Genomic DNA, 62,016 nt, shown 5'->3' with positions numbered 1-62,016 from the left:
TATTTCTCAACTGTCTAACATACCAAAGAGTATATATGGTCTTGAAATTGAAGTGTATATAATTCAATTATTACATAATAATGGTTAAAGAAAATTTTTATTATCAAATTGATGTGTAAAGCACATCTAGTAAAATTCTTATATATATATATATATATGACATAATTTGATTTAAAAAATAAATTTAAAATTGAATCTTATAAATTAAATCTTACCATAATATAAATAGTGTATTCTACACATCAGTTTGATGATAAAATAAGTTTGAAACAAATAGTGGATGGAAGAATTACAACCTTAATTGTTCTTCTTTAGAATTGTTCTTTTTTATTTGAAGATCAATGACTTTCGGTATTAGCGACAACATGTCAACACCCGTGTGGGTCGAAGAAGGATCGCTAATAGATCACACTTCATGCAAAAGGAATGAACTTTGAGAGGCTCCAAAAGGGTGTGCACCGAGTACTAGTACTACTTGAGAGTAAGATCATGCATGTCGCTCTTTTTAATGATTTCAATGAAATTCCAATTGAAACTTCGAAGTGGCCGCCAGAATGGAAAAATCCACAATAGAAAAACAAGAAGGTATTGTGCTAGATCAGTCATGGAGATGGCCGGCCAGACAGTCCAGGACTAGTTTTAATTTACCAAGATAAAATTTTACATATTAATATTAATCGATCGATAAAATTAAGGTAGTGCTCATGTGGTTCATGATCATACGAAGACTCGATGGTGATGAATATAAAAAGATATATATGTGATCAACCATTCAAAAGAAATACTACAGATCGATAAAATGAAACAATGAGGAGAGGGAGCAATCCATTAATATAAAAAGATAGGTTTCATTAATATACGAATGCATAACAGCATAATGCATGCAGTACGAGTTTCCAATAGCAAATTCGGACCATATAATATAATTTAATATAACTTCTAATTCTTCTATCCACTACTTATTTGGAGGAGAATATATCTATATCTATATATATATATATATATATATATTAATAATGGCCAATATCGACGATCACAGCTTGGATCATATATAAATTAAGGTTATGAACTTAAAAGAAGTTAAAATAAGAGTAATTCTGTCTGCAGATCGGCGCAAATTGTACCTCCTAAAACTATAAATATAATTTCTCGTGTATTAACTAGAGACGGATGCATGCGAGTAAACGTTTTTATACCCAAATGAGTACACCATTTAATTTTCTTAAAGACCCGAAAATAAATATGTATATCTACTCGAGCTAGCCGCTTTCCCTTTCTGATCATCTTCTTCTTCTTCTTCTACTTCTGCGCGTGAGTAAAGGCACAAGAAAATGGCGGAAGAGACGTCTGATATCCAGACAGTACTCCAGTACCCGATGTCGTCGCCAGTTCCGAGGCCATTGCGGGATAATGGAGAAGATGATATAGCTAATACGCCGGACGTCCAGAACATGGCGATGAAGATGGAGAGGGCCGAGAAGGCTTACATGAAATATGAAGGGCAGCAGGAAGGGAAGCCTGCTGGGCTGGAAGTTTGGGGATGGTATTTGTACGAGTTTTGCTCCTACTTCGTTCATTCGGTTCTGATACCCATCGTCTTCCCGCTCATCATCAGCCAAGTCGTGTCGAGACCGCCAGAACCTGAGCAGGGTTGGAGCAAGAACTCCAGAGGCTTTGTTTGCACGCAGAAGGAAATGAAACAGTAAGTTGTTTTGATCGGTCTATGCAATAAATTAATGTGGATGATATATTATATATCATGATAATTTTCCTTTTTTGGTACTTAAATTATAATGAGTTGGGCACATGATTCTACTAATGATCAAGGAGGCCTGAGGTCATGTCTTCCAAAGGAAAATTCTAGCTAGTTGAATCATACTACCCAAAGTGCAAAGAAAACAGTAAATTTTAGAAAAATATTTATTTTCCCATTACTTCTTTGATTCTATGCAGTAAGTACCATTTGACTACAATCAGTTATGGCTATATATTACTGGGAATTTTATTTTATTTTTCTTGAAAACATAAGATTAAAAAAGAAACAAATATTTTACATACATAAGTGTCTCTAAGCTAATACCTAATTTGTAATGGCAAAGATATAACTCTATCTTAAAAGATTAATAATGTAATACATACAGTTGTAAAGTGCACAAGTGTCATACAATCTATTTTAAAAAAGAGTAGATCTACTGTTAAAAAATTAATTTCTTTTTATATAGATATCATATTTATTTATTTTTTTAAATTGATTGCACAATACTTACACATTCACAATTTATATAAATATCATTTCTCATCTTAAAAATAAGTATACAGTGGAACGCTGTTAATTACAATTTTTCAAAGAGCAATGCTACATACATTCGTGGAATTAGAAATGCCGCGCAATCGCTTTGAAAAAAAGTGGAGTCCACGATTAAAAAGTTAGTTTTTTTTTCATGTGAGTCTCATATTAATTCATTTTTTTTAAAATGACTGTATGCCGCTTATAGAACCACGACTGCAAATATCATTTCTCTTTTTCAAATACTATGAGTAATATATACCATTGGGGTGGAATATAGGTACCAAAGCTTGACACTCCGTTCCATCAAGATTAGCAATTCGACACGTTTGTCTCCTTTAGAATGGACATCGCTTTCCTGGGCTATCGGCTTAATCGTTGCTGCTCCGGTGCTGGGCTTCGTTTCCTTCCGCCTTGACCGTGGCCGGCAACAACTATTCATCGCTGCATCCTCCATTGCCGTCGGAGTTGTTTTCTGCCTTCCCGCTGGATTCTTCAAAACCGTGTGGATCTTCCTGCCATACATTGTCGCCATTGTTGCCGCTCATACTATTGCCAGATCCTGCCACACCCGCCACCTTGGCCTAATGGTTCGCGGCTTTACTGGGCCAAACATTCCCGAACGCCAATTTCCCACAAGAAGAGCTATCTCCGGTTGGTTCTCCCTTTATGGCACTGTCGCCGGTTGCGCAGGTTCTGCAATCATTGCGGCATTCACATACCATATGCTTCGAGAGTCGCCGGATGAGGAGCTTTTAAGCCTTTGGGTCGTCTCCATCTTCAGCGGCCTCATGTGGCTCGTCGGAATATTTCATGTCGTCACCAGTGCTGCCAGAATCTTCAAAGACGATACTCCTTCGCAGTCAAGATCCCATGCTCTTTCCATATTTAAGTATCCTCATGCAATCGAAAGCCTTGCCGGAGTTTTCCTTTCTTCATTTACCACAATGTGCATCTTCACTGGAGGGGTGCTGTTTCTCGTGGGTCAATTGTGTCTGAAGCCGACATTTCTGCTTTATTTCTGGTTTATTTATTTCATCTTTCCTTTGTTTTCTCTGCCACTATTACAACCACTGCAGCATCTTATCAAGGCAGACGCGGTGAAAATGCAGCTACTTGGCTTCTTTATATCGGCGGCCACGACAGGGGTGGGATTCTATTACAAGGGATCAAACTGGAAAAGACACTCCGTGTTGTTTTTCGCCGCTGCTCAGGGCACTTCCACCGGGCTTTTGCATGCTTTCGGACGGGTTTTGTTGCTGGATTGTTCGCCGCCGGGAAAAGAAGGTGCTTTCTCTCTCTGGTTCTCGTGGATGAAAGTTCTTGGCGCGTTTGCTGGCTTTACAGTTGCATCTGTAGTCCCCGGAAACATTGGCACTTCTTTCGGTACAGCATTCTTCACTGCCCTGCTCGGAATTGTTATGCTGATTTTCGGGAATCTCAGTGATTTTGGAGGAGCCGTGGCCGCCGGACATGTGAGATCATCAGATGATGATAGCGAGAAGGGATCCCCGAAGCACAGCATGGATCATGGAGGGATGCAAGTTAAGGAACTTGAGCATGGAGAATTAACACCATAGGGAACTGAACTCCATCAGTATTTTCTTCAACATTGTGATCAACAAAGAGATATCACAAAAATATGTTTTTAAGTAATTATGTCTTTTGTGTGACATCAATTCTTTGCTAATTAATAATTCATGCCAACGTGATTGTAATGGTTGTGTTGGTGATGTTTTAGTGGAAGTGCTAAAGTCCATTATTGGATTAAATTTCTTGTGTTTCTCGTTGTAAATTGTAATTATCATTTTGTATTTTGTGATTAATGTATCTAATTTAAAACATAAATATTTCAGTCACAAAAATAAATTTACAAACTAATATTTATTAACATAATATATCAGATTGTAAAATTATTTATAAAAAAAATAATGCAGTTAATTATATTAATGGAGTTGTAAAAAATATATAAAATTAACTGTATATAGAATTTTTGTAATAATGTATAGTCTGATTTATTAATTATAAATAATGAGAGGCGACTGATAAAAAATGATAATCGATTAATTAGGATTTTGTAAAAAAAAATATAGAAATAATATTGAAGTAGAATTCTTTAAATTTATATCATCATTTTGGTAATAAGATAATGAAATTATAAAAATTAAAATTAAAAAAAGGGTGTAAATTAGGATAGCTAAACAAATAAGGAAAATGTTGCTGTGCCGTCCGGACGGTACCTCTCAAATGTACTTTTTGGAAAAAAAAAATTATTTAATAATTAAAAAAATTATTTTAAATGTATTGATATTTTTTATTATTTAATAATTAAGAAAGTGATTAAAAATTTATGAAAAATAATTAAAAATAATAAATAAATAACACTAAACGATATGCCCAGTGATAAAGGTGGGGCGGCAGAGTAGTCCCACCCAAACAAAAAATAAAAATTAAAAAATGGTGTAAATTTGGATAGCTAAACAAATAAGGAAAATGTTGTTGTATCGTCCAGACAATACCTCTTAAATGTACTTGGAAAAAAATATTTTTTTTTATTTAGTGATTGAGGAAATAATTTTAAATGTATTGATATGTTTTTTTATTTAATAATTAAAAAATTAAGAAAAATAATTAAAAATAATAAATAAATAACACTAGAAGATAAAGTGGGGCGGCAGAGGAGCCCCACCCAAACAAATAATAATGCAGGCTCGACGACTTATACCGACTGCGGACAACATAAAACCAAGGCAAAAATACTCTTAACCCGGAGACTTTAGCACACTAACCAGATCCCCAAACAACTCTCGTTACAGCCCTCAAATCAATTCTGGGTCTTCTCCCAGAGGGCGATGCAAAAAACCGAACCTCGGTAAAACCATTCCTGTAAAGGCAATTCCCGACGAAAATGATGCAGAGATGGTGTGCGAAGCTTCGGACTCTGGCCCCTCAGTCGTCCCACACTCTTTCGTCTCTCTCTACTTCTACTTCACGTCGCCTTATTCACTCTTCCACACAGCTCCATCAACCCTTCCATTTTGCTGCCAGTAGATGCCGCTTCAGGCACCCCAATGCATCTTCTACGATCCATTATTCGATAGTTTTGCAGCCCCACTTTGTGTCTCCCCCAGTTTCTCTATCTGTAAGTTGGGTTTGTGTTTATTTTTGTTTTCAGTTTAATTTTTAGCCACTTCCCTTATTGTCTGTTTGGTTACTGAGAAAATGCCCCTGATAGGAAGATTCTGAATTTTGAATGCCATCGTTTGTGACAGAAATATTAATAAAAAAATTGCCTTGGTTGAACTGGCTGATTCATTTTCACTATTGAAATTTGAAGTTTGAGTATTCTTGTGCTTGGAATGGAGAATTTTTTTTTTTTTTTTTTTGAGAAAAATGGAATGGAGAATTCTTATCTGTAGTTGTTGATATGTGTGTGAAATTTGAAGTTTGAGTATTCTTGTGCTTGGAATGGAGAATTTTTTTTTTTTTTTTTGAGAAAAATGGAATGGAGAATTCTTATCTGTAGTTGTTGATATGTGTGTAGGTAATTCAAGTTCGGCATGTCTCTTCCCGAGAGCGGAAGAAGAGGAGAAAGCCAATGACACCGGTCACGTCTAAGATAAAGAAAACTAAAATGAAGTTCTATTCGTAGGTTCACTCACTCATAGCCCTTGTAATGAAATGAATGTCATTCTTTAATGGTTTTGGTATCTCTTTATCAGGTCTTACAAGTCCAGGTTCAGGACAATGAGTGATGGCAATATCAGGCGCTGGAAGGAGGGAAAGCGGCACAATGCACATTTGAAGGTTTGACCGCATTAATACCATTTGCCATTTGGAATGTAACTATCAACTCTATCTGTTATGGAATTGAACGCCATATAAATCCCATCAAAATAATTAGCACATGTGAAAATGAATTTACATATAATGTTAAGCTCCACTTCGTTCGGAACTGTATATCGACTCCAGCAGTCTTCTTCAGGGCTGTAGTATCACCGTGTTAAATTTTTATTTCGTGTCATTATGGTTTCTCCCTTGGTTTTATTGACCCCACAGTATGAGTCTCGTCAAAGCAATTGATATGAGTTGGAAGTGTGTTAAAGTCTCTGTGTTTACCCATACAAACCATACAAGGAAAGCAGATTGTAAAATCACCTTTAGATTTATAACCTGCTAATGTCACTTGTGCCTTTTTAAATCAATTATGAAAGTCAAAGGAGTGATGCTGGATCTCCATCTCCTTTGGGCCTAGGTGATTAAGGAGATACTTGTTTTGTAGCTTATATCATCACGTATATGTGATGACTGATTGGGGCTTATGATGTAAATTGAAAATGAGAAACGCACTGCTCAATTTTGCTGCCTTACCTTTCTAGCCAGCTAGTACTCCGGTGCCCAGTGTCCTTGTGGCCTTTACTAGATTGCTTCAGAAGTCTTATCCTTCAGGCTAGAGCTGGTGTCGTCAAAAGCTGATTTTTGTTCTTGAATTTGCCTCATACCTTTCTCGGCCTTATGATCTAGATAGGTTTTATCTCTTGTATACCATCTTGTGTACTTGGGCTTTGTCTATCCTTATTAATACTACCCCTTTCTCTTCTTTTTTTTTTTTTAAAAAAAAAAAGGAAAAAACCTTTCTCTGCCTTTGGACCAAGAATACCGTGTTTGCTACCTAATCCAAGGATGTTGCTGTTAGAATGTTTGTTAGAGTATTTCTAAATTCTGTGAATAGTAATGAAATGGTTTGAGTTAAGATGTTTTATTAAGTTTTGGGAAATGAGAGAGAACAAGTTGGATAAAAATATTATAAAGTTAAAAGAGAGTGTTTGAATATACTTTTTAATATGATTTTTGTTTTGAGGTTTGAAAAAGATATATTGTTTTTTGTATTTTGTTTTGGAGTTTGTAAAAGTATTGGTTTTTTTTGTGTTTGGATAATGATTAGGTAATAATTAGATGAAAAAGTTAAGATTTGAAATTGAAAGGTATTTTGTGTTTGAGCGATGTTTGGGAATGAGATTATGAGAAGTTTTGAGAATTTCGAGAATTTCCTATGTCGTCTCCATGTCCAAATGTCCCGTAGTATATATAGTATTAAGCTATTTTATTTACTGCAGCGTTTTCTAGCTTGGGGTTTTCCCTTGCTCCAGAGGAGGTGCTGGAGATCCTATTTGCTTTTATTTTCTGTGTAGATGGGAAGGCATTAAGCAGGATTTATGCAGAGAAGGGAATTGATTTGCAGTTTGAAGGATAGCAAAGGAATACCTGTAATTCAAGTTGAAATTTGTTGGTAGTAATGTGCATGGGAGTGAATCTTAACATTGAACAGTTGCAAAGTTTTGAACTACAGAGTGAGAGAGTTGCCTTACAGTTATCTCACCTTTGCATTTGGTGCTGAAGTAGATCCAAGCTGGTGAGGAAACCAGGAGAGATTTAGAAGTTTGTCCAGTGTCGGTGGAAGTCATGCTACTAGTCAAAAGTTGGAAAGAATGTTCTTATTAGGAGCTCCTTGTTAAGTTTTTTTTCTTTCGTTCTTCTTTTTCTATATATTCACCTTTTGAAAGAAAATTCAAGAAGGGAGATGAATCTTAATTCTATCTGATTGGTCAGTACGAGACTAGGAGTTTGTTCTGTGAGAAGGGGTTTGGCCACTTGATGCTATGCACATTAGAACAATGCATGAAACCCTTCCAAATAAAAGCTTATAGAACGCTGCAAATGAAGGTGTGATGTTTTGGGGAAGAATTGTGAAATGTGGGGATCATTAAGAACGTGTGGGATGCATGTGCATAGGAGCATCTGCTCCTTACTCAATGTTGGGAGGGACAATCACATGAATGCCCTAAAATGCACTCAAAACATTGACACGATCTTAAGATAGAGATATTGAACTGTTAAGAGTTCACTAATGTGTGATTTTACTTTTATTTTTTTGCCTATTGTTAATATTTGACAGTTTCTAAAACTTACGGAAAAATTTTTCTTATCAAAAAAAATATGTGACAGTGTTTCTATCATTCTGGCGATTCAAAATATAAAGCTGCAAATCATGACTTGAAGTTATTTGAGTTTGGAGCAATGAATTCAGTTGATGAAATTAATGAACTGGTGTTGTTTAATGATGCAGTCAAAGAAGTCAAAACGCAGACTCAGGCAACCTGCCATCGTCCCTGTAGCTTATGCCAAAGTGATGAAGAAGCTGAATTTTTGTGGTTAACATATCTGGAGTCGGCTATAGGTTCTGCCAGCTCCTTGAATGAAAGAGGAATGAGTTCACCTATGGTCTTTGCATTTTTTTTCCTCCCTTTTTTAATATTTGCATCTCAGAATCCCTAGAGCCCGCAGGTTGTGGAACAAGTTTCTGTAGCTGGCTGATTGCTACAATTGATATGTTCAATTTGAGGCTATGGATCAAAATGATTAACGGTATCTTATTTGATAAACTAGTAATCTTGAAGAATTGTCTTTGTTGGGAAAATTTTGGGGGGATGAAAATAATGTTCAAACTAGATCTGACGGCTGGAATAACATCACCACTAATTTTAACTCTGATATACAACATCAGAAAGGTGTTGGAGAGGATAATGCTAATTGCTATGATTAGCAGACTAAGTTGTGGGAAATATATATTTCTCAAGGAAATAGTGAGAGTATGCAAAGGTTCAATGAGCAATAATCATGTATATTCCACCAATGCCTTCACTTATCCACCAAAATGAAAGGTAAATACTTTAGTTACAAAGTAATTGTGACGCCCCCAAATTCCGTTTGGGATCGGACGGACATTTGAAGCGTCGAGACATGCAACACAAGGTTACCTGCCCCCGTTCATGACATATAAGATGCAATGTTTCTAATATGCATCTAACATTATGCAATATTCGCAGCGGATAATTTTTTTCTTTAGCAATACTATGCACCAAATTGAAAATATCCCAAATGCTTAAAACATACTTCATACATAAAGACCCATTGAATAGATCACAACACTAGTCCAAAATGGTTATGATCCAAAAAGTACTAAAGATGCAACTCCATTGTACAAGTAGTAATTTACGTTAACTACTATATTAACATTGACGTCGCACCATCGCTTAGTCAACTGTGTCTAGTTGATCAGCTCCTGATTCTCCTTCAGGTCCTGTAACAAGATCTACCATTCGGGGGGAATGGTAGTTGGGACTACCAAAGTGAGATTTGATTACAAATCTCAGTAAGTTAACAAAAAACTTCCACACAAGCTAATGATGCATGCATGACAGTAAAAGCATAAATGCATAATCAAATTCATAAGTAATTAAAGCATAACTTGGCGTACAACATAGCATAATTGACATAACTTAAATTGAAATATGAACTGAACTTGACTTGACATGAACTTGATCTAAAACTTGACTTAACATGAAAAATACATACTCCACAGTTGTTGTGGCCCCATGTATTCTACGTGTAAATACATACTCCACAGTTGTTGTGGCCCCATGTATTCTACACAAACTTGACTTAACATGAAAAATACATACTCCACAATTGTTGTGGCCCCATGTATTCTACGTGTAAATACATACTCCACAGTTGTTGTGGCCCCATGTATTCTACACAAACTTGACTTAACATGAAAAATACATAATCCACAGTTGTTGTGGCCCCATGTATTCTACGTGTAAATACATACTCCACAGTTGTTGTGGCCCCATGTATTCTACACAAACTTGACTTAACATGAAAAATACATACTCCACAGTTGTTGTGGCCCCATATATTCTACGTGTAAATACATACTCCACAGTTGTTGTGGCCCCATGTATTCTACACAAACTGAATGTATTCAAGATGAAACGTGACTGGAAAACGAAAGGACTGGAGCCCTGACGTAACATAACGTGACTTGAACATAACTTGAAATACATGACCAACTTGAGATAGAAACATTTCGTAACATGACATAACATATAATAGACAACATATTTAACATGACATACTTGCAACAGTGAATATTACATAACTTGACATACATGTAATAGATGACATACTTAGCATGACGTACTTGTAAGGTACAGTAATACATGACAGAATATATTATGTAACATATAAAAATTGATGACAGAATAAATTCTGTATAATAGACAATTAGGTGATAACTTGGCATTGCATGACATATATGATAACACACATACATACACTGTAGTTCCTTTACTTAGCACACATACACAGTAGACTGCTAGTAAGTTAAAAGCTAACTTACCTCGATCTCCGCGTTTCTTATAAAATTTCAAGTGAGACCACGAGGAACTGTAATTAGTGATTCTAAAAGTTAGAACTAAATCACTAAATATTTGAAATATGGAAAATACTAACTTAAAGAGTAAAATTTTCATTTTACTCTCTACATGTGGAAAAATGACCATTTTACCCATAACTTAAGGATTTTGCATACTAACTCCAAAAGTTTCTAAAATTTACATCCCTCATGTAAATTTTGTCCTAAACTTAAATATCAACTCAGAAAAATTTAAAACAAAACACAACTATGAAGAACACACTATGGTCGAAACATCCATAGGCCATTTCCCTTTATTTTTGTTGCAATTCCTTCCAACTTCAAAACTCATGCTTAAACCAAAATTTTGCAACAAACATCTTTCAATCCTAAGTTCAAAACCATACTTAAAACATCCATTTAGAAAAAGCTAATAATCAACACCAAATTTTTTTGTAAAAAGATCCAAACACTTGAATCACAAGTTTTGACCTTAAATTAAAACATCTCCAAGAATTTCAAAAATCAAATCTTACTTCTAACATATTCATAATATCATCCTAACATCAACCATGCTTTAAATCATCAAACTAAAGTCACCAAAATCACAAAATAACATTTGGAGTTTTTTGGTTTTACATTTAGTCCAAAAACAGAAACTTTTTCCTCAACTAGTTTTGATAAATCTCTTGATCTATGACTTATAAATATATGATCTTCAAACCAAACCATTACATGGTTTAAAAAGATGTCCTAAAACATATACAAGCTTCTAATTCAAGATCACATGGTTAGAAATTAACCAAAACATAAATTTAGCCAAGAATATCCACACTTTGGCTTATCTGAATATCTCTTTGCATAAAATTTCATATCTTTGAAACTAACATCAAATATCTTCAAAATAATAATATAACATGTATATAAGATGTTTAGGATCCTCCAATAAAATTATCAAAGTCATTATAATAGGTTTAGACCACCAAAGAGTTAAACTTTCTCAAAACAGAAACTGTTTTTCCTCTTCCAGTTTCTAAGTTTCTAAATCTAAGAACATCTTTCATCAAAACCTTTAATCATGCAAAAATCCTCAACCAATAGTCATATATACATGTTAACAATACTCCATAAAAATTTCGGACCAATATCTATCCATTAGCTTGGTCAAAAACTCCAAACTATAACATATTCTCCAGTTTACTTCCCAGAATGACCTTTCTATAGTTTATACAATATTTTACTGACCAAATGATCTTCAAATGGGGCAAATAAGATATCCATGTAAACTAGACTCAAAAAGGAACAAGTTATATGAAGGAGACTTTATGATAAAACACTTAAAACAGCTTCGAAATTGGCGTGCAAAATATCTCCTAAAAGCTGTCCGAGAGAGAGTGTTTGATATTCTTTCAATGGAAAGTGTAAATGAAGATAATTTCGTGGGGAGAGGTGGCTGGAGATAATTATGGATGAGATATGGAAGAGATGAGGCTAGAGTTGAGAGTTGAGTGTAGTTTTCTCCTACCCAAAATATCTATAAAAGATTATCTCATAATATTCTATCCAATAGTATCTATAAAAAATCAACTTAAGATATTTTTATCTAATAATATCTATAAAAATCAATTCAAAATATTTTTACCCAATAATATTCATGAAAATTACCTCAAAATATTTCTTTTTATCTAATAATATCTACAGTTTTGAACAGACGTTTTGTCCGAAAATATGAAAAAATGTTATTGCGCCATAAGATTTTAAATAACCCTCCGACTCTAATGACACAAACCATAATACATTTTGACACTTCTAACTATCTCTAATAATTAAAAATACACTTCTGATACCATAGTAAATAATAACACTAACTATATAGTTAGACAAAAACCTATACGATTAATGGATTCGTGAAAACTTATGGGGTTTTCACGAGATTCTTAAAGTTAATAGAAATTTCACAATTGAATTTCTAGCGGGCTGTTACAGTAATTATATAAAATAATTTTACAGATTAATGTGGTTTGATGTGATTTGTAAGTTATTTTTACTGTTATTTGTGATTTTTGTGTAATCTATGTGATTTTAGCATTCCTCTTGATTTAATGGATACAAAATGCTTGTCTAAGGTTGATGTTGACAGATATGCTTTCTGACTCCGAAAGCAACACCACCTATCGGTATGGCCAAGAATCTCAATGGCTGGGGTTTCTGTCTCTTTTCCACTACGAATCACCAAGAACACAGAATTATCTTGGAACAAATTACAAGAGTAATTCGGCATTTGTTTGAATTTTTGGGCCTTCCAAAAAGTTCTTTGCAGGTAAGGGCCTATCCACTACCTGTCAAAACACAAGATGCCTCAAAAATACGTAAGAGCATTATCATTAGTTTGACCAAATTCATCCTTAAATTTGACCAATATCAATACTTTTTTACATTTGTCTATTTCATCAAAATTCAATCTCCACATTGGATTAGCCATTTATTCTCTATATAATAATAAAATATTATTAAATTAATAAATTTTTTACCTAATTTATTTTCTCACATTTTGTAATTCTACCAATTAAATGTTAATAATAATTATATTCTAATTAGATTAATATTAAAAAAAGTATTATTAAATGTTAATAATAATAATTATATTATATTACATTAATATTATTATATCATAATTAAATTAATATTAAAAAAGTATTATTAAATGTTAATAATAATTATATTCTAATTAAATTAATATTAGAAAAAGTATTATTCAATGTTAATAATAATTATATTATATTAAATTAATATTACAAAAAAGTATTATTAAATGTTAATAGTAATTATATTCTAATTAAATTAATATTAAAAAAGTATTATTAAATGTTAATAATAATTATATTCTAATTAAATTAATATTAAAAAAATTATTATTAAATGTTAATAATAATTATTATTATATTATATTATATTAATATTACAAAAAAGTATTATTAAATGCTAATAGGAATTATATTCTAATTAAATTAATATTAAAAAAAAGTATTGTTAAATGTTAATAATAATTATATTATATTCAATTAATATTAAAAAATATTATTAAATGTTAATAATAATTATATTTTAAATGTTAAATGTTAATTATATTCTAATTAATTTAATTTATTTGTTTGGAATGAGAAATTAATATTTTAATGTTTGATGAATGAATAGTGGTCTTCCATCTTTAGCTAACCACTGTAGCAAAAGTCTAAATTATTTTAGATTTGCCTAATCTAATGTGAAGAATTTTTGAATCAAATTGTATAAAATTTGACCAAACATCTCATTTAACCAAACCAATGTGGATGCCCTAAGAATAACGGGAGTAGATTTTAAAAATCTATAAAGACATGTTATTCCGGTGAATTTGGTTATATATGAGTCGTGTGTTATTAATCATTTTTAAGATAATTGATACATAGAAGATTTCCATGTCACGTAAGTGTCTTAGAAATTAGATTTGCAAATAGATTTTCTTGGTGAAGAGCATTTTCTAACTCGAAATCCAATTGGCGTGAGTTACTGTTACTGGGCTTTTGATTCTCGAGTTTCTTGGGCAACCCTCCCTCCTAATAGCAACTGTTTATGACGGTTGGCAGCCAATAAAATTAGTCTTTTGAATTTCATATCGTACCGGTTTGTATAGTAAAAATATATCATATTGGTTAGGAAGCCAGTATAGAAAAAACCCTTATTTTATACTGGTTAGGATTTTGGCCGTTTTGTCCATACCAGTCGAAATTTCAGGATGTACCGGCCGATATTTCCTCATTTACTTTTTTTCTTTTCTTTTTTTATATTTTAAAATACAAGCTCATTTTTTGACCTTTAAATTAGACTAAGTTATTTATAATTTATATATAATTTATTTATATATAGACTATTATTTTAGAATATAATTTTTATATATATTTAATTTATTCATATATCGATTATTCTGAAACAATATATAAAATAGTATCGATATCGAAATATTTCCTTCTAATATCTTGACCGGTACCGCCTCCCATATAGTATTCAAAATTTTGAATAGAACTCCTTTTTGGATGTATATATATGTATATATATTTCCTTTTCCTGATTTGACTGAATGAAGGTGGAGAGAGATTTCAAAAATAAGAACTATATGTAATTAATTGTGTTATTTTTTTAATATAAAATAATTATTTTGATTAATCACATTAATAGAGTGTGTAATAATATTAAATTTATGACTTAAATTAAGTGAAAAATGCATGGATCTCATATTTTATTTATATGTTGTAAATAAATTGTGCTATATGGTTTAAAATTATAAACATCATTTATCATATATAAATGACTCTCTCCAGATATATTATCATTCGCTTGCATATTTGTATAGTCTAAAATCTTGATTGTTGAAATTTTAGGGAGAGCCCAAATATTCCTTTCAGTCCAAACTCCAGATCAATAGGCTTTTAAGGGTCTAGTGTGATGTATTAGACCCTATTTGATTATATATATGATATAAAAATTAAATAAAATATTATTATAATATAATTTTTATTTTAAAATTAAAAAAATTAATTAATTTATTATATTTTATATACAAATTTAAAAATCTTATAATAATTAAATAAAATGAAATAATTTGAAAAAATAAACAAATCCTAAGATCCCAGCTCCAAAAATATGTAAATAAATCCTGGTGTAAGTTGTAACCTTTACGCGACAGGCTGTCACTTTCCCATTATGGATCGATCATACAGGAGCATTATTTCACTAAAAGTCATAAATTATTAGATATATATATTTGCCCTATTAAATGTACGCATCTTCTTTTTTTAAAAAAAAAATAAATATAAAATTTATATTAAAAAAAATATTTTTTTAATAATAAACTTTAATCATTTTAAAATAAGCACACTACGTTTATACAATTTATTACTATATTTAACATTATTTATTAATGTTACAAATCACAGTCATGTCATACTTTCATCTAATATATATCAAATGTAGCACTTTTATTTATCACTATTAAATTTTTCTCAACATTTTCTTAAAAAATAAAAAATTAATGAGTTATAGGAGTAAACCGAATATATAGTATATAAATTTTCTCAAGATTATTTCACAAGAGATTATAGTGTATGATTTTCTATCCCTGAGCTAGATTATTATTATTATTTTGATTTGTACTATCCACCATATTATATAAACTTATATAAAAACTATATCAATTAAAATATTATTATTATAAATTCAAATCCATCAAAATTAAATAAATTTCAAATAAATTTAATAAAATTAATATTTCAACGGATAGTTGGGTAAAAGTTATAGGTTGTCTTAGATATCAATTTTGCTGTATAATTATATCAATTGATAAGACAGAAAATAGAAAACTAATTTCTAGCAATCCTCCCTATACATGATTATAGAAGGGAAGATGCCTGTTGCGAGCGCCTGATGCAAACAGCGCACAGTCTGCATCATTTAATAAATATTTGTTTCCTCTCTCTTTTATTCTCTTTGTATCAATTTGACAGTTCTCCTCTTTCTTTTTTTCTAATCAATTATAAGTATTTATACAAACTCTTTCATAGATGTGCTTCGCGTCGGTCTTCTCCTATCATCCGGTTCGCTTTTTTTCTGTGCATCACTTCAAAGACCGATGCCACCATTTGTATTTATTCTACTATAACCTTTATGGCCATCTAACAACAAACTTGCATTTTTTATTTTTTAGTGCATTTTTAAGCATTTTGAATACTGCGTCCTTCTTTTGCTCCCATAGTTGACTTAGGTTAAGAGAGAAAAATTGAGAGCGAGGAGTTAAGAAGAAGGGAAAAAAACACACAAAAAAAAAATAAAAAGAAGGAAGGAAACGGATTAGTATATGAAGAAGGAAAAAAATAATTTTAGAATGAAAAGAGCTAGATTTTGCGACCCAGATATGAGAATGTGATCCAAAGACAAGAAAAGAGATTCAGAGAAAAAAAAAAAAAAAAGGCAAAAAAGGAGAAAGAGAAAAAAAGAGATTATGAAAAAAAATAAAAGAGATATGAGAAAGAAGAAAAGAAGTAAGAGAAAAAGATATGGAGCTACCATTTGTCCTTTATTATTATTTTTTATTCATTTCGTACATCCGCTTACATGCTAATTGCATATAGCCGACTGTACTTAGTAATTCTGTTATAGAAGTTTCTCCTTAGTGCAGAATGTTCAGTTTGAGCTATAACTATTGTCTTGAGGATGCATCTGTCACTACAGTATCCCCAAATTATTTAACCAGTCTAAAACTTATCTTATTGTCCAAATGTCAAGCTTTACTATTATAAATAGTTTCAAGTTATTTCTTGACTCAAACTCTTAACCTCAAAGCTTTGAAATATTATCTTTTATCAACTTGGCTACCACATTGACGGTACATCTATAGATTCTAAATTGACGAAGCATCCTCCAGTTTATTTTATTTTTTATATTTTAAGTATACTCCATAGTAAAAAATATATATTGCTTTTAGTAGGAAACACAAACCGAACCTTATTATAAAAAAATGTAAACAAAAATATTTACGCGCATTTTTATAGAAAGTCTGTTGAAAATTTATCTATTCGAGACTTCAAGCATTACTCCAAAAACGTAATATATGCTCTCCTTTTTTTCTTTTTTCTATTTTTCATGTTTTTGTGGTTCGTATGAAGAATATTAGAAGAGTCTTAGTAGGGTTATAAAGAGATTAATTACACAAAAATAATTTTATAAATTGACATAATTTTATATAATTTGTTTGATTTATTTTATAATAAAAATAATTTTATAATTTGATGAATCATGTCATGTTATATTAGTTTGTGAGATTAACTTTATATAATTTATTAATACATAAAATGTTTTTTCATATTAAAATAGATCTTATTTTCTTTTAAAAACATTATACTCATCATCCTCGTACCATATATCACATATAATTTATTTATTTTTTTCTTATCAAATATATAGTATGTAGATAATGATTAGAAGAATCTAATTAGTTTTAAAAAATAAAATAAAATAATATTATATATAATATTTGAAGATGATAAGTAATAAAATTTTCTTTTATAATTGAGAGGATAGCTAAAATACAAGAAGAAATGTTTGGGATCTCGATAATACGTTCCGAGCATTTCACCCTGTACTATATATTTTTTATTTAATGATTAACTAAATCATGTTTTTTATTAAAATTTTAATTTTTCTTTCGTAAATATTTAAAGAAATTTTAAAAATACATTAAAAACATATATGTATCAGAAACTTGGATCTCCGTGGCTGTATAGCCGCTCAAATACGGGCGCTACTGACTCATCCTTTTCAGCTGGCAAGATCCCATGCTATTGGAGCGTGTTTCACACGTACTCATATGATGGCGTGGGCTGACCAATTTTACGGCAGTCAGAACACAGTTCTTTGAGATTTGAGAAACTGAGTAGTGGAGTCCCAGTCCCTTGAGATATGAGCAACCACCCATCCCCTGATTCTGAAACCAATATTTCATACACGGAGAGTGAGAGAGCAAGCATTTCTTTTGGTCAGCTGCTGCAGTGAAGCATAGCACAGGAACTGCTTTTCCAGGTAAAACGATAATGTTTTTCCCACTTAAAATGCAGCATTGAAAATCTATAGAAGAGAAAAAAGAAAATTTTTCCCCTCTGGTAGGTCTTTCTACTGTGTGAGAAGCCCCTCTGCTTGAAGCTTTCGTGTTGATCTTCTTCTTCTTTAACTTTTCCTTTTGTTCCAAAGAGGTAGGGTCTTTACTATCTCATGTTTGAAGCTTGCTTTGACGTTTGGCCTTGATGGGTTTCGTTATCTCTGTCTAACGTTTTTGAAAGACAAGTTTGGGTATGAATGGTGTTTGGGAGTGATGGTACTTTTATTTGGTGACGTACTTTACCTTTAATATTCGATCTTAGAGTGGATTTCTGATATGGCTTTTTTTTTTTCCAATATCGTTTCTCTCTAAAAGTTCTGTACTTTTCGAAGCTTGATTTTGTTGTGGTTTTGGTGTTCTTTTCTGCGTGGTACAGCTTGCAACCTACTGCGTTTGTGCACTTGTTTCTCTTTGCGAAAGCATTCTGGAGAATTTGACTTTTTAATCTTAAGTGCGGCATGAGGGTGGAATAGTGTCTCAAATGAGTCTTCGAGTTGTTTTTCGGCCGGGAGCTCCCTTTTGCTCTGGAATTTTCGCACTTTTCTTCGTAAAATTGTGATGTAATCTTTGGCCCTTTGGGTTGTGTTTTCCTTGAAAAGTTTATGCCTCTTGCTCCTATGGCAGTAGATTTTTCATTCTACTACTTTTGTACGAGTTGCTCATCAAATTACAGGTTAATTTGTTTTTTTAATATTTTGTTTTTAATATTCTTTTTTCTTTCCATTTTTCTATTAGGGCACATTTCAATTTGTCGACACAACGTACGTCATTAGTTAAGGTTTTCAATTTCTTATATTTACGTTGTGTACATGCGCGTTCATGCATGCCTAGTTTGTTTGCGTCCATGTGCATATGTCTGTCTGTATGTTTGAAGCGAGCACGCTGGCTTCTTCTGGTCTCAGAACTGTTTGAATATTTGTGTGAGTGAGGTTGTGGTTGATTATGTGATTAAATCCCACGTTGAGTAACGGGGATAAGTGTAAGTAGTTGATATAGACCTAAATCCTCTGGCTTAAGCTTCTGGCTTAATAAGGTGGCCTCTCATATTGTACCATGCCCTCACAAAGAGACTCTTCATGATGTTAACTCACTAACTCACAAAAAGAAATCCTTCAAGAATAGTTTTGCAACTGTTGAATTGAAAACTTCTATTACATTATAATTCAAACAGTTTGTAAGAAAACCGTGTGGAATGCTTGGGAATTTTACTTATTTATCATTCCAAGTATTCGTAAGGAGCTCGAAATCTTAAGATCTCGTGCATTCAGATTCTGATGATGTCTCTTATCCTTGGAAGTCTTCCTCCATTTGTAGGTTTTTTCGGAAAACTTCATTTTTTCTGGTATGGATGGCAGGCAGGTCTATATTTCATTAATAATATGGTACTTGTAGTAATCATGCTGATTTAATATTTGTTATTCAAAGACTGTCTCATATTGTTATGTGATTGAAAAATTCAAATTCAAATGGTAATTTCTGTTCCTTTGTTCGAATATATTTTTTCTAGGTTTGCATTTGGGTTGGGTATTAATGATTCTTGGTTTGCTTTCTAGAATGTGATAATTTTTCTCCAACTCTTTGATGCTGCCCTGTTTGTTGATCTAGAGTGAAGCATTTATTTTTATGCAGATTTGTGTTTCTTTCAACAAAAACTACTGCCGAGGGCTGGGAATTTCATTATTTTGCTCACTTGTGTTGATACAGATGGCAGATAAGGTACTAGTGTTTTCTCAGAGCAGTCTTTGGGTGTAGAGCAGAGTTAAGACATCAAGTTCTTGTGAAGATGGGAACCTACTCCAATAGAAACACTATGATACCTGAAGCTACTGCAGGGGCATCTGTTCCACATTTTACCTGGTTTTATCCAGGGAGTTTTCTCTCTGCATCAAAAACCAGCTCAAATCCTTTTCAAGGAACCCAAACCAACCCTGAACCCGGTCTTCCTGTTGGTCCCATCCGAACAATTGCTGCTACAACTGAACCAATGAAGAATGTCAACTCAACTACTAAAACTGCTAAGGGTAGGAAACAGAAGAATTCTATGAAGGGTCCTAATCCAATTTCATCCAAGGCTTTCGGGCCAAAGCAAGCCAAGAAGACTCCCAAGAAGACAAAGGGACAAAGTATACCTGAAGGAAAACGTGAAAAAAAGATGATGATTAATATTGATATGGACAAAGCAGGCTTTGATTCCTCTGAAGTGCCGCCTCCATACTGTTCTTGTACAGGTGTTGCTAGATTATGCTACAAATGGGGTGCTGGTGGATGGCAATCCTCATGTTGCACCATTAACATATCTGAATATCCTCTGCCTATGAGCTCTACAAGGCCTGGGGCTCGCATGGCTGGGAGAAAGATGAGCAATGGAGCATATGGGAAACTTCTACTGAGACTTGCAGCTGAAGGTCGTGATCTTACTCGTCCAGTTGACTTGAAGGACCATTGGGCAAGACACGGTACCAACAAGTTTGTCATAATCAAGTAGATCTGGTTTGTTGCTGTATCTTAAAGATAATCACATTAACTAGTATGTATATGTAGTTTCTAAGATCTTTCCTACTTCTAGAACTTATTTGGAACAAATTGCTGCTTTGAATGGAGGAGCGTTCTTATGACATCACTTTCTTGCTTTACCATGATTGTTGTTGCTATCCTTCCATTGTCTTGTTGGCTTGTATTTTCCACGAGATTGTTAATATTGTTTCAAATACAAAATCAGGTAATGAACATGTATTTGCACTGATTACTTCCACCGTTGGCTTGTTTTCCAATTATTTAATTTAATGTCTGAATTAACTTTTTTTTATATTTACTCACATATACATTGAAATTAGAAATGTTATTAGCTTAAGATGCTGTATATTCAATGAGTTAAGAAAATTCAACCATGTTTTTAATGAGATGGTGGAATTCTGGTAGGGATTGCATTTGGGAGTACATATCAATGTCATATTTATGAATTACGTGGACTTAAATACCATTTATATTTACTTATCAAAAAAAAAAAAAAAATACCATTTATGAATTTCTTTTCATGCTTTTGCTGTGTTATCATTCAAGTATAATGTTCTGAGTCCGTGTAGGATATGTACAAGTGAGAACTGAACAACACTTTTCTCTCCTCAGTTTGTTGCTCAGGCTTCTTTGGAGGGGGAGAAAGGAAATGTCTAAAGACTTCTAGTCCTTTCTTCTCTAGTACACTTCCCTTCCCTCCTTATTTATGTTGATCAGGTTTCTTTGACAAAACAAAAAAGTAAAGGTATATAAAGTTAAATCCTTTCTTCTGTAGTTCTCTGACTGTTGTTCTTTGTTCATTCTACATTCTATAGAGCCACTTTTATATTTGGATGCCGTTTATTCATCAAAAAAAAAAATTTTGGATGCCTTCCACTGTTTCACATACAAAACTTCAAGAATCCTGTGGATTCAACTCTCTGGGGCATGAGTTTCGGCAGTAACAAGTGGGTTGTTTGGCAGTTTCATCTTCAGTGATTTTTATGAGATTTCTTTTGCATTTTTAGAAGGTTTTGTCGAAATAGTCTGAATGTATGTCGTACCATATTCACTAGGTACGAGCTAGTAGGATGATTTTACCGTTAATCCTATAAATGTATTTCTATTGGTTACAAAGATCCTTTAACTTCGGTAAAACATAGGAAATGGAATATCTGTTTAATATTTTTGTGTCAAAGCTGGAAAAACAGTTGTTGATTATTCCTTGTTCGTGGTTTTAAACTCAAGCATTAAACCCCTGCCTCTCGGCCTCCAACTTTCAGGTTCTCGGTATTGTCAATTTTTGTGCTTAGCATGTAACCTTGTTTTACACACACACACACAGATGGATAGGCAAACGCAAACATTGTTTTACATCTCATAGACCTGCACATCGATGCTGAGATTTATTTCTTTATTTTAAACTCTTATTAATTCAGATTCACACAAAATCTTAAACCAAGGATGAACTTGTTACTAAAAATGTTACATATAATAAACTGTGTTATTAACCCCAAAGGATTGGCCCAAGTGGTGAAAGCGTTGGTCTTGGGTTATCACTCCCTTCAAGATTCAAGGATCAACACCTCATAATTGCAAATAATCATTTGGGGCCACACCTTTGGTGAAAAGCCATGATTTAACTACTTCTATGTAGGAAAACTTCCGTAGATGCAGTGCACAGAACAAGAGTTTACTCTGCAAGGGTGAATCTGAAGGTTAGGACCCTGCCTTGAAGAGGTTCTCCCCAACATAAAAATTAAAAATTAAAAATAAATTAATAAATTGTGTTATTGTCTGTTTTCAAGCAGCTTTGCTTGCAAAATAAAAGATTTTACATAATAGAAGCTGTGCCAATGGTTTTGTGAGTATAGGACATTCTGTTCTTTATGACTAAAATTTTTTTAATCCTTTGTTACCTTTATTGATGTGGTACCATTCAAATGGTTCCATGCGTCAATCATTTAATAAACAGTTATTTAAAATTTGTTACGTTAGAATGTGTAACTAAATATGATAAAATTAGACTGAAGAGTAGCTTTGTTGTCGAAAAATATACAGTTTTTTAGTCTGATAAAATTCCATCTGCCTTGCCTGGCCAAACCTTAACATGACCCGCATTCCTTGCCATTTCAAACCTCTTGGACCTTCCAAGAAACTTAAAGACAGTACTAGTTTTTTGTTATATTTCTGTGCATGAAAACAAAAGTGAAGACAACCATGAGCTCAACAGGAAAAAGAAAACAGAGAGTGGTTTTAATGGTGATGCATTACAGTGTGAGAAATTCATGGGAAAACAATACCAGAAAAGGGTACCCAATCTTCTATTAACTTCTTAACAGAACTTCATGTCTGTGTTCACTTCTCTATATTACACGGCTCCACAGCATTACAATAAGTACGTACAGAGTGTTCTCTCCCATCAATAATAGGCTAACACTAAACTGAGACATGGCTACGAAGGAATTGGGAAATCTGAAGAAAAATAAAATAAATGAAAGTGGAAGATGATTTTAGAGGCTTGCTTGCCGCATTGTCCAATACACAAGGCAAGTTTTTAGGCTTTTGTTGCTTCTACGGGAGTTTTGGTCTTGCTGGCGATTATCTGCTCGTAAATGTCTCTTATTTTCAACCCGACAATGGTTTGGAAAAGACCTGTCCCGTTGTTACTGCCTGGGAAATCCGAAAGCTTCAACATTTGTTGGGTGACTTCTCCATAGAACTTCGTAGAGATGCTGCTTAGATGGCTTTCCACGTAAATTAGCTCATCTAATCTGTCAAATTGACCATCCATTTCCAGCACTGACACCTAGAAACAGGCACACATTACTGTTAATCAAGTCATTGGCAATATTCTGCAGCATCCATGCATCACAACCAGTTTTATATGATTCTGTTAGTTGATGTGCTTTCTGAGTTTTAGCAAATACAATCACTTAATCAAGATCATTAGAGAATCAGCCTGTAATTAACTGAGTTTTGACAATGATTTGTGCAAGAAATTAATTATTGAGAAGTGCTAGATTTATAAAGAAAATTATGAAAAGAAAGCTTGCAACTGACGTGGTTTGATTAAAATCAGACGTATTATATCAAGTCTAGTCAGTTTTACTGCATTCTTATTGTAATTCTCTTTATGAGCTAAACATTTCACTCAAGAGATGGGTACCTCGTGGCCGAAATAAGAGTCGGGGCCATAAGAAAACTTGATGCCAGGGTAGGAGCAAGTAAGCTTTCTTCCACATGGAATCCATGAGATGGAAGAACCTTCATCGAACAGGTAAACTGGGCTGAAAAACTCCACCCCTTCCTTCATTATCAACTTAACTCTCAAAATCTTCCCCTCGTTGTCGTCCGGGATAAGTTGGGTAGGCAGCACTTCAATCACTGCATCTGCATATTGCTTTTGTGGGTCTGCGCGCACACACACCAGGCATAAACACAAACATTCAGTTTCCTTTTTTGGAGGAATAGCAAGGCAAAGCACAGTTTTGAGCTAAAAAATGTGCACAAGCTAAAAAGGACTACCGATATATGCGTCAAAATCAGGCTTTCTGGCTTGGATACTAGCTTTGATGCTTTCGAGACTGTGTCCTCTCTCTGCCATGTCCCTCTGAAATTTACATAACATGGTCGTTCGGTTCAAAGAAATCAATTGAAAAGAAACTTTGATACAGATATAGACTTTCAGAGCGTGGTTACCTGAATTTTCCATGCAAACTTAACCTCATTACTGATGTCCAAGTAGATACTGAAATCCAAGAGGTCCCTTACTCGCGCATCATACCTAAATGTGGGCAAAGATTACTGATTTATTGATCTGAGGACGTGCATGGACATAATTATCAGAGAACTACTGCTTTCTTCTCATATGTTTCCTTGTTTATTTGTTTGTCAAATGTACAACGTAAACAAAATACAAAACAACAACATTCATAGGCTTTGACACATATAAACTTTGATTACTTAGAGTGGCCAGTTCGCAAACTGTTTAGCCCAAACACATAAATGGGATTCATTATTGGAGTTCATGTAAGTTTGTCTATGCCCTGCCTGCCCCCCGCTCGGCAGTTGCCAGGATAAGAACAGAAACATTTTTAAATTATAATAATACCATAATGTTCTCCTTTAAAAAAGTAAAGGAAAAAACAGCTAAAAAATTAACCCACATTCTCATAAATTCCAAGAAAACGACCAAAACGGTTACAGGAATCTTCTTTTTCTAAACGATGCAAGAATAATTCCAGGATTTTATGAACAACTGTTTGTGTATGTGAGAGGGAGAGAGAGAGAGGGAGAAATTTTATACTTACATGGGGTGCAAACCTTCAATTACTAGGATCTTGGGAGGCTTGATGAGCTCGGGAGGATCCAAGAGACCAGTAACATGATTGTAAATGGGTTTGTCAACAGCAATCCCATCCTTTAGTGCCTTAACCTGCTCATACATAAGATCAAAGTCATTGGCTCTTGGGTCAAGTGCAGTGACTCCCTTCTTTTTCCTTCCAGTTCTATCCAGAGAGTGATAATCATCCAAGCATATCACAGTTGTGGTGTCACTAATGAGGGTGTTGGAGTCAGGGTTGCCGCCCTTGGGTGGCTCTGCTGCACCTCCAAACACATTGGTCAGCCTCCTCATGAAGGTGCTCTTCCCACAACCCGAGTCTGCTGCCAGACCAATCACTACTGTCTGCGAGTTACCAACCGAGCATGTTATCACATACGGGCTGCTGGTGCTGCCTGATCTCTTGCTGGTTTTCCTTCCACTAGTGGTGTAGAAAACTACCTGTTTTTGGTGAAATCCCAAGTGGGTTTTTGATGGTGTGGAGATTGAACATGTGGAATGGAGGGACTTAGTTGTGTAGACTGGACAAATTGCCATTCTTTTCCCTCTGCTCAAGAATTAACAGAGACTCTCTCTGAGAGTGGAAGAGATGGTTGAATTGGCTTTTGGAAATTCTTAGTTAGTTTTGGGAATATAGATGGAATGGGTTTGGATTCTTGTATTCCTTCTGATTTTATATGAAAGCTTTGGAACACAAGTAAGAGAAAAAGGTAGAGGTTGATGGGAGCAGAAGGCCGTCTGGAAGGGAAGGAAAACGTTGGATTGGAGATGGGAGGCTGATATGTCTTTTTGTTTACAGGTTTATGTGACTACCCCTGGTTTTGGAAAAATTTGGAGGTAATTTTAAGGTGGCGTGAGGGGAGACATGGGTGGCCTACACCAATGGGAAATGGGTAAAATAGTCCAATTTTATTTTTCTTTGCCCAGCAAAACAAAAGTCATGGCTGATGTATTTCTTTAAGTTGCAGATTGCTTGATGATGTTTGAGATAAAAACTGGCATGAAGAAGCTTGGTGGTGATTAATTGTACTCTGGATGTTTGAAATACCACGTGGCAACAAGAGAGTGGCTGGTTGAAGATGAGGGGTGGTGGGTGTGGAAAGAAGGAGGAGAGATATGGGGCCAATAAGCTTACATTTCAATCTGGGACTCTTCTTCTATGAGAGTGTCTTTGTGTGGCTAGGATTTGGTCCTCACAACATGACTCACAAACTGTAAGATTAGAAATTAAAAAATAAATAAAATAGAGATAAATAAAAAAATAATAATAATCTCGCCTATAGAATTCTTTTTGGAATTATCATGAAAGCCTTCAACATCAACTATAATAAAAAAAATTATCGGTATTTAATTTATTTTAATTTTTTCTCATAATAATGACATAAATCTTTATAAATAAATCAATTGTACTCTGTGTGGAAGTTGGGTTTTAGAATAGAGTTTGGATGCAGTTGTATTTTAGGTATTTGGTTTTAGAGCAGCATTGCAGTTGCTGTGGGTGAGCCAGCCCAGTTCCATCCATTTGCATTAGAAAATTTATGTTGGCGGAGGACATTGGCACGAGGTGTAAGACTCCTCCTTTGACTTCCCGCGTAGACGGGGCTGGTCCATTTTGTCTGACCTCTTTTGGAGCGAATATTTTAGGTACCATACCATTTAAGATTCCACTTAGTAAAAATCTAATTACAATTATAACTATATATTAATATTATTAAAAATAATATTAATTTAAATTTTGAATACAAAAGAATTAATATTAATACATAGATTAATATACGACTTTATTTATACGTAACAAAACTTACACAAATAAGACCTCAACTTCGATTAGATATAATTTTATATATTTTTTAAATAAAATATTAAGATATATTATTAAAAAGTAATTTTTTATATATTTTTTAGATATTTTTTTTTAAAATATCTAAAAAACTAAATTAATTAATAAAACTTACACATCTTAAGACTAAACGAATCATTTTCCTTATGTAATTAGATTCTATAATCATTTGCATGTTCAATTAAATTGATGAATGTTATGAGGAGTATATTCCTCTAATTTCAACTATTATTTTTTTTTTGTGAGGTTGTGTTTGAGTAGTGAAATAATTTTAAAAATTTTGTGAATAATAAAAAAATAAAAAAATATTAAATAATAATAATAAATAATAAACAGTAGATAAAAAATAATAAATAAAAATAAAAATTTCTCAAAATACTCTAATATACAAAACAAAGTCAACTCTAGCAAGGTGGAGGTACAGATCAGCGCACTTATCGTAATCCAACAAAGTATTGACATGTTTCGGGCATTATTGACACTATGGTTTAGTAGTAAGATAAAATTTTGAATATTTTATTATTTTAAGGTTTGAAAAAATTAAAAAAATTTTGAATTATTTATTATATTTTGTATAGAAATTTAAAAAAATTATAATGATAAAATAAAAATTTTAAATTTGAGATAAAAATTTTGAAAGGCCAAACCATACACGAGTCTATTTTTGATATGTAATTTTCAAATATATAAATTTCATGCAAGTTTTTTATAAAAAATTAGACTTTATGAAAAAAGAATTTTATTTATTTTTTATGGAGCCCACATTTTTATAAAAACTTTATACATTTAGAAACTTGTATCCAGGAGGATTGCGACATCCCTCTCTCGTAATTAACCTATTAATATAATCTTTGTCCCGACGAAACTACCTGGTTTCAAGTTAAGAACCAGACACCGCCGATGGTATATAATTAGTCAGACATTAATTTATAATTGTGGGAGGTTTCAAATGCCAGCCCACCTTTCTCCAATGTTTCATGCTGTCACCTTTTGTATTTTCTATTTTTTTTTAAAGAGTATTTACTATAAACTATATCTGGTAGGACCTATGCATAATGCATCATAGAGGCCTGTTTTTTTCTTTTTTTTCTTTGATTGAGTTAACTAACTTGTTTTGAGAGAGTAAAAGTGCTATAGACATGTAATATTTTTCATTTTTAAATGTATAGTTGGATCATGCGCGACGCATTGTCTCGATTCGGTCCAACGTTTTAAATTTTGTTTGTGATTATCTCAATTTAAGCACTAAAATGAAATAGTTTGGTACATGAATATTTTAATATACCATTTTGGAATTAATATATATATAATGATAATTAATAAATTAAATATATATAAGTATGTATCATATATATATATATTTATGTGTATATATATTTGTGTGTGTATTTGAGTTCACAAAAAAAAAAAGAGAAAAAATATTAGAATAATGAGATTTAAAAAAGAGAGAATCAAGGGATATATTACAAAGTTATAAACAAAATTAAAATTATATAAATAATTTTTAGATTTTAAAATTATACAAAGACTATCTAAATTTAAGATTTATAAAAAATGTTATCCAAACTTGAAAAAATTACAAATTTATTATAAAAACAATATGAATGGGAGAGAATTTAAAATAAAATAGAATAAAAATATATAATATGCTACATAATATACCGAAACGGATGGATTGGGCGGGTGGTTATGATTTTCTAGATTAATAAATATTGTTTAAGTTCGTAAAATTTTAAGCGGCGCTTAAAATGATATTAGAAATAAAGTGTCGTTTTGATAATTAAATGAGATGAGCTGAAATGAAAGTTAAAAATTAAATAAAATATTGATAAAATATTATTTTTTAATATTATTATTATTTTTTAATTTAAAAATATCAAATTATTTATTATATTTTATATAAAATTATAATAATAAAATAAGATAAAATAAAATGAAATACTTATCGTACCAAAGCGAGATATATTTTCTTTTGATTTGGTCTAAGGGCAGGAAAGCATCGATTAAACGAGAGAAAAGGAAATGGACAGAGGAAAGGGACTGAAGGATTGTTGATACAGGGTCAAATGGTCAATGATCTTTCAACATGATTAAATGTTGTCACCTTATTAATTTCATGAAAAATATCAAAAAATTGAATCTCCTCTTATACCTTCGTTCTCACCTCTTTCCTCCAAATTTAACTGCGCCAACTGGAAAAGGAATTTCCTGAACTATTAGTTACCAAACCCACCACCATCCGTCGGTCGAGGGGTCTTTTCTTCTACCCTTTGGTTTGTAAAATTACGACAAACCCAATTTACCATTTTATTTTATTTTGTTTTTTAATGCAATTTACCTCTTGGCTTCTAAACAAAATTCTTTCCTTATGGAGGGAGAGGTTGTTATCACAGCTATAGAAAATGTGGATTCTCTCCACCAGTATTGTGAATATTAGAGAGTAAAAAAAATGAGTAGATACTTATCATTTCAATTTTTATTATTCTCTCATTATTTTATAATGTAATATTAAATTATTAAAAATTATTTATTATATTTTACTTGTAAATCTATTATCTAATATCACGTTATGGAATGATAAGAGGATGATAAGAAAATAAATGATGAATAGATTTTTTCGAAAAGAATTCATCAATAACAAAATTGATATGCATACTCAATGACACAATGGACAAACAGGACAATGATCAATATCGCTTTTGATTGTATACTCCTAAATGAATTTTGTATATTGATAGTAGAATAGATCTACCTTGAAATAATATGTATTAGCTTTTAACTTAGACTATGTTTAGATGTTGAGATGAATTAAGTTGAGTTATAAATAATAATTTTTTGTAGATTTCATTAAAATGTATTTAAATTTTTTAAGTTAAGATGTGTGTTAAATTTTTAAATTGAAATGTATGAAATAAATTAAGATAAATTTTAAATTTTTTTTAAAAATAAAACAAATAAAAAATTATATCAATAATTAATTTGAAATGAATTTAAAACAACCAACTTAAAACATGCTTATTAGGAAACTAAGTAATACTATATATAGTTATAAAATACATAAATATCGTATAATTATTTAAGAAAAGAGTGAAATTTAGTCTTAAATTTTAAAAAAAATTTAAATCTCATATTTATTATTATTATTTTAATAGTGATTGAGTGCGCTTTACGGCTGGTTACTTATTTCAAAATTCACCGCCAAAACGAGAAAGTTGCAGCCAGTGTAAATATCTTGACATCTCGGTGCATATGTTTAAAACCAAACTTCCATTACAAGAAAATTTTCTAAAACTAATCCCGCTTGATAAACAAGCCGAATTAAAAGTGACCAGCACTCGCACGCTCTTCGATTGATTCTTTGTCTCCTCCTCAGAAGCGAGAATTTGGCAATCTATTCGGAGCTTTTCTCTGCAAAATTTTAGTGATCTGAAAAGTGGGAGTGAGTGAGAGAGAGAGAGAGAGAGGGGGAGAGTGACACAATGACTCGGTACCACCACGACCCCAATCCATTTGACGAGGAGGAGGTCAATCCCTTCTCGGTATCTCTCTGTCTGTATCTCCTTTCTTTTCGGTTTCGTTTAAGTTTTTGCCTCTTGGATCACCCTCATTTTTATCTCCTAATGACATTTTTTTTTTTTTAAATCTTCATTCTTTGTTTGCCTGTGTGTGATTGGGCTGGTATTCGGTTTTTTATATGTTTTGGAGTAGTTTGAGTTGTTTGTTTTGTTGGCGGTGGGCCAGAGCGGGAGCTTTGATCTGGATCTGGAAGTCCCGCTTTTTGCTCCGTTTGGTTGCGGAGAAATTTGAGGAAACGAAACGAAAGCGATATAGACGGAAGGTTTTGTGCAGTTTGAGGTTTAAAATGAGATCGGGGTGCCACTCGCATATTCTAGTTTTAAAGAAATAAATAATGCGAACACTAGGGTGGGCTAAAGTCGTAGACATTGAGCTTGGGGTATATTCCCTAGGTCTAAAATTCAAATCCTTCTGGGTGTAAACAATCTCTAGGGGCCATTAGAGATTTTTCTCTTGAATTATTCGAAGTGTACTTACAGGAAAGTCCTTGTTGAGGGCCTGTGCACCCCTGGGGGATTAGTGGGGATGTTGTTCTCAGACACCCAGTGCCAATAAAAAAAAAAAAAGAAATAAATAATGTGGGTAGGGAAAAGCCAATGTAGCAGCCCATAAATTTGCACGATATAGAAAATCTGTTGAAAACATTGAACATAGCTGTTTGGTGGCATTCTGTTCCAGAATTGATCCTACAATATGTATGCATTGACTATTTGATATAACTGTTTCATTTGAACTCCCTCTGTCTAGACAGATTTAGAGCATTACCATTGGTGTAGCCAAATGCATAGGCAAAGTTTGGCTAAAATGCAATGTTTTACCTTTTGGATTGGATTGGCAAGAGAGATTCCCACATTGGATTATCCATATGTTAGCCAAAATAATAATAAAATATTATTAATTTAATAGTTTTTGTTTCTATTTTTTTTTTCATATTTGGCAACCCTTCTTATAATGATATCCATAAAAAATTAAAATTGAACTGAAACTTACGATCAAAAGACATGATATCATCTTCTCATCTGCTCATCTGCTAAGCAATGTACATGAATGTAGAGAAAAAAGAAAGGAAAAATGAAGTTCATTTATAAAGAGAAAAAATCTGAGAACATCATGCACCTCTCATTCAGATCTTAACAAATGATATAACAAGTCATAACAAATGCTGCTCAAAATATAGATCTTATAACAACTCATTCAGAACTGAATGTTTTGATAAGTATTAACAATTGCTGCTCAAAATTCATGCCATAATTACGTTCCTTGCTTTGATTCCTAAGAAGGTGGGGGCGACAGAGATTAAGGACTTTCGCCCTATTAGTCTAGTGAATGGGGTGTACAAGATAATATCCAAGATACTTGCGAATAGAATGAGCGAGGTATTGGGGAAGATTGTGACGCAACCACAAAATGCTTTTGTTAAGGGAAGACAAATCCTAGATGCAGTCTTAATTGCTAATGAATGCCTTGATAGTCAACTGAAAGCTGGGAAAACAGGAATCATGTGTAAACTTGACATGGAAAAGGCATATGACCATGTCAATTGGGATTTCCTCCTTCATTTACTTAGGAGGTGTGGTTTTGGGGAGAGGTGGAGAGCTTGGATTCGTTGGTGCATATCCTCGGCAAAATTTTTTGTGCTGATAAATGGTGCCTCAGTGGGCTTCTTCCAGAGCTCACGTGGATTGAGACAAGGGGACCCGTTGTCACCCTTGTTGTTCGTCCTAGTCATGGAGGCTCTCAGCAGGATGCTCTCGGCACTGGTTGTGAATGGCCTTATAGAAGGTTTCTCGATCGGAACCCCGGATAGGGGTATTCTTAATATTTCTCACTTACTGTTTGCAGATGACACCTTGATCATGTGCAAAGCGGACCAAAGCCAGGTGCAAGTCCTAAAGGCCTTATTTTTTTGTTTTGAGGCGGTATCCGGTTTGAAGGTAAACTTGGAAAAATCTGAATTGGTGCCAATTGGGACAATTTCTAATATTCGCCAGTTGGCAAGAATTATGGGCTGTAAAACATCTTCTTTTCCTATGACTTACTTGGGACTCCCTTTGGGGAGTGCCTCGAGGGCTTCCTCGCTGTGGGATACTGCGATTGAGAAAATAGAGCGACGTTTGGCGGGGTGGAAAAGAATGTACTTGTCAAAAGGTGGACGGATCACTTTGATAAAGAGTACATTATCTAACCTACCTACCTATTTTTTTTTATCTCTATTTCCACTTCCAGCGAGTGTGGCAGCCCGTATTGAGAAGCTCCAACGAGATTTCTTGTGGGGAGGTCTGGGGGACGAGTTCAAATTCCACTTGGTCAAGTGGGATCAGGTGTGCCGCACTATTTCGGGGGGAGGTTTGGGGGTTCGGAATTTAAGGGTATTCAATCGGGCATTACTAGGCAAATGGTTATGGAGATTTGCTAGGGAACGGGACTCTCTATGGAAGTTGGTTATTGTGAAGAAATATGGTGGATTATGGGGGGATTGGTGCACTAAAGAAGTCAGAGGAGCCTATGGAGTTGGGTTATGGAAACATATTAGAAGAGGCTGGGGGGTTTTTAACCGTTTTGCTAAGCTTCACGTGGGGGGCAGGGTCCAGGATAAAATTCTGGAGCGACATGTGGTGTGGAAACAGGGCTCTAAAGGATGTGTACCCTTCACTATTTCAGTTGGCCAGTGCAAAGGAAGCCTTAGTGGCGGATGTTATGGAAATATCGGGGGGACAGATAGTTTGGAACATTAACTTCAGTAGGGCGGCTCAGGACTGGGAGATAAGTAGCATTGCAGATTTTTACAACGCCATATACTCCATAAGAATGGATAGCCAGCAAGAGGATGTCATGTGGTGGACTCCAGCAAGAAAAGGTATTTTTTCAGTCCGTTCCTTCTATAAGGCCCTCAATCCAGAGGCCAATAATCAATATCCTTGGAGAAAGATTTGGAAAAACAAGGCACCGCCCAAAGTCTCGTTCTTTGTATGGACCGCTTCCCTGGGAAAGATCCTCACCACTGACAATTTAAGGAAAAGAAGGATTATCATTGCAGATTGGTGTTGCATGTGTAAAGGTGGGGGTGAGTCGGTAGATCATCTTCTATTGCATTGTGACGTAGCAAGGGTATTATGGAATGAGGTCTTTGCCCGTGTGGTGATGGCCTGGGTGATGCCTAAAACCGTGGAAGCAGCGTTGGCTAGTTGGCCAAGCATAAGAGGCAGACAACAGATTAAAGCTTTGTGGAAGATGATCTCTATTTGCATTATGTGGTGTTTGTGGCGGGAGAGAAATGATCGGACCTTCGAAGACCAGGAAAGATCGCTGGAGGAGCTTAAACTTTTATTTTTTAGAACTCTTTGTAGATGGGCCATAGCTGTAGATTTTAATGGCATGGCCCTTCAAGAATTTCTTGCCTCTAGTGTGCCTACCTAAGCAGGGCAGTAGAGTTGTAATTCAGGCTTTGCCTTTCTTTGATCAATAAAATTGTTTATTTATCAAAAAAAAATTCATGCCATAACAAGTCGTGCACCTCACAATACATGCCATAAATTCTACTACAACCAGCAACCAACAAGTTAAAAATTATGTCAGTCAATTACAACAATAGATGCTCCCTCAAAAATCTCAAGTCCATCATCATGTCAGGAAATATGAAGGTCCAGCAATGCCACCAGCCACCAGCGGGTCCAGCAACTCCACCAGCCACCAGCAGGTCCAGCAATGCCACTAGCCACCATCAAGTCCAGTACAATAGAAAACAAGAGGACCCACAAGCAAGTCAAAAAATAAAGCTTCACAAAACATTCTTTGCCCTTCACAATACAGCTAAACAAACCAACTAGGCCATGAGAAGTTCATCTCTCTTACAAATACTAGCAGTCAACATGACTGAAAGAGAAACTTAGACATCCCTCTAATTACTGGAGTCAAATAAGTTTGTAATGCAACAAATTATTTAAGGAGATGATAAAAATCTAGAGCATGTAACTGATTTAAACCAGACCATGCTTGAAAACAATGCAAGTTTGTCAGCTTGAGATAATAAAAATCTAGAGCATGTCACAGTTTCCCCTCCCTTCTACACACAACACCAATTTACTAGGAGCAACCTCAGACATCTTTCCAAGGCAGCCATCCAAACAGAGAAAAGAGACTTCGGGGACAAACCAAATATGCTTCAGATGAAAAGCATCACTATGATTTGCAGATCAAAATAAATACTTGACCTCCAATATCTCAATCCATTACAAACTCTAAAAAAGCACATCCTCCCAATTGAAGGCAGATAACTTAATGCTATTCAATTGAAGTCATAGGCTATACCATCCAAGAATACAAATGAAACTTGTGCTTGCAACTGGTAACCTGTGTAAAGAACAAAAATAGGTGTATTAAATCAACATATGAATACTAACTCAAGAGAAGAAAGATACATAATTGCCTAAAATTAGGTGTCAAATGGGCCTCAGACTTGTTGGTCTCCTCCTCCTGAACCTAAAAAATCACATCCCTAAAATTACTTATGTGATCATTCATACATTGTCACAACTAGAACCAAACAATTAAACTATGATATATTTTCAAGTAACAAATGGAAAACAAAGACCAAATGTTCGATAAGGAAGGGTTGAATTAAGAGTTTCCTCCACTTAAAGAAGTCTCTTGCACTTATTATATTGCGTTCTACGTTTTTTGAGGAAGCACCAGACAAAGATCATGAAACTACACTATTTTTTTTTTGGGGGGGGGTGTTTTCTCGGCAAACCAGACTAAAGCCGAATTTCCAACAAAATGCATACAATCAAAACAAAACCCACAAATCAAAAGCACAAAACAAGAAGAAGGAACTGGGAGAAGGGCAAAAAAAAGAAGGAAAAGAAAAGCTAAAGGTGGTCACCTCTGGCGCCAATTGAGAAAGGAATCCCAGAGATCCATTTTGAAAGAACTGAGCTTTGGTGCAATGGAGCAGTAGAATTTGGGGTTTTTCTGGGACAAGAAAGCGAAGGAAGGAAAGTAGTGAAGGGAAGCTCTGGCTAATGCTTTCTTCCTTGGCGCAAGAAAATGGATACAGATGGTAAACTATGGCTAATGCTTTCTTCCTTGTTGTATGAAGGGTTTTTAGCTTGGAAAGGTATGTAGCGATGGAAGGAATTCTAGGGCAAAAAACCAAGATTGAGGGAAATTGCATGCACCTGGTAAGAAACCACCAGCTTAGGTTTAATGGACATAGGACGGAGATAAAATGGTGAAGAGGGAAGAGTAGGATGGAGAGAAGAGGGAGAGAAATAGGGAACAGAACATAAAATTCCGAGGGAAGGGTGGTTTGGACGGGATTTTGTTGAATAAATTATTTGTTTGGTCTATGTACAGTAACTCGCTAAATCTGATTGGTGGGTGCTTGTCACTGTAGCTTAAAGCCATGGACTTATTCCCTTGGCCAATCCAATGCAGGTAAATTTGAGACAAATGAGGTAAATGTTTGGATGGCACTGGCATTTGGCTAATCCAATGCCAGTGCTCTTAGAATCACTTTCAGTAAAGATATGTGGTTAAGTTAATTGCTTATCCATTGTGTCATCATATGGGAGCTTTTTCTTTTGCAGAAAGGAGCTGCCGCTCCTGGATCAAAGCAAAGCATTCCATCATTGGGACCTGAAACCCTGGGCTTTGGTCAGAAGCATGATGCGACGGTGGACATACCGTTGGATACAATGAACGTACTGAAGTTGCTATTTGCTTTACTCTTCTGTTCTGTTCATTGGAACTTTTTGAGAGATTTGAGTTATGTACTTGATGGTATGGCTTACATAGGACTCTAAAAACAAAGAGAAAGAACTTGCAGCTTGGGAATCAGATCTCAAAAGGCGGGAAAAGGTTAGTGCCACAGTTCTATGATTAAGGTCTTTTCTGAAAGTGTTTTTTTTTCCTACATTGGAAATTATAGCGTTGATTTCTAAAATTGAAGATTTTGTTGCCTTAGGTGACAATGATTTTTATAGCTTGTGAGTTGTGATGTGTACTTGATATCATTTTTTGGTTATGGTCACACTTAAATGTGATATAGGCTTTGACCAATCATTCTTGTATTTGAATGTACTCTAACTTGCCTTTCACAGGAAATAAGACGGAGAGAAGATGCTGTTGCTAAAGGTAAACTATGACGCCACAACATTGTTTCTATAAGTAACTACGATGTCATACAGCATCTACAGGTCATTATGCATTTTTAAATCTGTTTTTCTATTCTCTTTTTCTCTAATTTGGTAATTCTGCTTTCAATTTTGTGTTCAGCTGGTGTCCCTAATGATGATAAAAACTGGCCTCCATTTTTTCCAATTATTCATCATGATATAACCAATGAAATACCGGTCCATGCTCAAAGCTTGCAGTATCTGGCTTTTGCAAGTTGGCTAGGTATGGGAAGTCATACATTTTAATGCGTAAATTTGTGTATTCTGAAACTATATTTATATGGATGTTTGTCTTGTAAGTAGTATTGTGTAGCTCTTAACAATCGCTACTTATTCTTACATTTAGATCTATATTTTTTCATTTATATCGTCTGCTAAAATTTTGTTTTTTCCTATAAAATAAACTTATTTGACTACTGAAATGAAGGAATTGGCAAATGTGATTTTTTTTTTCTTTTCCTTTTTTGTATCTATATCAGAAAATTTCAATTCTAAAAGAAGTTACAGCAGAAAAAATTTAAACTAATATATATTGTTTATGACGAGGTGATGTGGAGGCAAACTCCATCCACTCAGGACAGCAAATTTCTTTCCAACAAAGAGGATTTTTTTGGTTCCATTTACTGTTTAATTGCTAGCGATTTGTTCTTTTCTTTTTGTATAATTTCTTCATGCTTAGTTTGTACTAATTGGCACATTTAGTGGATAATAGAGATTAAATGGTTACTAGAAAAAAGACTTGATTTTTTCCACTTGCTTTTTTAATATAAGTAAACGATTTTATTCTTACTAATAGAAGAGCAGGCATAGAAGACTAAAACATTTCCCCTTGTTCTTTCCGAAAAATATCTTAGGGCTGGTTTGGTTACCCAAACCCAAATTATCTCATCTCATCTCATATAATCATTACAACTTTTACAAATTTCTACACAAAATTTAATAAATAATTCAACTTTTTCAAATTTCAAAACAAAACTAATATTAACAAATTATATTATAACAATATTTTATTCAACTCTCAAAAACACATCTCATCTCATCTCATCTTAAATGTGTAACCAAACAAGGCCCGTTTCTCTAGTTTTTATATTAGTTTTTAATTCTGAACTCAGCTTCTTTTGTTTCATTCCCTCTTATCTTTGGACTATTTTTTTCTGCCTTTTCTTTTGTGTTATTTCCTGTTTCCACTTGCCAAACTGCCCCTTTTTCTCTAAATGTTTTCAAGATAATAAATTCCCATTATAAGGCTCCAATTGTGGTTTTTTTCTTGCTAAAAACTTTGCTCAAAAACTATTTTTTGTGGAAGCCTGCAGCTATATGTGCTATTGTTGTAGTACTCTTTGTGCAGGCATAGTTCTTTGTCTGGTTTTTAACATGATCGCTGTGATGGTGTGCTGGATCAGAGGCGGGGGTGAGCTTCTTTTGTTCAATCATATCTGTGCATTCAAGTATGGTTAGGCATTGGTTCAGTTCAATCTGACTCTTCTGACGAGGTTCAGTCACTCAGGTGTCAAAATTTTTTTCCTTTCCACAATCTATGCTCTACTTGGATGCCCAATGTCATATGTGCTATGGTACAGGCCTCTGTATCGTGCTATGAGGTTAGTGTTAATAATGCAGAGAAATAATGATATGGAAACTAATTTTCTTCTCTGCAGTCTTCTTTTCAAGTTGTGTTTTGACCTTCCTTGTTAATATGGTGGTCTCTCTTACTTGAACATTAATCTTATAAATTTCTATATATGGATGTGTCTTCTTAACTGAACATGCATATTGATTTGTGGCTTAGCATGGGTGTTGATAGGCATGGTAGTGTGGTGGAGGTAATAGTGGTTTGATGGAGGATGAAACTATTTTTCTGCATGAGAAAAGAAAAGCTCCAGTCCTTCCTTCTATTTGTGAAGAGATGATAACATATAACTTTGAGTCTATTTTCCCCACTGGAGCTGATAAATACAAGTCACAGTTGCTAATAATTGGTTGGGACGCTTATCGCTGCAATGACATTAGAAGTAGATACAGCTCGAGGCACATGAGGCTGGATCAGTGACCTTACCCTCCACCTATTTATTGGGGAGAAGATATTTTCTGGTCTAGAGACTATCGGCAATATCTTTTGTTTGGACACTATTGTTTGTTTGTAATGATTTTTCTTTTGTTTCGAAGTTTAGCACTTCAAATGTTTGCTCTCTCTCTCTCTCTCTCTCTCTCTCTCTCTCTCTCTCACATGTGTATGTGTATGTGTGCGATTCAACCTTGTCAGAGGAAACAAATTTAACTGTTTTGTACTAAATTCAAATAATTTCTGCAGTCATTTCATTGAAGTGTGGCATTGAGTGTGCTGATGGTTGTTGTGAATGGATTTGTTTGCATTACAGGACGGATAGTGCTCTGAAATTTGGTTGGTTTTTCCTATTCTACTTGGTATGTGCCATATTTTATATCATGCTATCTAAGCCATTCTCCTCATGAGTGGGTGTCTCATTTTTCTGTCCATCAATCCCTTTGGCATAATGCAGATTCACATTGGGTTTTGTATATTCGCTGCCATTGCACCTCCAGTTGTCTTTCATGGGAAGTCGTTGACGTAAGTTATTGATTTATGGGCTGTATGAACTTAAGCTCGAAATGGTTTTGATTCTGAATAATATATCAGACAAATATGTTTGTAATTAAGTATCTTGTGAAGATAATTGATAAAAAGTTGGAGATGGTTGCAGCAGGTCAAAGATGGTTCTTTATGTGCCTCTTATGGTATTTTTGAAGGGAAAAGATGGTAGGAAATTTAAGGATCATGAGCTGACGCTGGAGGAGTTCAAAACTTTATTTTCTATTATTTTTTTTTACCTTTGGACAACTTCCATAGACTTTAATAGGCTTACCGTTCATGGTTTTCTAATATCCTTTTCTCCTTCTAGATGGATGTTTTTCTTGTATACTTCCTCTGGACCTGGGGTGTACCTTTTGTGCTTCTTAATGAAGTTTTATTACTTACCCAAAAATAAATAAATACAGATGAAAAGAATGCTCGAGCACTTTAGTTGCTGCTTTACACATGTTTAGCGACTGTATAAAAATTTTTAGTTAATCTAACAATGTTACAAATTATGTCTAAAGTTAACTAGGCCAAAGAAATAAACTTGTCCTTGGTGAACATTGATCAGGACTTAACCTTCTTGATATAGACCTTTCAAGAACATCTACACCATTAGGCCTTTTATGAGTGACAAATATCCTTAGAAAATGAATATTCTGACGTGTAATAGTAAATTATTTTTTTTTACCTTTGGACAACTTCCATAGACTTTAATAGGCTTACCGTTCATGGTTTTCTAATATCCTTTTCTCCTTCTAGATGGATGTTTTTCTTGTATACTTCCTCTGGACCTGGGGTGTACCTTTTGTGCTTCTTAATGAAGTTTTATTACTTACCCAAAAATAAATAAATACAGATGAAAAGAATGCTCAAGCACTTTAGTTGCTGCTTTACACATGTTTAGCGACTGTATAAAAATTTTTAGTTAATCTAACAATGTTACAAATTATGTCTAAAGTTAACTAGGCCAAAGAAATAAACTTGTCCTTGGTGAACATTGATCAGGACTTAATCTTCTTGATATAGACCTTTCAAGAACATCTACACCATTAGGCCTTTTATGAGTGACAAATATCCTTAGAAAATGAATATTCTGACATGTAATAGTAAACAAACTAAAAAACTTTTATAGGCCTTAGTCGTCCTCCTTTTTGTAGAATTTTTATTGTTGAATCTTCCTCCTCTTAACCCCTTTATTAGAGGAAAGGGACTGGGTTATTACTTAAAAAAAGAAAGTAAAGGAATTGGGTTTTTATATGGAATTTTTTATCACCATGTTATTAAATTGTATAAAGTAACACGAGAGAGCCTGGTGCTGCGGTGAACTTAATTTCAATCATTTAGAAATTGTGGTACCATACATAACATACTTGCATCTTTTCCATAGAAATTAGAATCTTTGTAAATTTGATACAGGTTTGTTGATGGGCTTTGAGCCCTGCATGTATGGTGCTTTTCTCATGTCATAAATTTTTAACTAATATATCTATTTTTTTTTTTTTCTAATTTAGGGGAATTCTAGCTGCAATTGATCTCTTCAATGGTCATGTAATGGTTGGGGTAAGTTGTTTAATGTATGCATGCCTGCATTGCTGTTCTTAATTTCTATGTACGTTTGAAAATAAAACTACACAAGTCATGAAGTTGTTTGTATGATTTTAGGGTAGTTATAATTGAATTCTATTTCTGTCTAAAAACTGTTTCTTTCTGACCATTTTCTGATCTGCATCATGTGATTCCTTTAACATGATGCTTGCTTTCTGATGCTTCTTACTTTAAAAAGCAAATTTACTCTGTTAAGGCCTCAAACAGTGAAGACCAAAATGCTATTAAGAACATTGTGTAACTTTTGTTGAACTGCAACATATTAACAAAGACGGTTTTTGTAAGTTTGCCTAATGTGTCACTTGGTTTTACTGCAGATATTTTACTTAGTTGGCTTTGGCTTATTTTGCTTGGAATCTCTTCAAAGCTTATGGGTACTTCAGGTCAGAATCAGAACACATACATTGTCTTTTTCCAAAGTGTTCAGAGTGATTATGGTAGCCCCTCTGGGTTCAAAATTCAAATACTATACATATTATTGCACTTAAAGTGGGGCATCTGTCGTGAGTTGTGTCTTTTTTCTTTTTCCCCCCTCCCTTATGTTGCTCTTTTCCCCGTAGGTGCTGAATTTTTTGTGGCCAACATAGATACAAGTAGAAAACATGATATAATAAAGGCAAAAGCAAGTGAAATGAAAAATTAAAAATTAAAAAAAAAAATTGTTAGAGATTCAGGTAGAAATAATTGCAATGGGCATGCACCAAGAAATATTAGCATTTAAAGTGTTTAAGAAATCAGTGAAGAACCAAGGTTCTACTTATCAAAAAAGAAACCAGTGAAGTTCTTACTCTACATGTATGCAATGTTAAATATCAAATGTTGACTTTTACTTGTAAAAAAAAGGATCAAATGTTGACTTTTGATTTGTGTGCATATATCTTTTCTTGGGAATATGACATGGGTGGTAATTATTATGCACATTGCTTATAGAAAATTTTGATTTGTGCGCGTATATTTTTTCTTGGGAAAATGACATGCAGGGTAATTATAATGCTCATTTCTTATAGAAAAATCTCTCTCTGACTTGGTTTACATCCTTTTTCTTCTTTTGTTTGTGCAGAAAATTTACATGTATTTCAGGGGGAGTAAATGATGGGATTCTGGGTTTTTGTGATCCATCTTGAATCATACAATACCGTTGCTTCTCAGGGGTGGCTCAGTATATTCTTCAATCTACTATTTACATTGGTTTCTTTGTGAGTTGATTCAAAGATTTGCATGTTCTAATGATCCCAACTACCCATATATATGTATATATATTGATTCATTCTAGGACTGCCACCACCGGATTGGAATGCCACTTTGGGGATCTTCTTGAAATCAAACTAGATAACATTGATCCGACACCACCACCGAGTTGTCTTTGTGATCATGTTGATATTGTGCTTGTGCTTGTTTTCTATCTATACCTTTTGTTTGATGGATGGAATGTTGATTACGAATTCAAAATCAAGAACAAAGTAATGGAGGAATTTCTTGGGACTATATAATCCTGATTTTCACCTTCCATGCTCGTAAAATTTTGAAAATCAAGGTAAAGAGAATGATGAACATTTTGGTGCATGATTAAAGCGTTATTTTCCTAGCTGAAGTAATCTGTACGGACACTCATATTAGTTGGAGATAAATGATATTTGTAATTGTAAATATGTGTATAATTATTTTAAAAATATGAATAAATATATAATTTACAAGGAAGGAAAATTAATTTTAAAACAATAAATTTTCTATTTTTAATGATGGTACGATTTTTACACGTTTTACAACTGAATATATTACTTTTTCAGCAGATTTACTAGCGACAGAGTGATATGTATGACGCTGTATGCAGTCTTTTTTGCTTCAAGGTTTGAGGACGTACGTACGAGGTTTGAGAATGTACGGAGAGTCTTGGAGGGGGTCCTACCTCCCTACATGGCCCACCATACATAAATGTGCTCCTAAATCCACATCATTAATGCCTATCTTTTGCTAAACCATAACATGATGCATCCCTAATCTCGTCTAAATGCCTTTAGTTGGAATAAAAATGGTTTAAATTAAAAGTAAAAATATCAAAACCATTGATGATTTTTCGGCGTGATCGGAGTCAAATAATATGGTATAATGACCCAAGATGATAGTTTGGGCGTCATTACAATGTTTGGATGTTTATCTATAAAATAATTAATAAAGAAAGCACATAAAATATGATAGAGAGAGATATAAAAATTTATGACATTTAATATAAAAATTTACATTCACGAGTTGTTTTGGCAGTATTCCAAAAAGAGAGAGTCCCACTAATTGTAAAGTAGTAGAGTCTTTTTCTTAGAGTCATTATATCTTCATATTTGTAATGATCCTCTTATTTTATATATGTCTCATTATTTATTTAGAGTAATTGAGTCATATTTACTTTATTTTACTTTTATATTTTTTCTCCTCGCAATAAGCTTCCAATGGGTTAGAACCCAATTCAATATATCCAACAAAAGCTACAAGCAATAAGCAATACAAATAGGGGCGGGCAGTGGGGCCCCACACCCTACGCTCCACTGCCCTGGCTTTGCTTGGGCATAGGCCTTGCGCCGCCACCATGCGGTGAGGGGGGAAGGGGTGGGCTGGCCTAGGCCCACTATTATTTATAATTATATATACATATATATTTTAAAAAAATCATTAATAAAACCATGCCATATTAACTTAGGTTTTATTTTGGCAAGGCAACATGCAAAGATTGAGTCTCTTCCTCCTCTTGCAAATGCCTCTCTCCCTCCCCTTCTCTTTCTCTCTCTCTCTCCCTCCCTTATGAGGTATTTCTCTATCATATGATATATACATTGTTTTTATTTTTTTGTTATTTTTTAATTTGTTGTGGGATTTTTTTGATTTTTTGTTTTGTTTTTGTTTTTAGATTGTTTTTCGCTATGGATGGGTGGTAGGCGGCATGAGACGGATGAACTAGGGGCCAATCCACCTCCTAGCATGCAGATGGGGCACCCCACTCCAAGGTGCGAGGCTGGATTCCGAGGATAAATTATTTATTAGAGAGTGGATAACACCCTTAATAAATAAATATAATAGGTTTGATTTTACTTTTAATTATTTTGAAATTTTCAACTAGGACGTTAAATTTCGCATGTAAAATTGAAAATTATGATAGTTGAGTAGTTTGGAATATAAATTATTAATTTTGATAGCTTAGAATATAATTTTTAAAAGACATAATAGTTTATGTAATGTAAATATAGTTTTATGGGAATAAGAAAACGAAGGAGTTTTTTTGTTCTCTCTCCTTGAAATATTTATATTATCTCGTGTAGCCGGTGGCTGCTGACTTCGATGGGATTCTCAACACTTTTCCCATTCACAGCTTTATTTGCGGTGACTCAGAAGTGTATGATTTACTGCAAAGGGACAGAGAATCCAAGTAGACAAAAACCATTACGCCAAGCTACCTCAGCAAAGCCACTACCTTATCATCTCCTTCCACATTCACTTTATGCCTATTTATTCTCTCTCTCTTTCCAAGTCTAGAAAGAGACAGAGCTGTGGAGAGAGACGGTGGAATTGGTTTTATAGGATAAAATAGAACCCAGATTAGAACACGCTTTTACGTCTGAAAGGCGATTAGGAAGCGGCTATTCGGACTGCCTTATGTACTCTACTGAGACATAGACGATAGCGCGAGATAGAGGTTCTTAGGACGAACAAAGCCAACATCCGAGGACCCTTTTGTCTCAAATTGAGTTTTTTGGAGGAGAGGGATATTATGGTGGGTATTTTCTCAAGGTTGTCTGTCAGCAGGGCTGGACATCGTCGAACTCAGAGTGCCCTTGTAAGAATACAGCTCTCTCCTTTGTAAATGATTGGTTTCTTCTTCTTTATTTGCATTCCTGTAATCTGGTCTTTTTTTCTTTTTCTTTTTTCTGGCCGGGCCTAAAAGATTTTCGATGCTGGACTGGGGTTGACCGTTAAACCATTTAATTGGGTCATACGATTTGTGAAGTTCCCGTTTGATTTGGTCTTGCGTTTTGGAGATATTTTCGGGATCTGCCCTTTTATGTTTGATGATAGATATTGTTATTAAGCTTCAAACTTTCTGAAATATTATAAATTTCTTCTGTTTGGATCTGACTGTTTGGTCGTATTGTATATTTTCCTTTTCTTTTTCTTTGAGCTGGGCCTATTGCCGGCCTGATCTCGGACTTCTGACCATTCACCTGCTGTCAAATGAATTACCCACAATTCTCGATTGAATTTTCAATCCGCTTAGAGGACTTGGAATAAGGAATGTGCTATTTAGGGTTTATCAGGATGGGGTTCCGGTAGTTAGCTGCCTATAGCCTTGATCAGACGATTGGTTTGAACTGTTTGACTGGCGGAGACCAAGGTCTCCGAAAAATTTAGGACCTTCGTTTTTTTTAATTGAGCTGTACGTGCTATTGCTTTTTCTACGTGGAGGAATTGTTCTTCCTTATTAGCTTTCGAAGGAAACACCTTATCCTGCTTCAACTGTAGCATATTTATATGATTTTTTCGTCCCCTCAACTTTTTTATGTGTTTTCACATGATTTGATGTTTGTACATGGGAATTTTTTGTAGATATTTTGGCTTAATAGTGCTGTATCCGATGCAGGATGAGAGGGAAGCATTGCCTCCAAACCCAGTAGTTACGGGTGTAGCTACCGGTGCCATTACTGCTTCTCATGGGATTGAAGTAGCAGTGGAGTTTAAACCGGTAGAGCACCCGACTGAGCCTCGTGACAATGATAGACCTATTCAGTGTCCATTACCTGAACCTTCAATTCTCAATGTAAGCTTGAAACTTGTTGAATCTTTTATTATTTTTTGTTATACACAGCAAGGGTGTTGGAACATTTGTTTCTGTGTCTCTTTGTGCAGTGTGGTGGCTTGCTCTAGATAGGTTGGTTTTATAAGTGTATACCACACCAGTTTTTTACTTTTTATTTTAAATTGAGTTGCAATTGACACTTTTTATTACCCTTTAGTCAGTGGTAAATTCTCTAATGGAGATATGACCAAAACATTTCTGGATGATAAAAAAATCACAATCAGCATGGATAATGTATAAATTATTTTGTACATGCAGCAGATTCATAAATCCTTTATGATTTCACTCCTGGTCAATAGGCCCTAATCTCCCCTTTATGATTTTATTCTTCAGTTACATTTAAACTTTGTCAGACTGTTTTGGTTTTCTACCGTCTCAATTAAATGACAGCATTGTTGGTTTAAATTGTCAGAGAAATGTAATCGATCTCTCTCTCTCTCTCTCTCTCTCTCTCTCTCTCATGAAGTGGTTATTGCAACATTTTCATGTTGGTAATGTGCATTTGACAACCTTCGAAAGTATTCCAAACCCAATTTCTGAAACGATCATGACCCATTTTTTTAATCAAAAAGTTTTCTCACTCTTATTTTATTTATTCTGCTCATATTGCTTTGGGATTGGTTTGGATTTAGAGAAAAGATGAGATGGTTTTAGATGAAAGATAAAAGTTAAATAAAATATTGTTATTATTGTTTTGGGATTGAAAAAGTTGAATTATTTATTATATTTTGTGTGGAAATTTGGAATGGTTATAATGATGAGATAAGATGAGATGAGATTACTTCCCAATCCAAACCAAGACAAAAATGTAGATGTACTCTCCACCATGGTCCAAATCCAATATGGGGTTTACAAAGCAAAGGATGCGGGACCTATTCTGTAGAGCTAAAGCTCAGACAAAGTACCTTATCTCCTTTAATTGGTAATATATATGTTTCATAAATCCATCGGTGCTGCAAGACAATCCACATTGTCACCTGAAGTCTGAATTTCTTCCTTAGTATTTTATGTGTGTTTCCACATCATGATTCATAACTGGTGAAATTATATGAAGTATTATGTATGTATTCCAGTGTCAGTTTCACTTGCATGATAACGGGAAAGTGTAGAGCAGTATCCAATGCAATTATGGATTGCACAGGATGGCTTATGTAGATGATGTTAATTTGTACCATCTAGGATGTCCTTTTGATGCTGCATGCACATGTTGCAAACTAGGATTTGAAAAAAAGCATAATGGTCATAGGTTCACTAAGACTTGGATAGGAGAAAGACAGTACAAACCTTCTTCCTCCATACATTTTGTTCTACCAAAATTACTTTGAATGGGCCATGTAAAGTGGCTTTTATTAGAACCAAGAAATGTTCTGGAATTTGTATAGAACTATGGCATGACTGATGAGAATCAATGTAGGTGTTGCATGCATTTTTGTGCATGACTAAATAACAGCCATATTTTGTTAACTCATCCCTAAAACTTATCAATGAAGACTGTTACATCCTAACTTCTTAAATTTTGATATCTACTTTCACGGTCATCAGGATGGAAGAATATGGAAGGAGAGAGCATCTGCAGAAGTGCTAAGGAAAACTGATCTGCCAGTGATGAAGGAAGATGCTGACCATGAATCTGAAGCTGCCGAGACAAAACAAAGGTCAACCCGTTCCAATCGCATGATTCTACCATCTCTCAGTGCTCCTGAACACAATCTTCTAAACCTACTTGAAGAGTAACACATCTGGGATTCAAAATCCGGTATTGTTTATTGATTGTGAGACAATTTCGATTCAATCATATGCAATTTCACCTCTCTCTTTTTTTTTGACCTTTTTGTAGCTTTCTTGTAATATCTATTTTCCCTTTTTTATATTATTGCTTGAATATATTTGTATGTATTTTCAAATGAATTATTGCAAAGTCACACCCTGCGTACGTATACTTATGAATTATATGGAATTATCAGTATACACTCAGAGGTTCCAAGTTCCTTTTATTTGATTGTTTTTTATTTTGCACAAGATTTATTAGTTGATGCTAGGATCATTGAGTTTTCTTTGATTTGACTGAATAATTTGGGGTCCTTAACTCGATGCTTAATCACTCTACTAAGATATAGCTTATCATGTATAACCACCTGTTGTTTTTATTTTTGGATAAGATATCATCATCTGTTGTCAAATATAGGGTTATATGCATATTTGGTCTTTGTTTTCTTTTTGGTTTTGAACCATTATGGTCATTCCTTCCATCCGTTAGCATTCCATTCACCACTTGTACTCACTCAATATGGGATATCACACACCGGCGTGCCATATCAATGCCAATGGAATCACGATAGTTGCTAATTTACGTCTCAGACCTGTCAGATTGAGTATCTGAAAATAACCAAATTGTTTAAAATTGAGAGAGCCCATGTTGGTACCAACCCTTGCGAGATGATTGTGCCATCTTGCAATTCAAGAACCAAATATGTGTATAACCAGCGTAGAAATGAGATTGGATTTTATGGCTCAACATTTTGGAATATATTGCCATCATTATCCATGAAAGCACATCCCAATTCGTGTTTCTTATTATATTTTTGGTAATTCTATCCTATGTCCCAAGTTTGATCTTACTTTCGGATTTAATTCTTAGTAGTTAAAACTCTTTTTTAATGATTTACAAGTCATATTTTTGCTACCAAAATTTCTCTTTATAGTGAATGATCTTCCAGTCAAATGACATATGTCTCTTTCTTTTCCCATAAGAATGTCAGAGAATCGAGTCTTGCTACTTTTAATCCCTCGTCAAAAAGAAGAAATATTTCCTTTCAAATTATGGGTGACGCAATTCGTCCCGTAAATAAATCGTATAAATGCTTAATCATTTGTAAACACAAACTAATGAAGGTTTTTTGTTCTTGGGTGTCAAAGGGCTCACACCAAGTAGCTAACAGGGGACTCTCCGAGGGTTTAGATTACTAGGTTTTGAAACTGTTTGGTGTTCATTATTGAAACTTTTAAGGTTTAATTTGGAAAGAACATCAAGCTATGGAGATTATTACTGTTGTTGGTATTATTGAGATTATAGATTTACTTCCATCTGTAAGTGCCCTGTTTCATCCTGCCTGTGCACTTGGCATATTTCCCAGCCTTTAGGTTGAAGTTCTTTTCTTTGGCCGTCTATCCTTTGCTTCTTGCTTCTCTCGTGAATCAACAGGATCAAATCGTTACCCCCTCCATATCAATTATCAAGCCAAAACACAAAAGACATTAAAAAAAGGATGATAAAGAGTTCAATATAATCCGGCAAAGAGAGAGAATTAGTCAGATTGCTACTTAAAACTTGTTTATTTCCTTTTACCTTTTCCTAATTAGTGCATTTATTAAAATAAATGATCAAATAACAGGAAAATCACGTTTTAGAGGGGAGAACTGTTTGGTTGTAGACTGGAGTACTTGAAAATGCAGATGGTTTTCCCAAAGTTTCTGCTGTTGGGTCCTTGAACTTGGTCATCAGAGCCAGGACTTGTTTGATTACTTACGCCCCCACTTCTTTTTAAATTAATAGACTTTTCAAAAACATGGCAGATCAAAAAAGGCTATACAAATGCAAGGCGCTCTCTCTCTCTCTCTCTCTCTCTCTCTCTCTCTCTCTCTCTGAATCAGAGACTCACGCAAGCAGAAAATCAGAGAGTTCAATTTAAAGTACACAGTCTCTATTTTTCCCGTGTAACAAACAGGGTAAGAGTTCCACAAATAAGCAAGTCTAACATAACATGAACATCAAACAGTAAAACATCATTACAGAAAAAGGCAAATGAAACTATACAGGGAACTCGCGTGCTTGAAAGGGGTGCTGGACAGTAGGGTTGACAAGTTGCTTTCGAGGGCCTCGGAAACTTCCATGATTCATCCAAAGCTTCCTTTGCCATTTTCCATGCAATTCCCTGACTCTGACATGGTTGCCTTCCTCCACAACTGCACCACCACCAACTTCAATGGCAGCTGAATGGGTGGTCAGGATTATCAGGGCTGTGAAACCGAGGAGGAGAATAATAAAGGATGCTGCAGATAAAGCTCTCAACTCCACCATCTTGCTTGCTTTTAGTTTCTTCCTTTGTGTCTCAAAAGAGTCTGGTTTGGGAAGTGTTTGCGTGTTTGTTTGATGCTAATAAAGTGTGTTAAAGAATAACTTTGCTTTGCTGGGAAGTCACGTATGGAAATCATTGAACCATTCACTGCAGAAATTGATGGATTGGCTCCTCCTGTGTGGTTTTGGTTGCCAAATGCCTCATGGTGGTGCTGTTGGTCGGTTGGTGTTCCTCTTTTTTTTTTTTCTTTTTTTTTTTCTTTTTTTTTCTTTTTTTTTTTTGGTTATGATTCTATTAGAAGACTTAACACTCAGATACAAAGCTAAATCATAAGCAATGAGAGCAATCACACTGGTTTCCATTTTGCAAAATGGCTAACAATGATTCAAAAAATGTCTCCGCCCTAAGAAATGCTAAAGCCACATATGGGGATCCTGACAGTGCTGCTTTTTTTTTTTTTTGGTACTACGTGATTAAGAAAGTATTTTTAATAATATTGTGATTTTTTTTTTTTAAATTACACTATCGAGAATCGAGGATCCCACATGTGTGACTGTAGAGCCACTCTTTATGTCATATTGATTTTCTATATTTGGATAAGCACTATTCATCTAAGTAAAAATTTTTTATCGTCGCTTTTTTAATCTCGTTATCTGTCTCTTAATATTTCGTGCAACCATATTATTTGCTAAAATCAATATATAAAGAATACAAAATAATAGATGATATAAAAAAATAGAAAAATAATATTTATTCTTACAATTTTATTTACATATCTATACGTGCTTATTTGTATTGAAAATGATAAAAATTTGAAATTTATATTAAAACACAAAACACTAATAAAATATTACTATTCAATACTATAAAAAGTATACGTAAAATTATAATATAACTATTCAGTACTTATAATATTATACGTAAAATTATATATATGCGCCGCACTTTTATTATATACTAAATTAAAAAAAAAATTAAATAAATCATGAGTGGCTTTCAAGCATCCATCATTAACCTTGGCTTAACTAATAATTAGCATATTAGAAATGAAAAGCATCATCATGAAATTCCTAAAAGCAAGGCTGTCACGTGCACCTAAATCACTGTCATCATTATCCATCTTCCAAATCCTGTGAGCAATAATCTAAGTCAATTTTATCATAAAGTTTGTGACAACATATGCTCTCCTCTCTTCCTCCATTTTCCAGTTGCTCCTCTCCAAAGCATGTTGTAGTTCTCGTATTCAGATTTTATTATTAAGTCTTATTTTCGTAAATAAGATAAGATGAAAGTTAAATAAAATATTATTAAAAAATTGTTAATATGATGGTTTGGGGGTATATCATATCCACACTGTGACGAGAATATGATATAAGTATAAAAATTTTATATACAGTCATTTTTACGTACTTTTTATGCATTCCCCTTTATGTGATTGGCTTCATTACTTTTTTTAATATAAACTAATTAATTTAGACAATCATATCAATAAAATACGAGAAGAGTATGTAAAAATAATTATATATAGAAAAATTCTATAAGTTTAATATGCTATATAAGTCTAATTTATCCTTACGTGTCTTTAGATTATCTAAGAATTTAAAAATAAAAATATCCCCAAAAAAAATGCTGCAATCCTCAATGTTTGGTAATAAGAAGTTTTTAAAAATCCTTCAATTTTTTTTGCACTCTCAATACAAACATCATTCCATCAATATAATTCCCATCTTATGTTTTACCAAACAAAATTAAAACAATTCTTGTCGAATTAAAAAATGATTAAAATAAAAAATTATGTTATATACAATTATTTTTATATATTTTATTGATTTGAATCACCATAATAATTATTTTATATTAAAAAAATAATATAATTAATTACATTAATAAAATATATAAAAAAAAACATAAATCACTACACATAAAATTTTTCTTCAGGAAAATCAAAAACTTCCTACTCTGAAGTTCTTTTTGTGAAGGTTTTAATTATTTTTAAAACATTTTTACGTCCAAACATATAAAAACCCAATCCAGTTCTAACAAACTTGGGCCCATCAGCATACCACCCGACTTTCGAGCCCAGCCCATTTACCTTAATTCTGGGACGACAATCTTTCCGTTAGCAACAAAGGCTATGCAACCTAGATTAACTACAGTTACTAAATAGCTATCGGAGCTCGAGGGGATGAAAATGAATGACATGCCAAGAATCCTCTTGAAAGAGAACGGTGCCTTCGGGAACGTGGACATAGGTGATGCACGGCTATCGTTAGCTCGTCCCATAAGGATAATTTAATGGAAAAATTTAGTTATAAATATAACTGTATATTAATATTTACATTAATTTAATAAAATTGATTAAAAAGTAAATTTTATTAAAAATATTACTAATTTAAATTTTAAATATAAATAAATCAGTATTAATACATAAATTAATACGTAATTTTACTTATACGTAATAAAACTCTAATTTAATAGTTTCGAGATGAAAAACATATTTATTTATCAATTTAATTATTTTATTTGTACAGAATAACTTTACCATACTAATACTTCAAATGAGTAATGATACTTATTTTTATAAACTATTTTATAAAGGAAAATTATATTTAAAAATTTTTATACCACACATTATTCATGTTGTATAATTCGAGAAAAAAATAAAAAATATTTAAAATTTTAGGATTTGTAAAGCTAGTGTACCCTCTTTAAAATATTAGATACAACCCTAGAGTGTACAAGTTACGCATATTTCTTTAAAAAAAAGAAAGTAAAATCTATTATTAAACAAAATATTTCTTTTATATGAATTATATATTTGATCATATTTTTTAAGTAGTGTGCAGAATTTATATGTTTTAAAACTGTAAATATGAAAAAAATAATTTTTTAATAGTATATTTTATTATTTTTTTAAATAAATATATAAAAATTAATTATTTCAAGACTATATATATAGCATTATTGTATATAAAAGTAAATATCCGTTGTTTAAAATATAGTTAGGGAAGAATTCTAAAAACGTTTTCCTTGTTTTGTAATGAAGATAGAAAGGTCTTCAAAGAAAGAAACCGGGTTGATCCAGAAACGAACCGAAACAGCTGGTAAATACAAGGCGTTCCTGTACTTTCAGTCTCGTTTGTTCTTTTCTTTGAACTCAAGAAAGAGAAGCTTCTCTCTTATAAATACAAACCGGCTCTCTCTCTCTCTCTCTCTCTCTCTCTCTCTCTCTCCCCGAGCGTCACAGACATGGCTGCGCCGCTGCAATACCTGGAGTCGCTGCGCAACGCGCATCCGGAGCTTGCCGACTGGTACGCCTCTCTCGCAGATCTGTACCAGAGGAAGCTCTGGCACCAGCTTACCGCCAAGCTCGAGCAGTTCGTTGCCCTCGCCGTATTCCAGGTCTGCGTGCTTTCTTTCGCTACCCAATTCTTCTGCTCCAAGTATGTTTGTGCGTGTATGCGTTTGAGGATTAGGATTTTTGAATCTCAAAACGCCCTTTTTTATATGTGAGGCGGAGTTTTGTTTTGTTTGCTTCCTGGATAATTAGGGTTTCCATTGAAAATGAAGATTGGGAAACTGGGTTCTGCGTTATGAACTGAGGTTTTACGTGGGAATTAGGGGTTCTAACGTGCCGCTGATCGTAACATTGAAGAAACTTTTTGTAGTGTGCATGACAATTACATTATTTTTTTGTTTCGTGTTTAGCTTATTATTGGTTACCCTAGATATGAGTGGATGATGTAGGGCAGCAGAGAAATTGAGTCTTATGTCTAGAATTGAATGTGAGAGATTGAAATTAATCTGCAAAGGGATTCTCCCGTGTAATTGGGCTAAGCCTATTATCATTATCAAGAAAATCTTGTTTTCCTATCAAGAAAAAAATTAAGAGGGATTCAGTTTTGGTTGTTTGTGTTACAACTGTAATACAAAACATATAGTAGTTTTTCTCAAGTTAGAATACTTATATAAGGTATCACACGTGATTAATACTTTTCGGTGTAAACTGGTACAATGCGCGCACACCATGGACTTATATTAAGATGCATGGTTAATGGATCGAAGTTGTCGGAGTAGAGTTATAGTGTTTACTTGATTTGTAAGTGATTATTCTGAATTTGGAGTAATTGAAGGAGTGCCCTTTCACCTATGTGTATATTGTAGGTCATGAGGTTTGTCTAAACATGATAAAATCCAACAGATTGTGCAGTATTCTAAGGATAGGGACACCCATAGAAGCAAAATGAGTCTGTCAAGGTCTTTTCCATGACTGGATCTTGTGAACTGTGCACCCCAAGGATGGAGTGTCATTGGTTATTGGACACTAATTACATGCAGAAATGAGTCTGTTGACATCTTTGCTATGAATGGATCTTGTGAACTGTGCCTGAAGGGTGAGGTGTGATTGGGCACCAATGACATGCAGCCAAGGCATATTAGTTATATTTGGTCATTTAATAATTCTCCTATTCTTGCGTGATGACCCCAAGCCCTTAGTCGTTATGATTGCCATGCAAACTTTTGGCTATCATTGCTTTGTTTGTATCCTCTACAAACGATATTGATAAAAAATCACCTGGTGTAAGGAACTCTGAAATGTTAGTTGCTGCATTATATAAAATGTGATAAGGCTATGTTATTAACATGCATATGCTTAAATGAGGTTAGATTGCAAACTGTCTTGTTATCAATGACTAACAATGGACATTATTGTAGATCCAGTGCTATATTTCCTATTTGAATACATTTTGATGCAGAGTATCCAATTCAATTTCCAATTCAATTACATCGTCCAAGTGATTAACCATGATTTTGCACTGCTACTATGTTTTTATTTATTGGCTTGGGTACTATGACTTGGACAATGCTCTCCTCAAACATGGTTTCCCAGCTTGTTGGACTTGGAAAAGATTAAATGTGATTTATCTTTGTCTATGTTTCCTTTCCATATGCATCTAACACTTCTTTTTTCCCGTTAAATTCAATTTCAGGCCGGTGATGCTCTGATACAGTTATATCACAATTTCATCACCGACTTTGAAACTAAAATCAATCTTCTCAAGCTTGCACACTTTGCTGTCATAGTTTCTAGGCAGTATGCAGAGAAAGAAGCTGCAATTACCTATCTTGAAGGGGTGATTGAGAAACTTCGAGCCACCAGAGAGCAGCGCATTGAAGAGCCAATACTTTACATCAACATGCAAATAGCCACATTTAAACTCGAGCAAGGGAACCAAAAAGAGTGCAAGAAACTTCTAGAAGATGGAAAGAGTGCCCTTGACAGTATGACCGACATTGATCCATCTGTGTATGCTAGCCATTACTGGGTTTCATCTCAGTACCATAAATGTCGTAAAGAATTTGCCGAGTTCTATAAAAGTGCTCTTCTTTATTTGGCATATACATCAGTGGAGTCTCTCTCAGAATCATTTAAACTGGTATGTGATTTTGATTGTGCTCTTCTTTCTCTATCTTACATGTCAGTGGTTGCATAAAATAACTGTTGGTTTGCTTTCTCTCATCTAGGTCATTTTGGCATGTCATCTTACGTTCATACCGTAAGGTTTCAAATGTGTGATTGTGACCCATTGATGGTTTGCTAAGTTGTGATAGCCCATATGATAGGGATAAGGGTAGGTGGTGTATGAGATTCCACATTGTTTGGGAATGAGAAGTTCTTGCTCTTTATAAGGTTCAAATGGGGCTCTAATTGTATCATTGAGTGCTCCTTTTGGAGCATAGGTTATGTGGTTTGGGTCTTCCATTGGGACGTTATAAATGGTATTAGAGTTTATCCCAACCATAAATGTGGGACTTGGGCTGTGCCAGCTACGATGGACTGGCCCGACGAGGATGTCGGGAATTTAATAGGGGTAGATTGTGATATCCCATATGATAAGGATAATGATAGGTGGTATATGAGATCCCACATTTCTTGGGAAGGATAAGTTATTGCTCTTTATAAGGTTCAAATGGGGTTCCAATTGTATCATCGAATAATCCTTTTGGAGCATAGGTTATGTGGTTTGGGTCTTCCATTGGGACGTTATAAATGGTATTAGAGCCTATCCCAATAAAAAATATGGGACTTGGGCCGTGCCAGCTACGATAATCTGGCCCGACAAGGATGTTGGGAATTTAAGGGGGGTAGATTGTGATATCCCATATGATAAGGATAAGGGTAGGTGGTATATGAGATCCCACATTTCTTGGGAATGATAAGTTATTGCTCTTTATAAGGTTCAAATGGGGCTCCAATTGTGTCATTGACTAATCCTTTTGAAGTATAGGCCATGTGGTTTGGGCCTTCCGTTGGGGTGTTACAAAAGTTACATGCTAGTGGTTGCCTATAAGATCTGTGGAATTGTAACTAATAGCACTGTATGAAAATAAAATGTGTTATGCTCTTTGGTCAAAGTATTATCCGTGGAAGGTTAATCAAGATTGTGTCCTGGTTTGAGTGTGGTGATTATGCCAGGCCCATGTTCAAGCTGAACAATGTGTGAAAACCTAGTGGCGGTAATGACTAGTGTATAAAATAAATAAATTTAAATTCAGGGCCTGAACATGCTAAGCTTTTAATTAGCTAGGATCTACTCAGAATTTGTTCATCATACTGCTTCAGATAATTGTTCTAGTGGCGCACTTGGTCTAAAATCTACCGTCTGAGGTCATCATGGAAAGAAATGAGGCTAATGCAACTAGATATTACCTAAATCTCCATTTTCTTTGAATCCTGAAGCAATTCTCTATTTTCAACCTTTTTGAATGCTGGTCCTTTTTCTAAAATAATTTTTGTGCCGTTTGATTCATATATTCAAAATATATTGTAATTAGTGCGCAAATGGTAACATCTATTGACATCCTGCTTAAACAAGATCATTATAAGATTCATTAGATTATATTTTATTTTATTTTTTATTTATAAAGATAACCTTACTTACATATATATATAAAGATTACTTATAATATATATATATATATAGATTGTTTGCTCATTTTTGTGTCTATGACGTGATTCTAACCTTTGGATCCCGAAATTCATATTTTAGGATTTGGCATTTGATTTGTCCCTTTCTGCACTTCTGGGCGATAACATCTACAACTTTGGAGAGCTCCTTGCACATCCTATTGTAAGTGTCTTCAGTAATTTTCTTATCATCTGTGATGCTTTGGATTGAGTATAGGAAGAGTAGTGAATGGAATAATACTATTGAGTATGAAACCCATATATTGCTTGCAACTTTCCTTGAATCGCTATACTTTCATACTGGTTTATTACTATATTTTCATTGAATCAAGTAGTACAAAGCTGCTTATACATTTTCCTTCATTGATGCTTATTACAATGCTTCTGCAAACTCAATTATATTATCCTTAATTTATGGACACACTGAAACCCAAGATTGGAATAATAGTAATAGTAAAATGTATTTGCTATGCCTATTTTTATATCCATAAAATTTCTTATTACTTATAAAAAAAATAGTAAAATGTATTTGCAAGATTTGAAGAATGTTCCTGGATGTTTTATAGATTCCTTGTAATTTTAGAAATAAGAGTACATTTTGATATAATGTTTACTGCCTGCGAAGCTGGAAAAACGTTAGAATGATGTGGACTTAGTTTCAATACTATAGGATCTTCTCTTACCAAATTCTTCTGCAGCCTACCATGTTGGGGAATGACATCTTTTAACTTCTGCAGATTAAGAGTCTTCTGGGGACAAAGGTTGAGTGGCTCTATTATATTATGGAGGCATTCAACTCTGGTGACTTAGTTCGTTATCAGGAACTATGTCGGGTGCATAATGCTGCTCTGAGGGCTCAACCAGCATTAGTTGAGAACAAGAAGAAGCTGTTGGAAAAGATAAACATTCTCTGCTTGATGGAAATTATTTTCAGGTTTAGAACCACCTTTATGTTATTATCTTTTACTTTTGATTTGTGCCAGTGAAGATAAGTTTTTTGGTTTTCTGCTGCATAGGATTAGTATGAATCATTGTTGGACTGAATTGCTACATGTTCCCTTGCAGCCGATCTTCTGAAGATCGAACTATACCTTTGAGTATCATTGCTGAGCGCACAAAAATTTCTATCGAGGATGTAGAGCATCTTCTTATCAAGAGCCTATCTGTAAGTCCCTGTGTCTTTGAATATAATTAATGAACAGTTGAGATTCACATGCTTTGTGAATCGTATTACCTTTACAAAGTTTCCTGCTTTGCACTTTTATCAGTCAGTTTATTTGTTTATTCACTTTAAATATTTTAGGTTTCTAACTTATCAAGAAAAAGATATTTTATATTTCTCATTAAGTTTGGTCTAATTTTCCGGGGACAGGGAAAAATTTATGCTCACTGTTCTTGCTGGTCAATTTTCATTGTCAAAGATGGAAAATCCAGTGTTTTCCCATAGACAAGCGTTGCTTCTTCCTTTTTTTTTCTTTTTTTTTTTTTTCCACTTGTTATTTTTTTATTATGGAAAATTGTCTATTCAATACTTAAAGCTCTGGGAGAACCATGCTGCAGGTTCATCTAATTGAAGGTATAATAGATCAAGTTGAGGGAACCGTGCATGTATCCTGGGTGCAGCCAAGAGTTTTGGGGATTCCACAGATCCAATCCTTGCGTGACCGTCTGGACAATTGGATGGATAAAGTGCGCAAAGCTTTGGTATCCATCGAGGCAGAAACACCCAATCTTGTTGCATCCTGATTTTTGTTTACTGATTTGCTCATGCCCATTGTAACAACTCCATGACATAAATGGTGGAAAATTGCGAAGGCGACCAAAAAGAGACAGAACTCCTTAGGTCACATGGTCAGCACCGCCTGTTGTATGCTTCCTTTCTTTTTGCCTATTTTTGTTTTAATCATTTTCCTGGAAGGAGCAGCCCCTATTGTAGTTCACTTCAGGGTCATGGTTTCTATAGCGGCATGCCTAGAGACATGGTGCATCAAATGAGAACGAACGGCTGTTCTTATGCTTTATTTGGAATTTTTCTTACATACAATCAGATGTGATCTTCGTACTGTTGAAATGCATTTCTTTTTCTTTGATGGTTTTCATTTTATACTTTTTCTTATGCTGCTACATCTGAAGACTGAATAGGCTAAGGTTATGCAATCTTTGAAAAATTGTTAGATCAATAAGGGGATCTTACTATTAACTGACATAGTTTCATGTGATATGTTAGATTTAGGTTTAGTTTGGATAATATGATATGTTAAGATAGTTTTAGATGAAAGTTGAAAGTCGAATAAAATATTGTTAGAATATTTTTTTTAATGATATTATTATTTTAGGATTTGAAAATGTTCAATTGGTTATTATATTTTGTGTGAGAATTTGAAAAAATTGTAATGATAAGATAAGATGAGATGAAATAGTTTCTGTATCCAAACTATGCCTAAGTTTATGATGAAAAGAGTTACAATTTAAGGTGGTATATCAACTCACATATGTTTGTAAGCTTATTTTTATAAAATTTATTTGTAGATAATAGCATTTATCTTTTCAAAAACAGTATCTTCTTCCTATTTATCTTTGAGAAATGTTATTCTAAGATTTCTACACTACACATCATCATATGTTATAATTTGATTTGTAAGATTCAAACTTTAGAATAATGCCAGATATGAGTCCTAAATAAACAAGTTCCATACATGGGTTCCACCAATAAATATAGCTTTTTTTTTATATTTGTTTAAGGTGGAGTCTACTTTTTTACAAAGGTTTGCATGAAATTTGTCTATTTAAGATTTACACAAATTATTTCTCTTTTTATTTATCTTTTCCTTTACGCCCATGCGTCGATGTATCATACAAACATAAAAAAAAAAAATCCTAACTTGCCATGAATATATATATATATATATTTTTCCTTTCTTTCCTTTGCCCTCACCAATGTTCTCAAGTGTCACAACGAGAGTAAACTCCCAAAGTCTCTCTTTTGGGTTGATTAATTGGAAGCTAGAATTTTGATAAGGATTAATGTTATATAGTCGTGTACTGTGTAAATATCGTGTAGTTACTTTGAGAAAGGGTAGGATCAACTATTACAAAATTAAATTTCTTTTGTGGGTTTTCTTTTTATTTTTAAATGATTGCGTGATATTTGCTTACTCAAACTGCAATTATTATTTATCTACTTGATAAACCATCATACTAATTATTTTTTTAAAATTATAATATTTAAGTTGATGATATCACATCAACATAATAAAATAAGGGAAAAATTAGGTGATATATATATTTATATCAATTTTCTTGTCTAATGTTTTGGACTTGAAGCGATTATCTTTTCAAGATGCTTAGACCTTAGAGGTTTGCTATGATATGGTTAATACTCTTAATAAAATCTTAAGATGAGAGCTATGACATACTTTCATTTGAAACTTGAGAAGAGGAACAACTCAAAAAGTAGGATAATAATAGCATGATTTAAGAGCAGATCTTATTAAAAAATAATATTATATATAGTCATATTTACGTATTTTGTATACATTTCGCTTATATGATTAATTGTATCAATCTTTTTTAATACATAATTAATTACATTGATAAAATGCACAAAAGAATAGGCAAATGTAATGTCACGTATAATTTTTGTTTATAAATAGTCCGAAGAAATAAATGATTTAATCTAAAAGTCTCAAACCACCAATATATATATATTATCTTTCTTTATTCTCAGCTGCCAAAAAGTAACCTTTACGTTTTCATGTAACCAAACCTTTTATATTTCCAATGTCATGCTCAATGTCACTGACTGGTATTCTTATTTGTTTATTTTTTTTCCTTGCATATTTCCAACTACTCCAAGTTATAATTTTCTTTGTATTTTGTTATTGCTACTATCGAGCGAACATTTTCTATCATAAAATTTATAAAAATTAGATTGGATACTCGAATGAAAGATGAATTTTTTATAGATAATTTACTAGTATATATTGAGAAAAAAATTTCAAAAAATTTCACTTAAAAAATAATAATAGATGAATTTTATTTCATAAAAGATTATCGTCGAGAAGGGAAGGTAAAATCTTAAGTTCATATTTCATTTTTTTTTTCTTTTTGTAAATGTGTCTAGCAGAATAGAAAACCTTTTGCATTTGTACTCTATGTATTTTTTGTATACAAATTTAGTCACTATGTGTCTTTAGATTATCTAAGATTTTAAAAAATTCCCAAAAAAATGCTGCAAACCTAAATGTTGGGTAATAAGAAGTTTTTAAAAATCCTTTAATTTTTATTTTTTATTTTTTCACTCTGAATCCAAACATCATTACATCAAAATAATTTCCATATTATGTTTTACAAACCAAATTAAAACAACTTTTGTCGAACTAAAATCATTTTTATTCCTAAACATATTTTCAAAACACCTCACCACTTTTTTCCAATCCCAATAAAAACATGTCTCAATGGAGTCGCCACTTGCAAAAAATCTTAAAACCTTCCTACTCACAATTCCTTTTATTTTAAATGAGAAATCGGATTAATATATTCACTAATTTAATATAATTAATAAAAATTTAAATTTTATTAAAAATAATATTAATTTAAATTTTTAAAAAAAATTAATAATCAGTATCGAGTAACAAAATTATATTTTAAAATCTAATCCAGTTCTAAAAAACTTGGGCCATCAACATACCTCCGACTTTCGAGCCCAGCCCATTTATTTTCATCCTCGGACGACTCTCTCCGTTGGCAACAAAGGCTATGCAACCTATAGTGATAGCTAGCTATCCGAACTTAAGGGGATGAATTAACTAAGAAAAATAATATTTAAAAATTAAAAAATAATATTTATAATTATAAAATATATAAGACTCACGGATTTTTTTAAAATAAAATAAATAAATATAAAATTTATATAAAAAAATTATTTTTTAATAATAAATTTCTTTTTAAATGAATATGCGAGACTTGCATATCTTAAAATTACATATAGTATTATTATTTTAAAAAAATAAATAAATACAAGATTTATAGGATAAAGATTAAATTTTTTTAATAGTGAACCAACTGTATCTCTCTATTAATACAATTTCTAGTGTTATTCACTCTTCATTGAAAATATTGTTGATGGTTTAATAATACTTCATTTGCATTTTAATTTATTGTAATTTAGAAAGAAAAAAACATCGCTCGCTCTTCCACTTACATATTGCCACAAATTAAATAGCACACATAGCTAAAATTAAGGATTATGTCGTTTTTTTTTTTTAAATC

General features: G+C 33.5%; 7 protein-coding genes across 11 annotated transcripts; 5 read left to right on the top strand and 2 right to left on the bottom strand.

Annotated features, from left to right (window-relative positions):
- The first annotated feature begins 5,056 nt into the window (after nt 1-5,056).
- On the top strand, nt 5,057-8,747 carry LOC122289658. The gene is made up of 4 exons (XM_043096846.1): nt 5,057-5,429; nt 5,832-5,935; nt 6,010-6,094; nt 8,415-8,747. The coding sequence occupies exons 1-4, from the start codon at nt 5,196-5,198 to the stop codon at nt 8,502-8,504; spliced, it is 513 nt and encodes a 170-aa protein (XP_042952780.1). The 5' UTR covers nt 5,057-5,195; the 3' UTR covers nt 8,505-8,747.
- Nucleotides 8,748-17,986: 9,239 nt separating this feature from the next.
- LOC122288853 (protein BASIC PENTACYSTEINE7-like) lies at nt 17,987-20,851 on the top strand. 4 transcript variants are annotated; one of them, XM_043095649.1, is made up of 2 exons: nt 17,987-18,155; nt 19,936-20,851. In XM_043095649.1, the coding sequence occupies exon 2, from the start codon at nt 20,015-20,017 to the stop codon at nt 20,714-20,716; it is 702 nt and encodes a 233-aa protein (XP_042951583.1). In that variant the 5' UTR covers nt 17,987-18,155; nt 19,936-20,014; the 3' UTR covers nt 20,717-20,851. The 4 variants fall into 4 exon arrangements, with proteins under 4 accessions (XP_042951583.1, XP_042951584.1, XP_042951586.1 ...); XM_043095650.1 differs by lacking the exon at nt 17,987-18,155 and adding an exon at nt 18,185-18,325; XM_043095652.1 differs by lacking the exon at nt 17,987-18,155 and adding an exon at nt 18,618-18,904.
- A 2,173-nt stretch (nt 20,852-23,024) lies between these two features.
- Nucleotides 23,025-26,037, bottom strand: LOC122290290 (phosphoribulokinase, chloroplastic-like). The gene is made up of 5 exons (XM_043097920.1): nt 25,038-26,037; nt 24,427-24,511; nt 24,253-24,337; nt 23,894-24,138; nt 23,025-23,533 (listed from the first exon to the last, which is right to left on the bottom strand). The coding sequence occupies exons 1-5, from the start codon at nt 25,604-25,606 to the stop codon at nt 23,282-23,284; spliced, it is 1,236 nt and encodes a 411-aa protein (XP_042953854.1). The 5' UTR covers nt 25,607-26,037; the 3' UTR covers nt 23,025-23,281.
- Nucleotides 26,038-30,179: 4,142 nt separating this feature from the next.
- On the top strand, nt 30,180-42,208 carry LOC122290272 (secretory carrier-associated membrane protein 4-like). 2 transcript variants are annotated; one of them, XM_043097899.1, is made up of 12 exons: nt 30,180-30,448; nt 36,074-36,187; nt 36,282-36,344; nt 36,587-36,620; nt 36,762-36,884; nt 38,010-38,072; nt 38,169-38,262; nt 39,040-39,085; nt 39,181-39,248; nt 40,769-40,817; nt 41,180-41,245; nt 41,923-42,208. In XM_043097899.1, exons 1-12 carry the CDS (start codon nt 30,389-30,391, stop codon nt 41,953-41,955), a joined length of 813 nt encoding a protein of 270 aa, XP_042953833.1. In that variant the 5' UTR covers nt 30,180-30,388; the 3' UTR covers nt 41,956-42,208. The 2 variants fall into 2 exon arrangements, with proteins under 2 accessions (XP_042953833.1, XP_042953834.1); XM_043097900.1 differs by lacking the exon at nt 30,180-30,448 and adding an exon at nt 35,899-35,921.
- LOC122290274 lies at nt 34,007-35,658 on the bottom strand. Its single transcript, XM_043097902.1, has 3 exons — nt 35,368-35,658; nt 34,794-34,835; nt 34,007-34,196 (listed from the first exon to the last, which is right to left on the bottom strand). Exons 1-3 carry the CDS (start codon nt 35,656-35,658, stop codon nt 34,107-34,109), a joined length of 423 nt encoding a protein of 140 aa, XP_042953836.1. The 3' UTR covers nt 34,007-34,106.
- A 2,091-nt stretch (nt 42,209-44,299) lies between the features above and the next one.
- LOC122290273 lies at nt 44,300-47,693 on the top strand. The gene is made up of 3 exons (XM_043097901.1): nt 44,300-44,682; nt 45,484-45,660; nt 47,242-47,693. The coding sequence occupies exons 1-3, from the start codon at nt 44,617-44,619 to the stop codon at nt 47,431-47,433; spliced, it is 435 nt and encodes a 144-aa protein (XP_042953835.1). The 5' UTR covers nt 44,300-44,616; the 3' UTR covers nt 47,434-47,693.
- A 5,216-nt stretch (nt 47,694-52,909) lies between these two features.
- LOC122290271 (26S proteasome non-ATPase regulatory subunit 13 homolog A-like) lies at nt 52,910-58,844 on the top strand. The gene is made up of 6 exons (XM_043097897.1): nt 52,910-53,177; nt 54,767-55,213; nt 56,828-56,908; nt 57,483-57,679; nt 57,811-57,910; nt 58,306-58,844. The coding sequence occupies exons 1-6, from the start codon at nt 53,025-53,027 to the stop codon at nt 58,489-58,491; spliced, it is 1,164 nt and encodes a 387-aa protein (XP_042953831.1). The 5' UTR covers nt 52,910-53,024; the 3' UTR covers nt 58,492-58,844.
- Nucleotides 58,845-62,016: the final 3,172 nt, after the last annotated feature.

This window comes from Carya illinoinensis, chromosome 12 (assembly GCF_018687715.1).
Source record: "Carya illinoinensis cultivar Pawnee chromosome 12, C.illinoinensisPawnee_v1, whole genome shotgun sequence".
Lineage (NCBI taxonomy): Eukaryota > Viridiplantae > Streptophyta > Magnoliopsida > Fagales > Juglandaceae > Carya > Carya illinoinensis.
This window is presented reverse-complemented; position numbering and strand designations above follow the sequence as displayed.

What these genes read in the sequence shown, in the direction of transcription:
- LOC122289658 (XM_043096846.1), top strand. Translation starts at nt 5,196, where the DNA reads ATGATGCAGAGATGGTGTGCGAAGCTTCGGACTCTGGCCCCTCAGTCG. An exon ending in ACTAAAATGAAGTTCTATTC is followed by an intron (nt 5,936 to 6,009) that starts GTAGGTTCACTC and finishes TCTCTTTATCAG; the next exon opens with GTCTTACAAGTCCAGGTTCA. An exon ending in GGCACAATGCACATTTGAAG is followed by an intron (nt 6,095 to 8,414) that starts GTTTGACCGCAT and finishes TTAATGATGCAG; the next exon opens with TCAAAGAAGTCAAAACGCAG.
- LOC122290272 (XM_043097899.1), top strand. Translation starts at nt 30,389, where the DNA reads ATGACTCGGTACCACCACGACCCCAATCCATTTGACGAGGAGGAGGTC. An exon ending in ATCTCAAAAGGCGGGAAAAG is followed by an intron (nt 36,345 to 36,586) that starts GTTAGTGCCACA and finishes TGCCTTTCACAG; the next exon opens with GAAATAAGACGGAGAGAAGA. An exon ending in ATGGTCATGTAATGGTTGGG is followed by an intron (nt 40,818 to 41,179) that starts GTAAGTTGTTTA and finishes GTTTTACTGCAG; the next exon opens with ATATTTTACTTAGTTGGCTT.
- LOC122290274 (XM_043097902.1), bottom strand. Translation starts at nt 35,658, where the DNA reads ATGCAATTTCCCTCAATCTTGGTTTTTTGCCCTAGAATTCCTTCCATC. An exon ending in TTTCTCAATTGGCGCCAGAG is followed by an intron (nt 34,836 to 35,367) that starts GTGACCACCTTT and finishes TTCTTTACACAG; the next exon opens with GTTACCAGTTGCAAGCACAA. An exon ending in TTCATTTGTATTCTTGGATG is followed by an intron (nt 34,197 to 34,793) that starts GTATAGCCTATG and finishes GATGGTGGCTAG; the next exon opens with TGGCATTGCTGGACCTGCTG.
- LOC122290273 (XM_043097901.1), top strand. Translation starts at nt 44,617, where the DNA reads ATGGTGGGTATTTTCTCAAGGTTGTCTGTCAGCAGGGCTGGACATCGT. An exon ending in GTCGAACTCAGAGTGCCCTT is followed by an intron (nt 44,683 to 45,483) that starts GTAAGAATACAG and finishes TATCCGATGCAG; the next exon opens with GATGAGAGGGAAGCATTGCC. An exon ending in CTGAACCTTCAATTCTCAAT is followed by an intron (nt 45,661 to 47,241) that starts GTAAGCTTGAAA and finishes CACGGTCATCAG; the next exon opens with GATGGAAGAATATGGAAGGA.
- LOC122290290 (XM_043097920.1), bottom strand. Translation starts at nt 25,606, where the DNA reads ATGGCAATTTGTCCAGTCTACACAACTAAGTCCCTCCATTCCACATGT. An exon ending in AGTTTGCATGGAAAATTCAG is followed by an intron (nt 24,338 to 24,426) that starts GTAACCACGCTC and finishes TGTAAATTTCAG; the next exon opens with AGGGACATGGCAGAGAGAGG. An exon ending in TGATTTTGACGCATATATCG is followed by an intron (nt 24,139 to 24,252) that starts GTAGTCCTTTTT and finishes GTGTGCGCGCAG; the next exon opens with ACCCACAAAAGCAATATGCA.
- LOC122290271 (XM_043097897.1), top strand. Translation starts at nt 53,025, where the DNA reads ATGGCTGCGCCGCTGCAATACCTGGAGTCGCTGCGCAACGCGCATCCG. An exon ending in TTGCCCTCGCCGTATTCCAG is followed by an intron (nt 53,178 to 54,766) that starts GTCTGCGTGCTT and finishes ATTCAATTTCAG; the next exon opens with GCCGGTGATGCTCTGATACA. An exon ending in TTGATGGAAATTATTTTCAG is followed by an intron (nt 57,680 to 57,810) that starts GTTTAGAACCAC and finishes GTTCCCTTGCAG; the next exon opens with CCGATCTTCTGAAGATCGAA.
- LOC122288853 (XM_043095649.1), top strand. Translation starts at nt 20,015, where the DNA reads ATGGGAACCTACTCCAATAGAAACACTATGATACCTGAAGCTACTGCA.